The sequence below is a fragment of the Amblyomma maculatum genome, chromosome 7, assembly GCF_055883805.1.
Source record: "Amblyomma maculatum isolate TAMU_Amacu chromosome 7, ASM5588380v1, whole genome shotgun sequence".
Classification (NCBI taxonomy): domain Eukaryota; kingdom Metazoa; phylum Arthropoda; class Arachnida; order Ixodida; family Ixodidae; genus Amblyomma; species Amblyomma maculatum.
The window spans coordinates 143,668,686-143,740,774 of record NC_139350.1 but is presented as its reverse complement, the minus strand read 5'-3'; the positions used below and the strand labels follow the sequence as shown (position 1 = coordinate 143,740,774).

Sequence of the window (72,089 nt, the reverse complement as noted above, 5' to 3'; positions counted from 1 at the left end):
TTGCCAAGGGGCGAGTGTGCGCACCTGCGGCCGCCATCATCAGTAAGCTCCAGCTTCAAGACCGCGGCAACACTATCCGCATCAAGTGGTTCCCGGCGCACGCGGGAGAATGTGCATCCTCACCGAATCACAACGAGACGGCCCATTCGGCGGCGCGAGCGCTTACCTTCCGCACCCCCGAGAAGGACCGTTCCGATGGTGGTTCGTAACAAAAGACCGAATGACCAGTTACGAGGAAGTGACAAAATTTTATTGCCTAGCTCGACGGACAATGCCGCCGCCTCACCCGGCACTTAGTCGGGAGGAGGCGGTAATCCTAAGGCAAATGCAAACCGGGTCACTCCTAGCCCCGGCAGTGCTACACGTCCTCCACCCAGACATCTACACGAGTGATATGTGCAGTGTATGTCAAGTGGGTCCGGCGGACCAATTCGCACATCATGTGGGACTGTGCCAAGTTCCCGACCGAAGCTGCATCCAGGACATACCCACCTGAACTTCAAAGTGCTGTGCAGAATACAGACAAGGACATGCAACTATGGGCCATCCAGCAGGCCCGGGGTGCGCTCGAAAAGCACAAGCCTAACAACCCACCACAAACGGGCCAAATGAGGTAGTGCCGTGTAGGGCTTAACCCCGGGTAGACGCTTGGCCAGCGTCACGACGCTTTAACCCGTCGTTTGCCGGCTCCCTAATAAAGTTATACATACATACATACATACATACATACATACATACATACATACATACATACATACATACATACATACATACATACATACATACATACATACATACATACATACATACATACATACATACATACATACATACATACATACATACATACATACATACATACATACATACATACATACATACATACATACATACATACATACATACATACATACATACATACATACATACATACATACATACATACATACGTACATACATACATACATACATAGGAGAGGCTTTTGCTCTGCAGTGGGTATAGTCAGGCTGACGATGATGATGAAAAGTACTTTTATTTGCGTTGTTTTTGCTGCTGCTGCTGCTGCTGCTGCTTTTGTACTAACCAGACCCAGCCGCCCCGGATCTTATACGAGCACGGCATTTAGGTTCCTTTCGCTAGAATATTCAAGAGCAGCGCTCACCGTAACTGGGCTTATTCGAGAGAAAGGCGTATACAGGTAACACACTGCTCCAAAGAACAGGTTTGAAAACAATCCTATACATGGCAGAGGCAGACTAGTGGCTTGTTCTGTAGACGTAAATGTACAAAAAGTTTCAAAGTACACAGGGTCATCGTTCATTGAGAGAGTTGAAGCTTGGGTAGCCCTCTTCATATTGTTATTTTTATGTGGTATGCTTCGCTAGATGGTCAAGGCACCGAAAAACGATGGTGGAGTCAGGAAATCTCGGATCGCCTTTCCTATCCCTTTCCATCTTTCTGTTATACACGGCTGCTTTCTGCTTGCGGGCCACGAGTTTGCAAAATGGCTACACTGCGCGATTTGTAGCATTGGGCTGAATCTGCAAAGCCAGATCATTATATGAATGCGACATGCTGAAGCATGTGTGTTTCAATGACCGCCTTCATTGGTTGAATATCCATCTCGTCCGCATAGCTGTGCGTGCTGTTCTCGTAGTGTTTCATTTCATTGCAACCAATACTCGGAACTTCTTGCTTCTTTGTCCAGGTAACGAGCTGTTTCGCCATGCACTAACCTGCGGGAACCATCTGAGGGCTGTGGCGCTGGAGGCATCAAAGCTCCTCACCTTGACCATTGCGGAATTCCGCGAGGGCTTCAGCTTCCTGCTAGAGCTGCTGGCTATTCTGATTGTACTCTGCGTCTTAGGTTTGTGCGCGAGCTGTGCTTAATCTATTTTTGCTTACGGTATTGTCGATAACCATACCTTCAGTGATTCATGGTAAAAAAGATACATCAAGAAAATATCTTTCCACGGAAACGGAATATTTCGCTTCACGACCAATATCGCTGCACATGCATTGAATAAAATGTTGCGGGCTTTAAGCGGATGTTTGGTTTTACTTCTTGCTCCCCCCACCGTCCTTGGCCCCCTCCCCCTATTTGTCTTTATAGCATTTGCACAGTCTTATGCACCTAATTTCAGTTGACTAATGCCGTCTTTATAGATACGGTGGAGCCTGCCGCAACAACGAAATAAAGCGTACCATCATAGTGCTCCCCAGATCTTTAGAGAAGAACACTTTTGATCATTTAAGCATCTTCTTAAGTACAGTTGCTCGGAAAAGGGTTCAAATCAATGTCGCCATGCATTTCTAGGCTACCATTTCTGCCTGCCATTCCAAAGAAAATCAGACGGATGCATAGCCCACCAAAATGTCGGCAGTCGTTGTTATGATTTTACTATTAATTTAAGTGTCATTGAGACTACTGATGCTATTTATCTTACTCGTATTATTACGATTATTAATAATATTACGACAGAGACTACGAACAGTCTCAAAATGAAAGTAGGTAAAGGAAGAATGGGGCGGAGGCTTGCATATATTTCCATGCTGGAGGAATTCAAAAAGCAGTCCGAGAAGCCAGAACGAGCTTGAGTACCCAGATTAGGAAAACCTGAAGCAATATTACCCTTCGGCGATAATGCTTCTCAACAGAGAGTAGAATTGCTTGACAGAAAATAGAGTAGCAAGACATTGGTCGGCGCTTAAATTATCTGTTATTGCGAAATTTGGGAGGTCAAGAGGTATTTTAGTTTTGCGAGATGGGGGGGGGGGGCTGAGATAAATTCTTTCGATAAAGATGATTCTAAATGTGTTGAATTAGATCCTGCTCTACACTTTGCCACTCAGCACTAGTTAATTAGGCACTCAATCCTTTCCCAGTTGTTGACTGCCATAAAGAAGGCGCCAACATAACAGCTGCCAGGTGCCGTCACTTTGCCGTGTTCTTGTTTTTAGCAGCGCCTCGGCGAGTGGGCTTGTTTCCGTTCGACGTATACATATCTGAACGCGAAAAAACAGCCCTTCTTAGTAAGATTCTTATTCAAAACTACCACTGCATTTATGAATTGATAGGGAAGCGTATTAAATTTGCATAGATGAAACTGATCAAATGGGATATGCTCACCAGGTGACGTAGCTCAGCATCCTGGGGGGACCGTAGGACGGCGGAGGATGTCTGGGACCCCCATGAGCGATGCGCCGCATCATAGTGACCCGAAGATTGGATGAATGGGCATCGCTACGTGGAGGCAAGTGTATAAACTGAACCTGGAGAATTTTAACTTCAGCAATCGCTGTGATTAAAATATTTCACGTCATTTTACTTTCGCTCCTGCTTTTTTCCCCTCTTATATTAGAGATATACTACGATGTGCGGATGATGGATCGGCTGGAAGGGGCATTTTGGCGGAGCGTCCAGGAGTGCCTCCTGCTGATGGATTAGACGGCAATAAGTTATTTTGGAATCGAGGGCACCTTTTAAGAGACAGTTTTTGCATCTATGTTTCTCGTGCTCTACAGAGTACAGCAGCATGTAATGTTTTTCTCGGTTCTCGCATTGCTGAGTGCAAGCAGTAAGCCCCTGCCTTGTCTGAACTGCACGAGGAGAGATTGCTAGCAGCTACATACTTATCATTATGGAACTGCACAAACCTGCACCTTCTCCGAACGGCCGGCGAGAATCGTGTTGCTTAGATTATGCACGGCGAGGTACTTTAATTGGAGAAGAAAGGACAGAACACAGTCCGTGTTCTCGCGCTCTGTTTGAGCTATTCGCCCTGCTGTATAAAGTTTCAGCCTGTCTCTGTAGTTTGGTTTTACGCAATATTTGCTCATTATACTTGCGCGTACTGAACTATAGCGCTTGTAAGTATTGCTCAATTTTCTGATCATATTGCTACACGTTGCCGGTATATTCTCGACTTGAGTGGCCTTTTTGGATCTTCTCTTTGATGGGTGCATTCTTTTCGGCCAAGAGCACATTGTGCCTCAGAGACCTTTGTTTGAGCGTACTTTATTGATTGAATATGTGGCTATAGTAGTAGTAGTAGTAGTAGAAGACTTCATTGAGGCGGAACACTTAGGCGCCTCATACATCGATGGCCTGCAGGGCGAGCAGGCGCTGTTCTTCACCCTCAGCTCCAAGCCAGTCCACCCAGGTCCAGATAGTATGGGAGGGGTGGGAAAGAAACCCGATTGTAATGCAACCAGGCATGAAAATAGGCAGTGGGAAATGTTGGTATAAGGGGAAGGGCAGTTGGGGCATGATGGATCATGGCGGAATTTGTACAGATATAGCCATGCAGGGGTTATGAGTGTATTCAGCTGTATCTGCCGAAGGACATGAGCCTCTCGAACGCAGAGATTAGGATGAGGGTAGGGGTAGAGCTTGCGGACTACGCGAGCAGCATTGCAATATTCGCTGAAGGTGTCGCGAAAAGACAGTCTCGACACGCCCTCCAAGTATCTTGGCCAGGAAATAAACGGTGCCCGGTTACAAGTTTTATGGGCGAGCAGGTTCGCCAGCTTATTTCCGTCAATCTCCGAGTGTCCAGAGATCTATCCGAGGAAGATAGGGCAGGGCTGCAGAGCAACAAGTGCGGCCTCATGCTTCGTGGGCAGATGATGTGTTAGACTTTAAGATTGAATGGCACGGATAGCGGCTTGGAGTCAGTGTATATAATATACTGAGGCACAGGAGGGAGAGAAAGGCAACTTTGAATGGCATGAATGATGGAGATGACCTCAAGCGAGATATTATCTGGAGGATGGAGAAAGGGGCCGCCAGTGTGATTGACAGGGGTAGATAGACGAGGATGAAAGAGGACTTGGCTTCCGGACCCGCGAGGAGCCACGTAAGAGGCATTCGTGTAAGCGACTCCATGAGTACTGAAGGGCGGACTATGATTTGAGGCAGCAGCAAGCCGGCGGCCAGCATGTAGGACCAGGGAGATATTGGCTGGAAGTGCAAGTATACAGATGTTAGTGGCCTCCGGAGGGGAATGAGATGGCTATATTTAGATAAGAGAAACAGCTGATCTTTCGCATACAATCATAATGTTATAGCTGTATGAAAATGCCTGGAATTAAATGGCACTTTCGCATTCTCATTCAGCTTGCCATGTACAATGAATTCCCAATAATTTGAGCTCATAAGGGACTGAAATTGTAGTAGAATAATTGAATAAATGACGGATTGGGGTTGTTTCTTGAAGTTGTGTAAGTAGACGTGCGCTGTTCTGACCGAGGTTCCGGCTGAGGTATACGCACACTCCAGCAGCTGGAAATGAAGGCGTACATAGCGGACACCGGCGAGCGACCGCCACCAAAGGAGCGAAGCGGCGGCGACGGCAGCGGAGAGCTGCTTTGTTCTGGCTGCGGCGGCCAACCCTTCCCGCCTTTCGGGCATTAACTCCCCTGGCACCCATGGCGGCAACAGCGAGAAACCTGGATGCCGGCAAGCAACCCCTGTCAAGGGCAGCGAGGCAGTGGCGACGGCGGCGGAGTGACCTTTGTTTCCGGCTGCAGCGACCACCCTTCCCGCCTCCCCTCCTTCGGGATAGAGACGAACTGCCTTGCGGGCCTTAATCCCCTTGACGCCGCGGCGGCGACAGCAGGGAACCTATTCTTGTGCTGAACAGGCAAGAGGCGCGTCGACGAGTAGCACTGACCCCGCTCGCCGAATTCCCGAGGCAAGCGGGTGACCTACTTCGAATTCGGGGAATGATCACTGCGAGTGGTCGACTTCACGGGATGTTTCACCTTGCTGCAGAAACTCCCTCGCCCGCACAAGATCTTCATCGACATGGGAAAATTTGCCCTCGCTACCGAAAGATGTGAGAGGAGGTCCGAGCCCCACCCTCGGCAGTTGGCGGCACATCGAGTGATTTCTTGTGCCCCAGTGATTGGACTGCACTGATTGAACTTGGTTTCCCCAGCTAGGGAAGTGGGGACAACCGACCGTATTAAAGCAGTGAACATTGTCTCCACACAGAGCTCCGTTTTCCTCTCTTGACCTGTAAATATGCCCCCATATAAAAAGTTGTATAAAACGCTCATCTTTGCCTCTCTTCCCTGGCTGTTCCTGCTCCTTCATCCCGGCTCCTCATGGTTCGACGGCGGTGAAGCCTAGGCCCCCGAATCCCGGCTACATCAACTGGATGGCAGCTATGGGATGGTCCACGCTTGGTCCTGGCATCGGCAATATGGTGAGCGCTTGACTTTCTTTCAGAATCTGCCAGGTTTGATAACTCAGGGATTTTATCAAAACCAGTAGATATTGTTTTTGTGTAGCGTGCGTGGTGAAGCGGTTATCGCGCTACAATTTGTTTGAGAAAGTCCTCGTCGTTCGAAAGTGGCCATGGATCTGAGCAAACTAGAGAAAGCAGAGTTGATTTTGCTTTGTGAAGAGTTGGGCAATGAAGTCGGGGAAAGCCTTAAAGAGTCGCGACTGGTGAGGGCGATTCGGGAGTGTGAAGCTGAGGAGGATGAAATTTCCGAGATCTGGGATTTCATACAAGAGAAGTTCAGGGAGGCTGAGGAAGAGGCCCGCATGATTAAAAGACCGAAAGAAAGAGAACTAGAGCTCAAAAGATTGGATTTACTAATCGCAGAGATAAATCATACCGGAAGTAATGCGACTAGTAATCAGACAAGCTCGGTCGACGCAAAAATCAAAATCAGAGATCAGAAATTAATGAAACGAAGAGAATCGGAGCAAGAGCCCGTCCGATTCGGATCGGAGGTTGGTGGGGATAGTCAGGCGCAGTTTAATGCAGATGAGGAAGCGAAGACTGGCACAAAAAACGCGTCTACTAATGCACCACTTGGAGAGAAATGTGCGACAGGTAGCACAAAGGAAGAGGCGGCAAAGAAAAGAGATTTTAAAGCTAGGAAACCGATCGTCTGTTTCCGTTGCCAAGAGCCTGGCTTATAGCGATCGGTTGCCGTAAGCCACGAACTGCCTTTTCGTCTCAGTCTAATGGCGACAAGTCTCGAGTTATGCAGCCCTTTCGGGGAGAGTGAGCGAATCATAGAAAACTGCGTAAAGTTCCCCGTACCTCGGCTGCTAAACAGGACGTGTCCGCTCATTAGACGTTTGGCCTGCAGAGTTACCATATGAGCGTGCCTGTGAAAGGCAGCTAAGTAAGGAGAGTAGTTTGTCCATTGCCCGGAACGAGATCGAGGAGCCATTTCGAGTTCCTCAGACAGAGGAAGCCATCTCTCAAAACCTGCCCAAGCATTATCCGTACGGGTTCTCTGATGACTCGGATATGTTGCTTAAAGAAAAGGGCCTTTGTTTTGGAGGCGACGATGTTCGGGATCTCACCCGCTTGCGGCCTCCGGATAGCGCAGTGCAAGCGAGGTACGGGAATGAAGAGGGCAGACAGGACGCTGAAAGCGAAGGGGACTTTTATAGTCACGAGAAAGAGCGAGAGGTGTCCAAAAATGACCCTGCGAGATAGCTTAACCTGTGAAGGTTCTGCGAGAACTAGTGACGCGCCAGTGTAAGTTTCAGAACGGCGGTATCACATAAAGAAAGCCACACAGGAGGGTTTCAAGGCATAGAAGAAAGTTTAGGTCACTTTCAAAGCCGAGTTGAAAACCGAGAAGCTACGTAAGCGAAAGAAATCGGCACCTCAGCGCTCTAGGTTGCTCTCGCGTCGCGTGAGAACAGAGAGAATTCGCAGATCAGTGTGTTCAGGACCCCTCAGCATTTCGAGTATGTCTTCCCCTAACATGAGACACGCAGGTAGCTGTCCTTTGTCGGATGACATGTGTTGTTTGCTGAGGAGGGTGCGTTTCTGTCGCACGAAAGGAGCACACGATATGCGTGCGAAGCAGGTATCAAAGCCAGCTACGGCACTGGCAGAGTCGGAGCGTAGAGGCTTTTGTGGAACTAAATGTAAAAAAAAGGTCTACGTGTGTGTCCGGACACCACAGTGGTCTAAGGAGAGGTCACAAGAGGAGGCTGCGAAAAAGGGCACTTAGCTGCTGCATGATAAGACAGAAAGCTAAGCGCGCCCAGCGGAGGCTAAAGCCAACTTCGGCGCTAGCAAAGTCAGGCCGTAGGCGCTTTTGCAGATCTAAATGTCCCAGGCCCGTAGGCACTTCAAGCGTGTATTCTTATAACATGGGACACTCAGGATGTTGTTCCTTGAGAGGAAACATGTGTGGCTTCCTACGAAGGGTGCGTATCATCCGCATTAAAGCGCGCGCCATGTCGACGAAAACCCCCTACGGCACTATCAGTGTTATGCCGTAGAGACTTTCGCAGATCTAGATGCATAAGACCCCTAGATTCATCGAGTATGGCTACCTGTACCTCGAGACACTCAGGTCGTTGTCTCTTGGCAGGTTGCATGTGGCGCCTGGAACACAGGACAGGCAGAGCGTGCGTGAAAGGAGCAGACGTAAAGTGCGCGAGCGAAAGCTGAAGTTAAATGCGGCACGGTTGAAGTCCTGTCGCAAAGCCTTTAGCAGCAGAAGTACAAAGCCCCGTGGTATTTGGAAAATGTCTCCCTTTACATCGAAACACCCAGGTAGTTGTTTCGAGAGGCGGGACACGTGCAGTGAGCTGGGAAGGGACCGTATCTGTCGCGTGAAAGGAAAACAGGGTAAGCGCGTGCAGAGAAGGTCAAAGCCAGTTACGGCACCGGCAGAGGCAGGCCGTCGAGGGTTTCGTAAATACAAATGTTCTAGGCCATCCTGTCACTCGAGAAAGTGCAGTAGTGGCCCAGTGACAGGCGGCAGGAGTAGCTTGCTACGAAAGAGACTTCGTGGCCGCGTAAAATGGCACTGCAGAATGCGCGGCAGTAAGAGAAGGATGCAGCATGCAAACGGGATCCAAGGCAGGAGGATCGGCAGGCAACGCGTTCCAGGTCGCTCGCTCCTATCTTGTGTCCGGCTTTCCAAGTGCGGACTATTCTTCGGAAGCGTACAGTTCCGATGCGGAAGAAGTCACATTAGTGAGCTGAGACCTTCAAGGTTTTCTCAGATCTCGGCTTCTAGTTCCGCCGTAGGATCGCGACCGCCAAGGGTGCGGCTGAGGCATTGACTTGTGAGGGGTGAATGGAATCGAAAAAAAACAAACAGCCCCGGCTGGTAAGGCTTTTTTTATAAGGGTTCCTAACTACTCACCCTTCTGTGCTGCAGTGAAGAAGGAAAAAAAAGCGAGTGAACGCGGTGTGTGGGTCGTCCCCACTTGACAGGTTGACAATGGAGGGGGAGCACCCCCACAATGTTCGTGACCAAGCAGGCAGTGCGTCCGAGAAGTAAGGTGCTTATCTCGTTTCCGCTTTTCAGAAATTGCAATGTTGTGTGCAGGGTCGTATACCCGGTTGTAGAAATAGCCTTTTTGCATTTACCTGTCATCTTAACTTGTATGTTTTATTGGAGCCTAGCTTTGCAGGAGTTCGCATCTGGAATGCGTTAAATAAAAGGGCGTGATAATGCCAACCCTGATGGCCTCAGACAAAAAATTTCTAGGATAATGCCCTCTTGTTTGGCATTATTCGTTTTTTTTTTGCATTACCTTTTGGTCACCTGCAGCTCCACCTTGTGATATGTTCTCGCAGGAAGTGGCTTTCTACGGCATCTTGTTAAGAAACGGGTCCAAAATTCCAGTCATAGTGTTCGCTTTTGAAGAGAAATTCCGCTCTGTTTTCTTGTTTTCTCTAACATGGTTTCTTTCGGAAGAGGACTCGAAAATATCGGAGCAAAATTTGGTTTGTTTATATATTTTTTTTATAAAGGCAATCTTGGCTAAAAAGCAACCTGGGAGTTTTCAAAGTTGGTTTCGCGCTTGGTATTTGTTGTGTTTTGGGCCTTGCGTGGCTGAGGTTGCTTAAGCTGTCCAGCGAGCAAGCAGGAACCAGAGGGCCACGTTTGATACGTGGCGGGACCAACCAGGCTGATCCGAATCCAGGTCTCTTCGCGGAGCGGCGTGGGCTGCTCCACTGCGAGACCTCTTCGGGCGGCGGACGGGCTGTTGTGACCGGGGTTCCGGCTGAGGTATGCGCACTCTCCCGCAGCTGGAAATGAAGGCGTACATAGCGGACGCCCGCGAGCGACCGCCATCAAAGGAGCGAAGCGGCGGCGACGGCAGCGGAGTGACGCTTTGTTCCGGCTGCGGCGGCCAACCCTTCCCGCCTTTCGGGCATTAACTCCCCTTGGCACCCATGGCGGCAAAAGCGAGAAGCCTGGATGCTGGCAAGCAACCCCTGTCAAGAGCAGCGAGGCAGTGGCGACGGCGGCGGAGTGACCTTTGTTTCCGGCTGCAGCGACCACCCTTCCCGCCTCCCCTCCTTCGGGATAGAGACGAACTGCCTTGCGGGCCTTAATCCCCTTGGCGCCGCGGCGGCGACAGCAGGGAACCTATTCTTGTGCTGAACGGGCAAGAGGCGCGTCGCCGAGCAGCATTGACCCCGCTCGCCGAATTGCCGAGGCAAGCGGGTGACCTACTTGGAATTACGCGGGGGAAAGGATCGCCGCGAACGGACGACTTCGCGGGAGGTTTCACCTTGCTGCAGAATTTCCCTCGCCCGCAAAAGATTATCATCGACATGGGAAAATGTGCCCTCGCCACCGAAAGATGTGAGAAGAGGTCCGCGCCCCACCCTCGGCAGTGGGCGGCACATCGAGTGATTTCTTGTGCTCCAGTGATTGGACTGCACCGATTGAACTTGGTTTCCCCAGCTAGGGAAGTGGGGACAACAGACTGTATTTAAGCAGTGAACATTGTCTCCACACAGAGCTCCGTTTTACTCTCTTGACCTGTAAATATGCCACCATGTAAAAAGTTGTATAAAACGCTCATCTTTGCCTCTCTTCCCTGGCTGCTCCTGCTCCTTCATCCCGGCTCCTCATGGTTCGACGACGGTGAAGCCTAGGCCCCCGAATCGCGGCTAAATCAGCGCGAATAATGCTTTCTCTGTTGCAAAGCGCTACAGTAAGAATAATAAGCATTGGATGCGACTCAAATTAAATATTTTTGATTGATTGCCAATGACACATGATTCATTCCAAGAGAAGGTGACATCGCTGTCAGAAAGCCCTGCCATATAAAAACAAAATACAACTGAGGTAGGGCAGAAAAATTGTTTGCAACCATCATCTGGATAATGCATTAGAGCTGTAAGGTTAAGGGGTGAAAATTGTCTTTAGCTATATTTTGTTATCTAGAACAATACTTTCAGCGACAGGGCTCGACTAATATTACGTGCGAGGCGACCGCATTTCGACGGACGCGAAAAGCAAGGCACCCGTGTGTTGTGGTGTAGTGTGCGATGTCAGTGCACGTTAAAGAACCACAGGTAGTGGAATTATCTTGAGCCTTCCGCTACCACCTCCTACATAGTTTGAGCCGCTTTGAAATAGTAAATTCCGCAAAATAAAAGCTAGCCAAAGCCATTCAAACCGAACCAAATTATACCTGTTTACAATACATCGGGCAACATAGCATGCAAGGGAAATGTCATATCGCTATTTTCTCAGAGTGGCTTCATCTTCAGTAGTAATTAGCTTGATGAATACTGCTCAGTAGCATTCCAATTACAATGTGACCATGAGATATATGAAGATGTCTGTTTACTGAGTAGATGACGTTAGCGCTCGCGTATCGAAACGGCAATTGAGGCGTTGGGCAGGGCTACTCACATACGAAATAAGAATGCTCATGCTCCTGAGCAGTCTGTTCGGAAACGCAGTTGAGATCTTTTTTCTATGCGCTCCTTACGGGCGCTAATAGACAAAATACCGGCAGGAGAATATCGCCGCAAGCGCAGCATTTGTGATTCCATGTGCCCCACTAAACGTTTGCTCAGGTGTTATTTAAATTTGACTCTCTGCTGTATTTCTCAATTTATGTATTTTTGTGTTTTTTCCCACTCCCCCTCTGTAATGCCTTCGGCCGTGAGGGGCACCATAAATAAATAAATAAAACTGGGAGTTACTGCCGATTGGACATCTCGCGATTTTCGCGGGATTTCCAAACGAAATTTTTATAATGTTGAGAAAGTTCGGAAATTAGTGTTCTTATGAGGTTCGAACCATTGGAATATTCAAAACTTTGTGCGAATCAGGAAAGAAGAGGAAATACTGTTCTCAGACTGCTTGAAGTTTCTAATATGGGCACAACCTTACTTATCCACAACCATGGCCTCCGAGATCACCTCCGCGCGCGTTCTCTCCGGCCATTCCAGTCGGCCGGAGAGAGCGTAAAAGTTGGACAAGGAGCATGGCAGCGTCTTTCGTCGCACCTTGGCGCTCGTCACCTATGCATCGTTCGTTGGGTATCTTTCGAAGTAGGGGAAGCTCAGAGTAAAATATTATATGAGGAGCGCCTGAGCAAATTGGACAGTAACAGATGGACAGCTAATGTATTTAAATACCTATACAAAAAATGCCTTACTCACAATGGAGGAAAAGAATTAGGAACCTAAACAGTAAGTATGCTGTTCACAAGGACGAAGAAATAAAGAGCGTAAAGCAGCAGGTGAAAAACACAGAAGGTAAAAATTGAATATATTCTATGGAAAAGAAACAGAGTGTGCATTTATACCGAAAGTGGAAAAGGCAGATCAGGAAGGATGCTTTCTTTGATAACTCAAGAGGCAGTGCCCTACTTTTTTGAAGCTTTATCAGGTTGCCTTAAAACACGCAGCTAGAAAAAGAAATTTAACAATGAAGATGACGCATATGCTGTATGCGGAAACTCCACTGAAACAATTGACCATATTATACTCGAATGTAATGGTATCTATTAGGAAGTCGAAACAGGCGCAGTCACTCTTCCTGAAGCTCTGCGGTTTACAGATACCTGTGGCCAGGTGAATAAACCGGCGGTGGAAGCTAGCAAAATACGACTGGAAGATTGGTGGCTTAAAAGCAGGAAAATGACAGAATGTTAGTAGAAACAAAAATTCAATAAATAGAATGATGGTACAGTTTACCAATCTAAAACAATAATTTAGACATAGGGCGTGAAATGAGCATGGTAGGTACTGCTACCACCCCGTTTCAAAGGGGACGCTCCTATATTCGATCCACCCATCCATTAAGAAGATGACGCATGTGCCGTATGTGGTAACTCCAGTGAAACAATTCACCATAATATACTCGAATGTAATGGTATCCATCCGGAAGTTGATGCAGACTCGGTCACTCTTTCTGAAGTTCTGGGGTTTAGATACCATGCGGCCGGGTGAATAAACCTGCGGTGGAAACAAGAAAAAAACGATTGGAAGATTAGTGTCGTAAAAGCAGAAAAGTGACAATGTTATTAATATCTAAACAAAAATGCATTAAACGGAATGATGATATAGTAACAAATCTAAGACAATAATTAAGATAAGGGAGAAAAATGAGCATGATATAGCTACTGCTACTACCCCGTTTCAAAGGTGACGCTCCTGTATTCCACCCATGCATCCATCCATCCATCCATCCATCCGTCCGTCCGTCCGTCCGTCCGTCCGTCCGTCCGTCCGTCCGTCCCAGTGTTGCGCGCAGCTTGGCGCAAACTATAAAAGAAGGGCACACAAACAATCAAGAAGTACACACAAACATTTCGTTATTTACAAAGTTCAATCACTACATGATGACACTTGCGTAGTTTTCAATTCGCAAAGATAAAACTCGCCAGATTGAACACGCAGGTCCTACCTTGGTAAGCAGTTTTGCTTTTTCCGATTAGCTGCTTTTGATCAGTCACTATTTTTCCTGCGTGGACAAGTTGTGGGTTAACCAAGTTTTCGATGATTATGTTCGCTGTGTCAGTGGCGTGTATCTTCCTTGCTGCACAAGCTATGAGATAGCATCCCTCGAAGTAAGGCAGCATAAGCCAGCGACATGTGCGCTACACTGGAATTTGTTATAGTTACACGCAAGCGCAGAAGTCTTACGATTAAAAAATGGCAGGAAAACTAATGTCACAGTTCACCAAACTGCAACAAGACCTTGCAGCTAAGAAACATGCATGCATGCAGCCGTGGCCTAGTGGTTAGAGCGCCCGTCTCGGCTGCGGGAGGTGGTCAGTTCGAAACCCACCGCCGGACACCCACCGGTAAAAATGGGTACAAGCGTCCCCCGGCCTGGTGCTCGGCTTTTACAGGGGTGTGCGTTTGGGAGAAGCTCCGTAAACCCCGCTGCGCGCCCCTCCTCCGCAGTGGGCCCAAACCCAGTTTCGAACTTCGCAGCCTGCAAAGGTGGTTCTGTTTGTCTTGCAAAGGTACTTCCTTTGACCCTCACCTGAAGTGCTCCCTTAGAGCCTCAGCTGCAGCAGTCCTAAAAAAACAAAACGAAAAAAAAAGGGCCACATGGCAGGAAAACTAATGTCACAGTTCACCAAACTGCAACAAGACCTTGCAGCTAAGAAACATGCATGCATGCAGCCGTGGCCTAGTGGTTAGAGCGCCCGTCTCGGCTGCGGGAGGTGGTCAGTTCGAAACCCACCGCCGGACACCCACCAGTAAAAATGGGTACAAGCGTCCCCCGGCCTGGTGCTCGGCTTGCAAAGGCTGTTGCCGCGCAAGGCGGACTTATTGTTGTCCGATGGCGGAACGAATCACTGCCACATCGGCGCAACTATTTGGGCCGTGACCCCTTTTCCCAAGCATTTCACCCCAGAAGAGCCGAGCACCAGGCCGGGGGACAGCTTGTACCCATTTTATAACCGGTGGGTACCCGGCGGCACCAGGGATCGAACCCGGTACCTCCCGAATGCGAGGCGGATGCTCTACCACAAGGCCACCGCTTCGGTCTAACCGCAGCCGTGACCTAGTGGTTAGAGCGCCCGTCTCGGCTGCGGGAGGTGGTCAGTTCGAAACCCACCGCCGGACACCCACCGGTAAAAATGGGTACAAGCGTCCCCCGGCCTGGTGCTCGGCTTTTACAGGGGTGTGCGTTTGGGAGAAGCTCCGTAAACCCCGCTGCGCGCCCCTCCTCCGCAGTGGGCCCAAACCCAGTTTCGAACCTCGCAGCCTGCAAAGGTGGTTCTGTTTGTCTTGCAAAGGTACTTCCTTTGACCCTCACCTGAAGTGCTCCCTTAGAGCCTCAGCTGCAGCAGTCCTAAAAAAAAACAAAACGAAAAAAGGGCCACATAATGGGCTGTTGCCGCGCAAGGCGGACTTATTGTTGTCCGATGGCGGAACGAATCACTGCCACATCGGCGCAACTATTTGGGCCGTGACCCCTTTTCCCAAGCATTTCACCCCAGAAGAGCCGAGCACCAGGCCGGGGGATAGCTTGTACCCATTTTATAACCGGTGGGTACCCGGCGGCACCAGGGATCGAACCCGGTACCTCCCGAATGCGAGGCGGATGCTCTACCACAAGGCCACCGCTTCGAAGCGGTGGCCTTGTGGTAGAGCATCCGCCTCGCATTCGGGAGGTACCGGGTTCGATCCCTGGTGCCGCCGGGTACCCACCGGTTATAAAATGGGTACAAGCTATCCCCCGGCCTGGTGCTCGGCTCTTCTGGGGTGAAATGCTTGGGAAAAGGGGTCACGGCCCAAATAGTTGCGCCGATGTGGCAGTGATTCGTTCCGCCATCGGACAACAATAAGTCCGCCTTGCGCGGCAACAGCCCATTATGTGGCCCTTTTTTTTTTTTTTTCGTTTTGTTTTTTTTAGGACTGCTGCAGCTCAGGCTCTAAGGGAGCACTTCAGGTGAGGGTCAAAGGAAGTACCTTTGCAAGACAAACAGAACCACCTTTGCAGGCTGCGAGGTTCGAAACTGGGTTTGGGCCCACTGCGGAGGAGGGGCGCGCAGCGGGGTTTACGGAGCTCGAGCACACGCTCGTGACGCTGATTGACCGCCTGTTTCACGAATAACCCTTAGCACTCAAAGACTACCGCCTACACGAGGTAGCCTTATCGAATAACTGTTTCACAAGCAAATAAAACTGTGTACTGGAGCACAATTCGTAAATTACATACGAAACACATTATGTGAACGCGGCCTCAACACTCCGTTTCGGTAGTAAAGACAACACCTAAATTGTGAAACATTCCGGACCTAACTTGCAGTCAATCTTTGCTGGAAAACCAGATAGAAATGCAAGGCTGCGTGACAGAATCGTAACAATCTTTTCGTCAATATATACGCGCAAAAAAACGAGAGAACCGCCAGTAGAGCTACGTCGTAAGCGGGCTGGAAGATGAACCGATGGATGGATGGATGCAATATAGGAGTTCATCTTGTTGTGGCACCACAGGGACGAGGACAGATACGGAATAAGACAGACCAAGAGGTTACTATCAACTGTCAAAATTTATTGGGACATGCAATATATATGGAAAAACCAAAGGAATACACAAAGAAACAAAAGGCAACACATGCGCACTCCGGTCCATGGTTACAAGGCTCATATCAAAACCGACCTGGTGTCAAACCGTATCACCGTATCAAATGTTTCAGATAGTCCAGTACAGCATCGAGCAGCAATAACGACGGCGCGATTACACATTTGTCGGTTGACTCTTTCTTTTTAAATGCCTCCACAATTTCTCGGGCTGTAACCATGGACCGGAGTGCGCATGTGTTGCGTTTTGTTTTTTCTTCTGTCTTTCTCCGCATCTGTCCTCATCCCTGTGGTGCCACAACAAGATGAATACACACCAACTTGCCCAGTTTTCTACTCTCGTTGAATATAGGAGCGTCCCCATTGAAACGAGGTGGTAGCAGTTGCTCTCATGCTCATTTCCCCCCTATATCTTAATTATTGTTTTAAATTAGTTAACTGTGCCGTCATTTTATTTATTGAAATATTGTTTCTACATTACTAACATCATGCCACTTTTCTGCCTTTAAGTCACCAATCTTCCAATTGTTTTGCTAGCATCACCATAGGTTCATTCACCCGGCCGCGTATTTGGGTTTGTTCGGTACAGTGGCTCCGCAAGAGATTAGGATGATGAAAACATCTATTGACATTGGCTTATATTAAGGGAAGGCTGGTCGGGTCCCTATTCCGGGACGCCGTTGGTAAAGGTCGCTGTCCGTGCTCTTTCGACGAGAGCTCGTTGTTCCTCGAAGTCCGATCTGGACAGGGCCGCCTCCCAGCCTTCCCACGTTGGCTGATTTATTATTACTGGTATTTTGTTGACAAGCCCATACCATATGGTATAAGTTGCCTTCTGGCCACAAAATTGGCACTGCGCCGAAAAGGATTCGGGCTCAATGGCGTGAAGTGTTGCTGGACTACTAAATGACATAGTTTGTAACCTTCGTAGGTGACACCCTTCTGATTTACTAAGACCCTTAACGGGCTTCGGGAATGTCTGTCTTTCAAGGCGCATATGCTGTAATGAAAACGACAGAATAGACGAAGAAAGCGGGCTGTCCCGACAAGCATCTATCGCCAACTAGACGCCCATTGAAAAAGCATACGCCGCGAATCGCTAGGCCGCTCGGCTTCTGGGGGCGGTAGATATGCTAGTCGGAACAGCCCGCTTTCTTCATCTCTTCTGTCGTTTTCTCTCTTGCGGAGCCACCGTACCTTGCAAACCAAAATGCTCCACCCGGCCACTGGTAACTCTACATCCAAGGGCCTCAGGAAGAGTGACTGTGCCTGCATCGACTTCCGGATGGATGCCATTACATTCTGCTATAATATGGTTAATTGTTTCAATGGAGTTACCACATGCTGCACATGCGCCATCTTCATTGTTAAATTTCTTTTTGTAGCTGCATGTTCTAACGCACCCTGATCTATCTTCAAAAAGTAGGTCTCTGTCAATTGAGTTATCAAAGAAAGCTTCCTTCCTGATATGTCTTTTCCACTTACGGTATAATTCCCCACTCTGTTTCTTTTCCATCGAATTTATCCAATCTTTACCTTCTGTGTTTTTCATCTGCTGCTCAACGATTTTTTTTCTTCGTCCTTGTGACTAGCATACTTACTGGTTAGTTTCCTAGTTGTTTTCCTCCATTGTGAGTCATCGCTTTTTAGGTATAGGTATTTAAATACTTTACCTGCGGGCTGGCGAGGGGAATGCTGAATCCTCACAGCGTCCGGCTCTGAATGAACTTCCAGAAGAAATTTCAGATCGTCTATAAAATAACATACAGTGGCTGTGAGTGCCAGCACGCTTTTCGCTGAAAACAGGAAAAAGCGTGATGTTCCACAGATCCGGTGCTAGTTACCAATCAAGGTAACTATCAGCCCCTTTTGTCTCTAAGCTTCTCTGTATGAATTCAGCTCGGGCACAGTGCAGGTGAATGGCATCAGACGCCGGGACTTTGCTCCATTCGACGTAGAATATCACGCGTACGCACACGAATTATCGCGTGTAAATATCTACAAAAAACGCGCACAATCTGCAGGCGGTTTTTCTTCCACTATTCCTTGCGTCACCGAATACGAGCCACGAGATTTAGGAGCTGTAGACAAACTGATCAAAGTTTAAGGCAGAAGTGCAACGCACGTTAGCCGTGAAGGCGACTAGTCGCCGAAGGTCTACTAGTCGCGCTCTGGGCCGCTGTCTTTCTTTTTCATCTCCCTATTACCGCAAGAAACTTATGAAATTAATTGCCATTTTCTTTCTTGCGCCTCGTGGCGTAACCGACGGCACAACTGTTTGCTGGAATATTCGGAATTATGTTCTAATACATCTATAGACGATTTTCTATTGGCATGAGCTTGCGCCATGTGGAAGGCACAGGTTAGCATTCATCAACTAATAGCAAGTGATTCTATTCAAGGAAGTCTATGAGCGAAATTATTTCTATATTGCCCCAGTGACGTGATATTGCATTCGCAGCTTCTGGTGTGGTTGACGGCAGTAGTTCTTGTTGCCCAGTGGAACATTGTAAGCCCAGCCTGAGCAATGTATGTTCCCTATGCACGCCGTAAGAGTTTTTTGAGGTCACTAAAGCACCACTGCGCAGCTGGTTCTGACGAGTCATTTCATTGCAAGAATGCTGGCACGAAACATGCGCCTTCAATCTTTTAGGATACCTGCGCACGGTTCGTTATATGTAATGTGGCCAAGGAAACGCAGGTTGGCTCAAAACAAACGCACAGTCAGTCAAATCTGCCGTTGCTATTCATCATCCATTTTTCTGGTGAGGCAATGCACAAGCTCAAATTCTCAAACCAAAATTTTGAAGATGTTGCTCTATTGTTTTGTAAACGAATCATTTTATTTATTCGATTGATACATCTGTGCTCTATCAAATTTTTTCCAGAAGCATTTCTAATCTTACCAACCTTTTTTGTTTCTTTAAACATCAGAACTAAGTTGTTTTGGAGAATGTTAAAGTATGGCACCCTGCGCTGAGAATTTGGTGCCTCTTGAAACGCGTCAGTGAGGGCTCTCTGATCAATAACGTTTTAGTTAGGTATAATTCAGTTTCTTTTTTTAGGCTCATTGACCTGCTCGCTTCGTGAAGCCCACCTCTTCCCCCTGCCCCCGTTTTAGATAAAGAGAGGCAGTGAGGACCTTTCTCCTTTCAGACACCTGCTGCATACGTATAGTGACTTTATTTTTGTATAAAAATGCACTCCAAAGGCATCTAGTTTCATCAATCGCTTTGTGAACATTTCTAGCGTCTCTCCGTTTTCATTGCCCTTCTTAGTTCACCTCGGTGCAAAATTACGTCCCCGCAATCATGTGATGTCTCTAAACAACAGCAGTGGAGTAACTGTTACGAAATGCGCAGAACGGCAGCATGTGGCCAGCATCAGGGCGGGAGACGAATACGAAGCGGACGCATCCTCCTGTTGGTCAAAGTCACTGGAATATGTTGATGTGCCAGACACAGCTCCGGTGACAGCAGTTTCGGTGGCTGAGAACAAATTTCATTCCGTGAGTACTCTCAACGAGGCAAGCTTATTTCCTTGTGGAGGAGGCTTGGTTTGCATCTAGGTTCCAGCTGTTCTCTCAAAACGCAAAAAGGCCATACCAGATTTTTTTAAATTCATATGTGCTTACCATTTATGTGCTGTACGTTAATGACTTCGATTTAAATAGCTGACAATTCATAGTTTTGTAAGTTTGAGGTGCATTCAAAGGGTACATTTGTACCAAATATTATGACAATTCTGAAATCACATCGCAACAGTACAAACAGCAGGTATCAGCTGCTAAGGGCCAATGTACTACCATATTTCATTAATATTAATCAGCCACCACCTGTCGCACACTGATATTTGCATCCAAGAAGTAGTGCTGATGCACAGTGTGTAACACAATGAAGATACTAATTCAAACCAGTGTCTCTCATTTTGTGATGTGGTGTGTTAATAGGCTAAATCGAGGGATAATTACTACAGGAATGGCACCGAAGTTGAAATTTTATCTGATTTGCTAATGTTGTTTGAAATTCGAGGTTATTCTGCAACATTATCGCCCTCGTGGTATATTGAATTACGAGAGCACATCACTCTAAATTTGCATTATCAAGTGCTTGTTTTTTCATTTTCCTCTACAGAAGACCCGTGCTGTGTGGCAGAAGATCGATTCGCCAGTTATCAAGAGAACCCGCATGGCCACCTGTGCTTCTGCAACTGGGTGGTCAGTAAATTTCGTCTCCCAATGTCAGCTTTGCTGCACCAGTTTTGTTCAGTATTGGTCTTCCTATATTTGTTTTTCACACTTTCTGTATTTCATCCTCTTATTCTTTTATTATCTAAAGGAACTGTACATGACCTTGCTTCTCGCTTCTCTTTTTTTTTTTCAGCGTTGATGCAGCTCTGTCGGCGAAGAGCGACTCCAATCGGCGAGTCTGCACTGGCCTGAAGAAGTCAGGGTCGCGATGCAGGGCAAGCTGCGTTAAAGGACGAGATTTTTGTCGGCATCACTGCGAGTGATTAGTACTTATAAGTCATCGCATTCCCTTCTTCTTCATCATCTTCTTCTTCTTTTCTTCTTCTCTTTCCGCCTTCACTAAACATCACCTACTTGAATACTCCGAGTGTATATATCAATGCTTTGTATAGTATTTGTATAGTCACTGTCTAAGCCATTACAGAGACTTCTGACTGACTGCGCGGAGCTTTTCTTGATCATCCATGTTTATGGTGTTGACAAATGCGGTCACATATTTTTCTGCAATCTGTGCTGAAAGTTTTATACATCGCATTAGCCCAGAAGCCGGCGCTGTGCGGCACCTGTTTATGGCGCAAACCGAGATGTCACTACACTGTAGACTAATCAGAAACACTTCGCCAAATTCGAAAAGGACTCTTGGCCCAATTGAGGCACATGTCATAGCAGATCAGAAATATTCTGATTGACGCCAAATATTTCTGGAACGCCGTTAACCAGTGTACAGGTGTAAAAAATCGGTAATATTAATAAGGTGGAAAATAAATCCGCTTCCTCAGCGACAAGAAGGACGCGCAGACCATAGGCCATGAAGGTTGGTTGGTAAAAGTTGAGTTGGTTGGTCGGTCCAAGTGAATGCTCTGGGAAATTATTGCTTATTATAGTCTGTGAGTGTGAAGGATCAAAAATAAACCTTAGGAAAGAAAATTACCATGAGACATCCACGCTTTTGCCTTCAGATTAGGTAACTAGTCTCAAGTGGCATCAATAGCTTTGTTTTTGGGAAACACTTTTTCATCATGTTCACACAATAGACTCCCTTTAAAGGGTCACTGACGACCCTAAGAACCAAAGAACGTTCTGATCAGTTGGCTGTGAGGCGTCGCCTTACGAACGAACGGCCATGAAACTCAATCTGTCACTTCCTTCTTCGGAGTGTTTTTATCTCCTGCCTGCTCGAATCACCTTCGCAAGCGTTATTTGCCCTCCTCCTGCGAGTTTGGCGTGAAACGTACAGTCATGGCCCCGCCTTTGCAGGTAGATTTTTTTTTTTGCTTATTACCAAGCATTCTAAAATTCGGAACCTTTTGTTGCGAATTGCCGAGAAACGAGCATTAGGCGGCATGTTTGTGCGCCTTTTTCTTTCGGGCGGCATCAGCTTAATCAGGGCCCGATGTCCCGACAAGGAGCTTTCTCCTGCAATTCTTACAACACTGGGCTGGTGCACGTATGCGTGTCTCTGTATGTTTGCGCAGATATCCGAGTTTAAGTATTTCCTGTATTACGTGCGTATGAGCAGCAGATCTAAGCGAACACTCTGAGTCGTTAACGGACTAGGAATAGTAACTAAAAGACTCCTTTTTGTGAGGTTGCATGCATTTGCGAAAACGAAATAGGTCTAAAAATAGCTCTTCACCAAGCCTTCACCAAGCCTTCACCCGCCTGTCATGGAGAAGAACCAACCTATGACGTACCTGCCAGTACGTCATGGACAGGTCATCGTAGAGAACGTCATTGGCTTTCTAAAAGCGGCTAGCATGAGACAGTTTTGATTTGTATTGGCGAGCGAATACGTGTTAGTTTAGATACCACTCAGTCTTTTGAGTTAGTGCATGAGTTGATCCAAGACACTTGTGGCTAGATTTGCAATATTTTAAGTGTTTAGCTCCTGATTAAAAGGGGTCTTCTCGATATTATTAACTTACATCGAGTCGTGCGCTTTTTGTTGGAGTTTTGGCAAATTTAGCAGCGGTTAAGTGTGGAGACGGTGCATATGATTACTTATTTTAGTAAATGAATGATGGTTCTAAACTGCAGAAGTCGTTTGTTCGCACTTTGTCGCATCCACTGGAAAATATTTGCGTGTGTTTAACAGGTGGCTTCCAAACATCCTTAGTATAATTCAATCTGCTGATACTGCATTTCCAGTGAAGACGAGCGGGCTGTTAGCATACAACGATATTTATGTATTTTTCCCACGGATGTTTAAAACACAACTAGCATCCTATTAATGTTAAGCTTAGCCGAGTAGCTTAGTACTTTATATTGTTGGTGTCTCATCGAATTTTCAACCAGCTAATTCAACTTCCATCGAATGCCTTTCCGCGTTAAATGGGAAAGCCCTGGATTTTATTAAAAACCGATGAACGAACACTTTCTATATTGCCCTTGTCAATGTGGGGCATATAATGAATAGGTGGTTGTCGTGTCCTCGGTAAAGTGTGCATACCCACGAATTTAAATTAGTAACTGAAAGATTAAACCGAAGTCTGGCATTACAATGAGGAATTTGAAAGGCGAAAAACAAAAAAAAAATGCTGCCTTTCCCGTAATCTAGAGTAGATATAAGCATGGTTACAGGCATAGTACTTCGTCGGCAGGGGAAACTAATACTCTGCTTTTCTGTACAACTGCCAATGTGATCGCTTTGCGCAAGGCTTTCGTCTGGCTTCATCAGTTCGTTTAAGCAGCTGCGATGGTGACCGCATTGAAATGCAGAGAAATACAGAAGCATACGCGGCTACGAAGAGCCGCTGGCCTCACAAGAGAAGCGTTGCGCGTTGCAGAATGCATTCGCTGCTACTACCAGACACGTTCAGACGGATAAAAAGAGGAAAAACGAAACAAATTTCTCATTTCGCTAGCGTGCTGTACAACGCAAATAGCGCGCGAAACGACGCCAGTGAATCTAAAAGAAGGGTGATTGCGTGTCTTGTTTTTGTGCAGGCCTAGCTTCTTTTCGGTTGTATTGGCAAATTGACTTTTCTAATCATATCAAATCTAATTTATTCGTTATTTTTTATGCTGGCCACAAGGAAAAGAAATGTTAGGGTAGGAACGAAAAGCTGCAAATGCAGTAACTTGACGACGCACATACCCCTGCTCGCATGGACCACAGACATTACATATATTGGCATGTGGAAACAAGCGAAAATTTTTGCAAAGGAATCTACAACATAGACAGGTGCTACATTCTTAGGCTGTGTACTTAGGATGTTTCAAAATTAGAACATTCTAAGCCGTGCATCGTCCATGCATTCCAAATGGCACGTTTTTTTCCCAACTTACCCGCCTTATTCTTGGTGAGAAACCGAGGGCACGTATGTTTCTGTCCATGCGACTGCCGATGCACACTATAGAAGCTACGGTGGCGCCACCTCAAGGTCGATTTCAGGCCGACGAGCCGCGAAACGCCGGCAATTTTCCGGCAATATCTTCTGTTGATGATTACGTGCTCAGCTGCATCCATAAGTATCGACATCGCGTTATCCTGTCCTGTGAGATTAACAGCACAGCCAGATGTGGAGTTAAGGATAGGGCAAGAAATTTCAGGTGGGGGTAGGGGGCTAGAGAAGGTCTATCTGTCTTCCACTACTTCCAGCCTAATTTATCTATTTGGCCTATAAACAAACCCTATGGTATGCTCACATTTATTTATTAGAGTTTTGTTTAAGTATGTTTGAGATAATATTTAGTATCATAGCATTTAAATAACGGGTTGTAAAAATGAATTCGCAAAAATAGTGTGTGCATTGTTCACTTACTGACGCAAGTGCCACCTCAGCAAGTACGCAAGAGTCAAGGATTCGGCAAGTTAGAAAACACCTTTGCCTTCACATGAAAGCAATGTAAGGCAGTTTCGTTTTTCGTAGAAGAGTTCACTCCGCCGGGGTGGCGCAGTGGTTACGGCGCTGGACTTGTGCGCCCAAGGACGCGGGATCGAATTACGGCCTCGACGGCCGCTTTTAGGTGGAGGTGAAAAGCAAGGCGTCCGTGTGCTGTGCGATGTCAGTGCACATTAAAGAACCCCATGTGGTCAAAATTCCCGGAGCCCTCCACTGCGGCGTCTCTTATAGCCTGAATCGCTTTGGGACGTTAAACCCCACAAACCTACCTTTCGTGGAAGAACACAAAACGTGCGGCTTTTTGCTGCGTGAAGGTTCCTGGAATGCTATGCGAAAATCTAGATACATACGCCTTTGTAAGAACCTATCAGGGGCCCACTTTTAGGCGCTCCATTCGGCCTGTTAGAGGGTGATTCCCGGAAATTAAGATTTGCAATTGTGGCCTTATAATCGAATTTAATTTTTATGCACCTACATATGTGAGATCTTCACTGTGAAGGATTAGCCTAGTCTTTGAAAGTGAGAGTGATGGGGAAAATGACTTCCGGGTAGGGCCAGGGAAAAAATTTGTTGTTTTGTAACTCTGGTGAACCCTAGTTGAATTGCGATAGCCACGACGGAAGCTTCGCTTGCCTGCTACATTATTCCCCTAACACGCCCTATCAGTGTAAGGTGCTACATTATTGGGAACACTTAAGCTCATCCTTTAAGAGTATGACGCGAGAGCATAAGCTACCATCTCAGATATAAATTAGAATGGTTCAATGCTGCTGAACCGAATGTGGGGCGAAAACATCAGCTGCTGGTGACCAAGCGCTCTTCTTCTTTCTTTTCTTCTCTTTTTCTTCTTTTTCTTTTCTTTTCCTTCTTGTTTTCTTTTTCCTTCTTCTTTTCCTTTTTTTTTTCTTTTCTTTCTTATTCTTTTTCTTCTTCTTGTTCATCTTCTTTTTCTTTTCCTTCTTCTTTTTCTGCTTCTACTTCTTTCTCTTCTCTTTCTTCTCCCTTTTCTTTCCTTTTCTTTTTTTTTATTATTCTTATCTTCAAGGTCAAACATGGCCCTTCCCAGACGATGCCGCGGGCCGAATCCTGCCGCAGTATTGCTATCCCAACAAACCCTTCCGCATGGTTACCGCCCTTTTCGCGCGGTATTCAGCGGTAGCTCTTCGGCTGTTTTCGGTTGCCTGTAGATAGATTCAGATGCCTTGAACGATATGTGCATGTATAATGAAGCTCCTTTATTTGGCAACTATGCATGTAGCTATTCTGTATCAATCTTCGACAGTCATGAAGCACGCCTTGCCATTTGACAACTAGGAGAAGATCAACTGATGTATTTGGATCAGTCAGCAATTTATTGTGCAGAAAAACGTGCTTGCCATCTAGCCCAAGCATATTTGTCAGGTGCATTATTTTATACCGAAAAATTTTCCCAGCGGGTGGCGTGGTCGCTCCACTTTTGCGCAGGGGTGTACATATATATCACTGCCGACGGATGCGCAAGGAACACATCCAGCATCATGGAGTATAAGATAAGCTATGTTCAAGATACGTTTTATCTGCATTGTCCAGAATTATTGATGTGTCAATGACGCAGAAATTGCCTTTCTTTCCTTTATAAAACACTTTAATTAGTTTGCTGGCCCTCGTATTACTACTACGTGCAAAAATCCGCACATCAGAAAGACTTGCTTCGCAGGTGATTGAAGGTCAGGATCTAATATGCTTCGGCAAATTTGGACCTCTTTATTTCGTTCTACCTCTCTTTCATTTTTCAGGATTGGCTCATTAACACATCGTATGGTTAGTCCGATGTAGGACCAACCGCACGGGAAGGGAACTTCAGACACAACCCCTTCGGCACATTTTATGAATTGCCGCCCATGCCTCGTACCTCAGCCTTTTTCCTTTTCTTTTTCCTTCCTTTTCTCTATTCGAGAGCAAAGGCTTCCGAGCTGCAGGGGAGCCGAAGATACCAGTGATACCTTATGCCTACTCGCAACTTTCTTCAGGATAAGGGCCAGCTTGTGCACATACGGCACGGCCACCGGTCTCACCTCTTCTCGAGGGACCACATCCCGTTGTCCCACTGCCTTCTTCTTCATCTTCTGTAGAGGCTTTCAGCGACCTGAGCCACGACCGAACCCGGGATCCTGGCTGAAGCCAGCCTAGCCAAATTGGGTTTCAAAACGCGGACGCATCTTGTGAACGCATGACTTCTTTAGTGCAGTCTTGAAACAGCGCTAAGCTGTACCCCTTTTCACTAGTTTACAATGAGAGGAGTCAAATAGCAGAAGCTCCTTTTTTGCGCGTGGAACATATGCCCAACAAACCTGATCTTTATAGAACTCAGTGTTTAGATCTAAAAACTAAAAAATTATTTTCTGGCAGTTCAGAGGTAAAATCCAAGCCTTTTTTATGTTGTCTAAAAAGAGATAAAGCACTGTCTACTGTATCAGCCAAGTTAATTCTGCCGTCCTTAGTTAAAATAACCAAAAAATAGTCAACATATCCAAAAATTTTAAAAACTTGGTTAGCTGCAGGTACAACGAGCTGAAATATTCGATCCATTTGTGAAAAATGTTACATAAAACCGGAGTGACACGAGCCAATGCAATTACCGGCATTCTTCAGATATATCCATTGGTCAAAAGAAATAAAAGTATTTTGTAAGTAAAACTTTGCAATACTTAATTATTAATGAAAATACCGGTGAAGTTTTGAAAATGAACGGGATCATTTCTTTAAACACAGTCCCGAACGGAAATAAATACGGCATCCACGGGGTACAAAATAAAATAAATCGACAACATCGATAGAAAAGGCATGCCCAATCCCAGTCTCAGTTTCCAAAATTTCACACACGTCTTCTGACCTTTTTGTAAAAAAAAGGTCACCTACATCTAGCCTGATCAAATGCTTCAACAAGTACAGTCTAATCTGCTTCTTTCACGGCCTCTTTTCTGTCACTATTATTCTTAAAGGTATACCTAGCTTATGGGCTTTCACCGAGAAGAACACTTTCAGCGCATTATTTTTGGTTTTCTTAATTTCTTTTGCAAGGCTGAACAAGCCCAGGCGCTAACACATATATGCGGCATGGTTTATTACTTTAGTAGATTTAACAGGCTTGGGTGAAAAATTTTTTTCTTTTGTGAGTGCGTTTTGTTTTGGCGCCTTTAATTTAGAATGAATAGACAGGAACGAAGCCAACAAGAAGTTCTCCGAAGTTGAAGATAATTTGGTGGAATGCAGTGTGAGAAATGAAGGCATCCCCCACCAGCATATTCCCATTTCATGGTAACGTTCACTTACTTCATCTGACGTGCAAAACAGCGCCACAGAAAGTCCCGCAGATATACCTGCACTAACGTAATCGGGTACTCACGTCGCTTTGCTGTAGTCTCTGCATATCCCTCGTAAGCTGCTTGTTCAACGCACAGACCTGGAGATCTTGGCGTCTTCGCAAAGCCTCTTTTCCAGGGGCACTCTGTGCTGCTACTTGTCACCGATGACACTTCCTTTCGGCCTCGGCGGTGCATACCTCCGGATCTTGATGAAAGTGGACGTTTGCTCCGGCGGTACGTTGGACTGGATTGGTACTGAGGCTTCCTTTGTTTTACTAGGTGGACCCGAAAGGTCCTAGCCAAGTCAATTCCCTACTGTGACGGAGTCTGTCCCGTCATGGCGCAACGCCATCAACACTATTTATCTAGGATGCCTTATCCAGTTCTCAAAGCGTCGTTTGGTTGCCTCCACTGCCACAGCCCTCTCATCCCGCTGTGTCGCATCACTGTCCACCGCAGCGTCTCCTTGCGGCTGTCCAGATGTGAACCCCGGCACCTATGGCAAAGTTGACCCGCTCATATGGCATGATAACTTGGTAAGTCAACACAACATGTTCAATCGTCTCTCTCCTGCCCGCACACCGCACACAAGACATCCGCGTTGTCCTTGCCCTCGATCCGCGCGTGCCATTTCTTCTTGCGCAGCCCCCCCCCCCCCCCCCCCACGGGCCTCAAAAAGCAGAGCGCTCCCCAGGGAGTTGTCATACAACTGCTCCTGAGTGATGTACCTCTTGTGCGTGGAGTACATACCAAGAGCCGGCTTGGCCGCTGCAACAGTTCGCCACAATCTGGTCTCCGTCGCTGCCTAGCGTTCACGCACCTTCCAACTAGTCCAGCAAGTATCTTTAGTGTTTGTCACAGGTTGGCAGTGGTACTTCATACTCTGCACTCAGTTCGCGTACCCTCCTCTTCCAGCGTGTGCATACTCCGCAATACAAAAGGCGGCGTTGTACTCGATGAACCCAGCGGTCCACCCCCAGAGTCCACGAACGCATTTCAAAACTATTCTTGACCACTGCCTCCCGGGCCTCGAAGCAGGGCCACCCAGCATTACCCTGTACCGCCTAGTTGGGGGATGAACGATGGGCTCCCAGTGCCTGTCTTCCCACCTCGCTTGTCTTCGCTCCATAAATTCCCGCGTCGAGGACGTGGTACACAACACTGCATTCGCATATGTCAGCCCTGGCAACATCACCGCCTTCCAAATAGTGCGCAGGACCTCCATTCTATTGAACGACCACAACGCCTTGGCTCTGAGGACATTCTGGCTGCGCACCCCCTTCGCACGAAGGCTGCTCTCGTAGTCTACCAGGTAGGCACGCTGTGTCATGAGGTCTATCCCGAGGTACCGGTAGGTGAAGCCCACGAAATTTCGCGCCCTTGTAGCAGAAGTCTCGGTTCCACAGCCGTTCTGACATGAGACCAGCACTGTACTGCACTCTTCCTCGTGCCGAACTGTAGACCCAACTGCTCCGCATGCGCTTTGCAGATCTCAAGCAATGTTTGCAGTCTTGCCTCTGAGCCCACCATAAGCACAATGTCGTCTGCGTACAGCAGGCCCGGTAGGAACTGTTGCACTACCCGGCCACTGTCCATGTATGACAAGTCAAACCCTTGCCACACCTTTCCAGTTGACCCTCAAGATCGCTCAGCAGCAGCATCAACAACAGCGGGAAGAGAGGGCATCCCTGTCGTAGACCCTGCTGCACCTCGATCGGACGAGACTGGAGGCCTTGCCACTCCACAATTACCTTGGTGTCTGTATAGAGGGCGCGTAGCCGGGCGATGACCTCTTCAAAAAGACCCCCGAGGCGCAGCATCCTTCACAGGACATCATGTTCCACGCAGTCATATGCCTTCTCCACATCAAGGAATGTCGCCCAGAGTTCCCTACCCTGTCCCATCGCTAGTGTGATGCACTGCGTCAGAATGAATAAATTGTCCTCTAATCTCCGGCAATGACGGAAACCCTGCTGCAACTCACCCAGCACTTTCTCTCGCTCCCCCATGCCTGAATTTGTCTGCGTAGGATTTTAGCAAACGCCCTGTATATAATCGGGTTCACCGTGACTGGACTGTACGCCGCAGGGCTGCTGCGATTGCCGGAGCCTTTGAACAGGAACAGCATTCTGCTCAATCTCAGTTCAACAGGAATTTCCCCGATTCCGAGTAGTAGCTTAAAACTGCTCACAGTTCCTGTCTCTGTGTTGGACCCATCTTCATCAGGAGCGATGCCGGGACATCATCTATGCCCGGTGCTGTACCGCCCGATGATACCCTTCAGCTCCATCTCCCTGACGTGTTCCAACCACTTTTGCAGGTCCGGTTGTGACCCTGTCATTGGTAGCCCTGGCTCTTGTTCATCAGGCTGTGCGCTGCCCTTTCTGAACGACACTCTGAATCAATCGCTCGATCATCAGCTCTAGGCTCTCCTTTGGCGAGAGCAACTGTATGACTGGCGCTCCTGTAAGTATTGTTTCGGTGCTGCATGACCGTACAACCTCTTCACATGTTGCCAGATCGTAAGTGGTGCTTTCCGCCCACTTTTCCTAAGCTCATCCAAAAGCTTTCTATTCGAGGTCCTAATCTTCTGCTGTACAAGGCTGGCTGCCTTCTCCTTGTTCTCCTTATACACCTGCCACAGGCACAGAATGACTCCCTCAGGCTGTATAGTTCGCAGCACCAGTCGATGGTGTCAGTATTCCTCTTCCCTTTCCATGATCGCCCTTAGGACCTCAGCATCCCACCAACGCTTGGTAGTATAAGCCTGCCACGCTTACTTCTGTGCCTTCGTTTATTGTGAAGCATCGTCTGTACCAGTTCAACCAAGACCTCATATCCTTCCACCGGTGATAATTCTGAGCCCTCTGCTAGGTGTTCTATGTCACGGTCAGGCAGGAAAAGACGCCTGTGATCTGGTGCCCGCTGAGTACAGGTATTGCCACCAAAGTCCAATCGTATTCTGCTGTGGTCGCTCCCAAAGCTATTGGTCAAATATTTAGGGGAATCCCCCAAGGTGGAGTAGATTTGTAATAAGGGAGTAATTACTCATTGCATCCACCAAAGCGCAGCCACACGGCTGCGCTTGGGTGGATTTCCAAAGCTATTCTTGCCTTCTTCGTCCACAACCATGCCAGATAAGAGTGCATACAGCTTTGGTGATATCAGTGCAAAGCCGATGGAGGACCTTTTGTGTCTTGAAGCGTAGGTAATCTAGCCGTCACACTTCGGCTGTAGATTTCCTATGACTAAATCAAATTGGTCAGTAGCACGTAGTAATTATCGGCCGTTAGAGTCTGTATTTGTATCGTTCTCCTCCAGGTGCCCAATGAAATCTCCTAAGACCAGTATCTCATGGTCCTGTCGGAAGGCCTCAATTTCTTGTCTTAGACAGTCCCGCAAAATGTCATTTTTCTCATTGGCCGCATTTCCACACCACATATAAACAACCGCCACCGCTAACCTCTTTCCTAATAGCGTTCCAGTAATCCTCAAGTGTTCCTGGCATTCTGGCTTCGCCCTCGCTCAGCCACGGTCTGGGCGCAAGACAACACCAACACCTCCCCCTTTCCTTTCTCCGTTCACCCTGTTGCATCCCTCCCGCTGATGATGATGGACTTTGACAGTGTGCAGCGCTTATTGACAACAAAGAGGGAAACAAGCACTTCTACACAGAAAACAAATGAAAAACGTCTGCGGCATCCTGGTCCTCACATTATACGCCAATCTCCTACGCCGACAAAAACAAAGCTCTACCAAACCATCCACCCCCTCTTCTATGTCTCAGCTGAAGCTTGCTAGGCTAGATTTGGAGTGTAGTCACAATACAGTCATACATGACGTCCCCGGCTTCCTACTACTCAACGTGAAGCGTTGCATTTGCTTCAGAGGCATAATGAGTAAAAATCAATATTCTTACATCGTGACCACTTTCTAGACGGCTCTAGCGACAACCATCTTCGGTTAACGATTTTAACTTTTGTGATGTCCTCCTACTCTCATGATAAACCTTCCTCTATCACTCCTACCTTCCGCGTGGTTTCCATGGGCAGTTAGCATCGTTGTTCAGAAAGAGATTAGTATACTCCCACTGTAACTGCTTCTCAGCTAAATGCATCCATTCATTTCACTACTCTCATTCTTCTGGTTGGCTTTTCTAATTTGTTCTGTTTAATTTTTTAATTAGGTAAGATTGCCTTGTCTATCTTATCATGATAATAATTTTAAATCAAAAGCTCGAACAATTAATGTATTTTGTCTGCTTAGAATTATTACCTCGTGGGCATTTTCCATTCTGAAGAGGCTCAACAGTATTAACATTGCACTGTGTTCTGGCCACTCCTTCAGTGTTTGCATATGCCACATGCACAGATACGAGAAGAAGAAAAAATGGGAGCGGTCTCGTGTTTTCGCCTCGTTCACGCGCCAGTGTTTTCTGCGAACGGCGACAGCAGAACACCGCAAGGGCAACCGTGGCCTTCAACATTCCAGGCCTACTTGTACGAGGTAAGTCCATGGCAGTGTTTTATTGCCAAGCAGTGACGACAGCCAATAACCTGCGCTCTAGCTCAGGCCAGCGGTGGGCCTTGGGCGATTTCGTGGCGGCTATTGCTAGCTCCACCAGGCCGCGTGCAGCCAGCTCCGGTTCCCTGCATGAGGACATCTTAACTAAGCATTTGGTTTGGCGTTTTAGGGCGAAAGCCTTTAATGCCTCATACTGTCCTTAAGAAATGTGTCCGCGTTTCGGGTGCATACCTTATATGTGAATGTGCCAATCAGCATTGAATCAATACTTAATCAATGCAATCGGATGATATCGAAGCATGATGCAAGGCCTTTTCAAGATATCATGATAACTTACTAATAATAATAAAATAGTTAAGCCGATGCCCATAGGAACCCATGCATTTGGAGGTCGTTGTGACTATCACTAACCACCCCGATGAGGTGGCGCAGCCGTTAAAGCGCTCGATTAGTGTGCCCAAGGAAGCGGAATTGAAACCCGGTCTCGACGGCTCCGTTTTTATGGGGGTAAAACGGAGTGGCGTCTGTGTGCTGTGCGATGTCAGGTTACGTTAAAGAACCTCAGGCGGTCGAAAGTTTCCTACGTCCTCCACTACGGCATCACTGATAGCCAGAGTCGCTTTGGGACGTTAGGCCCCACAAACCAAACTAAGCTATCTCTAACCATCACTTACTAGTGAAGGGGTGTTTAGCTAACACCAACCAGACATGAACTAGTACTCAGGAAGTGCAAGTCATGGTTAACTATCATTAACCAAAAGTAATGGTTAGACGTTTCGAGACGTCAATTGCCGTCACATGGTGACTTCATTGGTTGTGCCGTCATGACCGAATGTGATGGCATCACGGCGTCACATTTGGTCATGTGTAATAACCATAAGTGATCATGACGTCACACCCGGTCATGACGTCACCAGGCGATTCACACATATATGAACCTGACCCCGCCGCGCGTTCGATCCAGGCGTCTGCACGGAGACTGATTTGGCGCTTCTTCGAACGCCGCACCACAGAGCATATATGGAAATAGCGGCGTTTTAAATTTGTTGACAGCAAAAACAAGGCACAGTATCTGTCACAATTCTAGTCAATCACAAACGGTCTCGCAGGGAATGACTAAGTAATGTGGCGAGGAAGGCTAGTGAACCAAAAGTGTCTCCTGCATTTTATGAATGACTTTGCGCAGGCTGAGCTGCGTTAAATTATGTGCCAACAATTTCGCGTATAGACTACAAGCGGCTGGTCACTGCAGGCGTTTTCAGAATACCGCACTGCTCCACTCACGCCACTGGCAACCTAAGATACGCATACTCCTCCACAACATAAGAAGGCAGCAGCAAGAGCTAAAGGGTATCTCAATTCTGGACCCCACCCGCGGCTCCGGCAACATCATTTATTAGGAGAAGCCTATAGTGCCCTACGTACCTCCCCTAGCGACGTCATTTTCATAAAGGATCAACTAAAGCTGTATAATTTGTTTCTCCAGCTTAGGTCATATTGCGAACAATAAAAAAGTGGAATAAGGTATTTTTGTACATGGTTTAAACAGTGACAAGCGTACGTATGGAGGTTCTATAGCCCATAATAATTAGAAATGCTTAGTTGTTTGCAAATTAAGCTTAAATGCTAGTGTTTTTTATTAAGACAACATTGGTCTCTGGCCGCCATATACATTTAGTCCTGCGAGACGAAAGGAACAAAGGCGGCACTTGGAAAGTCTGTCCACAGACTTTACATGCAGGCTAGTTCGTGTTCTCACAGTTGTGTGGTATGTTTCATGGTCAGAGTTGACCCGCAGGGGTCGTGCTGGAGGGCACTCATTCATTTTTGTTTCTTTGCAGAAACTATAAGTTCTCCGAACTGTCATACATAACGGTACTGTCACTTAGGTGTACTTATGTGCGGAACTGCAGCAAAAGAATCTCCATGCAAACCATTTTCGTTGCCCATCATGTCAGATTTTAGTTCCCTGTTAACTGCAAATACCTTTTGTTTTGTTTTTTTTCTAAAGGGATGTAGCTGTCATGAAGACATCTCAAACAGCAACTTTTATAATCATTAAATCAAAGTCATTTTTGTGTTCTGTACCATTGCTTTCGCTTTCATTGTTTTTCCCTCATGCAAATCCAGACCACCCGTCGCTTATACCATTGCCCGCGACAGCGCTTGCAGCGCAGCCAAGGGTTGAATCGCAGCATCCCCCAGCAGTAAGCAGCATCTCGTGGCTTCATTGTCCGGATAAAGGTAATTCAACGTGAACGTGCACTTTTCAGGAGCATTAGATCATTAGTAGCTTCTTCGCCCTGCTTTGCAGGTACCTCTTGCGTCTTCGGAGAAGGATGTCATTGCTCAGCGCCTGGTTCCCCTATTCATTATGTACATCTTGCGGGTGGTACTGGGTATAATTAGGTCGCCACCATGGCGCATGTAAGAGGCTAGAGTTACTCGAAGCTTTCCCAGAGCACCGCAGTCCTCCTCCGGGTCCGCCCGAGGATTTGGAAGGTAAATACATAGCTTTTACAGCCTAATTAGGTAGCAGCGAGAACAATGAATCCCTGGAATGAGCACTCAAGGGTCTACTCCGCCAAATAATTTGCTGGTCAGTAAGCGTTTCATACCTGCCTTGCACAACAATTACGCCGATGGTTCCCGGCATAGCTTTCTTCAAGCAATGCCCAGTGTATGTTTGCAGACATTACCTGCCCTTTTATGCGAATTCTGTTGGGCAATTTTGGGCTCCGACCATCATACACCTTCGATGTCCATAGCCTGAGGATTGCGATCCGGTATTCTGAAATTTTTTCGAGGGAAGCTAGCAATGAGCAGAAATACTGTTCCGGGGAGTTTGTGATATGTGGTTACATTATCAAGGTTGGGCACGAGGTATCGTGCTGACGAAACAAGGTGCTAAGAATCGGATTTTGTTCTGTACTTAGCACGGCCTCCAACTTGGCGTAATGATTAAACTTTTCGGTACTGCCTTTAGGTGTACTTAACCTCGAATACGAATCACATGCCTGCTTAATCGACGCGCGGGCTGATTTATAGCAGCACACTCTAGTCTTTGCCAATAATAGCCTCCAAAACGGAAAGCGATGTAGCTGTCATTGCTTTTTGAAGCAGCAAGCCTATTCGAACTCGCGTTTATCGCAATCGCCTGAGCATCTTTACCCCTTTTCAAGAGCCTTAGGCAGTGACAGGTTCGCTAGCGGCGACAAGTGTAATATATATTCGCCTAAGCCGTAGCAGCTACTCCTGTTGTAAAGGCCAGCAGGAAAGCTTAAATTTACTGGTACTTACTGGGACGCATGGACGTTTCCGGACGGCTAAACAATGCATAATCATCTGATTTCCAGTGTGTACGCGGAACATTTTGATGTTGAATAGCTTGGTAAAACAACGGATTGTTTGTATTGAGCCAAACGGGTTTCTTTTAGATGATTACGCAACTACGGTCCAGCTTTTTGCGGTCCTCGCTACAACCGCGGCCGTGGAGTGTTACCCAGCGATGGCGCTGAATGGACATTTTCTCAGTAGCTCAATCCTCTTGTCGCTGACAGCGAAAATACGTTTGACGGAAAGCCTTAATCCGTGGCATATTTTCTGCAGCGATTCGTTCAATATAGCGGGTAGGGATAATTTTTCAAGCAGTAGATGAATGCAGGGCTCGTCGAACCAAGTCTGTGAAGAGAAGCGTGAGTCGTCTGTGGACACACACGTTCACTTATTGCAACCCACAGAGAAGAGTGATTTAAAGCATTCGATATGTTATTTTAATTACGAAGGGTAAGCCCCTGAATTATTGTGAGAGGTAAACGTTTCTATTCATTCCACATCAGACGCCGCCGGCTAGCTTTGTTAGACACCGGCTCTTTTTCAAACGATGCCTCTGCCGCTGCAAGGTCACTGGTTAGCTGCGATTCTAGATTTTATTATGTGTCATAAGAACCACGATGTTTCATGGCATATGAAGCGCTTCTTCTGTCAATAATGGCAAATAATACTCGGTACAGCACGAAGATTGCTGGTGCCGGTGACCATTGTGGAGTGCGTGTCTACGAGAGCCAATTATTTGCACGGCGAGCTTTGACCTTTCTGAGTATATCGACTTTTTTTTTTTTGGGGGGGGGAAGTGGGGGAGGACGTCTGTTAGTGGTTAGTTTAATAGAGAGGGTACAGGGGGGGGGGGGAGGCAGCTATTAGAACATTTATCGCCGTTTTTCTTCGAAAATTATTGGCTGAGATGATCTGCTTCTCCCTCCTTTCAATCCCCTGCTGAACCAGTGTCGTATTTTCAAACGACATTTCTAGCTTGAGCGCAGGAGTGCTAACACTTGAATGTCACCCCGAAGATTTTATGCATTAGAGCAGCCATTCATCCTCCTTATGGTTATCTCCCTTTGCGGAAAACAGCAGCAGCACCGCGATACTGGGACGATTGGGATGGAGACCGGCGACCGCACTAACACAGTGGACAGCAACAAACCTGGTCCCAGTGGAAATGGCAGACAGCCCCGTAAACGGTAAGAACCCCGTCGAAAAAATCTACAGAACTGTGTAAAAAATACGACAAAATATCCTGTAGTTCTGTCGTAACCATAAGATTTTTCTGTAGTTCTGTAGTACTTTTCTGTAGTTCTGTAGTTTTTCTGTAGTATATTTCTGTTGTATGTAGTTCTGTAGAATTTTTTGTTGTAACTACAGAAATTTCTGATGTTACTACAGAATGTTCTGTTGTCACAACAGGTTTGCCGTCAAAAACCGCACAGAAATTCTGTCGTAACATCAGAAAATTTTCTGTAGTCTTTTCCGACTGGGAAATTCTGTACTTTTTGTCCACCAGTGTTTTGGATGACTTTGCGTTGCATCCGGCATAATTACATTCTGTGACGTAATTACAGATTTTATTATAAAGCTAACTTCTTCGGCCTTACTATGCTGGCATGTGTTTCCGTTGTATTAATTGCCCATACGACGCATGCGCCTTCACTAGGACAGATACGCTCAACTCCACCCCCCACATAATTATCCTAATCAGGCATCAGAGGGTCCCATGACATCTCCCCAGACCGCATTTATACTACGACGGGATTCAGGCGTAACGTGGTATTTTCGCTTTTCTCGGGTCAGTTGCTGTGACCAACAGGGTGCCGGGACTATGGCCGCCGTATGGGTTAGGGCGATACTGTTGCCTGCGTCTGAACACGTGGAGGCAATATCACATTTAGGCTATTTTTTTTAACAGATGACGGCGCCGTGCGTCGGCACCCCAATGCACGTCATATTGTTACGTGGCGGCAAGCAAAGACTGCACAACATGGCGATAGGGTGAAGGATGATTTTTTGGTTGGCCTAGCGCGAGGGCTTCTCTCGCGCCACTGCCTATCTTCTTCTTCTTCTTAACACTTCCCGGGGCCACCGAGCGATGGTCCCGATCGGTTCACTTAAAGTTGATGGTGACGTGACGATGAGGATGTTCAAGAAAAGACAGGACTGAATAACGTGCTTGCCACCACGATGTCTGATGCGTGGGTGATCCGCCTCCCCTGGAGATCCGTCACGAGAGTCCATAGGACCAATGGCTCGAGGTCACGTCGAGCGGCTTGGGCGGGGGTTGCGTGCTCGTGTCCATCGGTTCCTTCGGGTCATTCGGGTCCTTCGTCTCGTTTCTGGTTGGACTGTCTGTCCTCCTTGTTTTCATGTCCGGGCTGGGGGCTGGACGGTGGTAGTTGATCGGATCTGGGCTGGAAGGGCTAGGGCGAAGCTGCTCGGCGATGTGCCTGGGCCCTCGGATGATGGTCCCAGCTTACAGATGGCGTCGATGCTCTTAGGCGAGGATGGGGATGACGTGCACCGCACCTCCAACCAAACATTTTACGTGGCGGCAAGCGAACAGGACAGCACAACATGGCGATAGGGTGAAGGATGATTTAATGGTTGGCCTAGCGCGAGGGCTCCTCTCGCGCCACTGCCTATCTTCTTCGTAACAATAATAACGGCCCTTAAGAAGTCAAAGCTGCTCTGGAGCTTGCCCCTTGTTGCTCTATTAGCTCTTATCCTCTCGCCATCTGAATAAGGCAGTTATTGCAGCATTCCATTACTTGTCGTTGCTCCATAAACCAACGATGTGTTTGCGCTCATCCGCCATGAAGGAACATTTTTGCCCTCGTCTGTATCACAGGAAGCGCACACTTACACTGGAATTTTAGCACGGACATGCTCATCCTTGCATTGCTCCGCGCCAGGTGCGCTGATTTTGTATTAATGAAACATCTTTTACAGGTTGTTATTTTTAAACATAAAAAAACGTTTTATGCGGGAAAGGGCATGATTGAGAGAGAAAAAAAATCTGAAAAATGTACTGACAAACGTAGTATGGAATGTACAGCCCTGGCAAACGTGTAGAACCCAGGGGGTTTTCTTTTGAGGTGTGTAGTGGCGCTGATTAAGCATTAGAGGAGATCCTTCCCATAGGAAAGGGTAGGGCGAAAACAGGTTTGGAACACTGCAAATTTATTACAAGCAGCTCAAATTGGCTCAGAAGCTGTCCCCCTGGGCTCAAAGCTTTCGACAAAGACTGCTTTTGACAAAGACTGCACATACACTTCTAACATTTAATGCAAACTGCTGTTGGATATTGATAGCGCAAGTTGTTAAGGTCGTTGGTGGTGGTAAAACCTTTTTTAAGGTCTTATAATGTTTTTGTTTTGCTTTCTACGTGTTGAGCACAGCGGGAATAGATATGTGCGATGTATTCTATCTGTAGAGTTAAAAATAGCAGCAGGTACCTCGCGCTCATCATTGTCGCCGTTACTTTCGAATGCTTCTCTCCCTAGAGGCAGCACACACACCTAGACATGATTTTTTGTCGGCGCAGGTGTACTACAGGTCCTTGAATCTCCTGAAGTGAAGCGGGTAGAAGGGTTTCACTGGAATATGGGCGTTGGACAAGAGTCCTGCTAAACAAAATCATATCTGCGGGAATCAAAAGAAGAGCGGGGCTTTCAATATTGAGCTGGCTACTCCGCGTTTTAGGGTACACGCCTCAACTTTGCAATAGGAAGAAGCCGCCGTGGCAGCTGACTGCCTATTCCGGCATTCTCTTCACGTCACTGACAGCCAGGCCCCCACGCTCGATGTTTTCGCTTTAATGCATCGTCGTTGATTTTCTTTTTCTGCTCTTCCACTCGCATTTAGGCATTGGGGCAAGCCATCCTCACAGTCGACTGCCACTGCACTCTGGCGAAGCCTCGGCTATCCTACACGTTTGAGTGCATTTCACACCTACTTGAAGGAATGCCACGATCATCACTTTTTTATTAATTTAGAGCACAGGAATTGCCAATAACGCCGCATCAATATTAACTCTACACGACACGTTGCAAAGCGTGATCTATCTTGGTCCTAGTCAGAAAAAGCAGAACGCCAGGTTTTAAAATTATTAAGTAAAAAATATTATATATAAGTAAAAAAATTATTTAAAAAATTAAGTTAAAAGAAATTAGTTAGACAATATCGGATAGGAACATCCCATTACACTCCGCAGTGAAGCATTGGTAGCGGTAAGAGAATACATTTAATTAGGACACTACGGATCACGTCGGTGCTATAACAATTGGTAACTTACAATGGGATGGAGTGCACTTGGCAGACACACGCAGGGGATGAAACCCAGTTTGTCTCTATTCCCCAAGAGTAAACTATATAACAACAGTATCCTATATTAGTACTACACTACATGGCGCAAATGGGAGACTAACGGAAAGGGTTGGACTTGAAGTGGAGACAGCGCATAAATGCAGTCAAAGAAAGAAATAGGTAAAATAGAGACAGGTAATAGCAGTTTGAGTCAGGGTAAGATCCTGAGTTAGTAGCATCTAAACAGAAATCCAGAAGCGTCTTTGGGCAAGGGGTATAATATGAAAAATAATAATAAGCCATTTGAAAACAATCAATTCGAATATAACACGATCAAACTTGGCACGGGTCGTCAGATTTTGCGGGAGGACGGGCAGTTTTCCTGAAGGAGCACTTTTCACCTCCAGTGTCTGAATTCAAGCTGTCGCCGGCGGTGACCAGTATTAGCCCGGGAAACAATATTCCGGTGGTTTCCTGCCAAAACAAGCTATAATACGAATTTGTGAAAGATATCTCGCTTTTTTCGAGCGCACTATATTTGATCAAACAAAGTTCAGCAGAGCTGTTATTTTGGCTTACTGAGACATTTTGTCAACGATAGCTCAAAATAATGGACATGCGCTGATGTGGGCTACCTGCTGCCAGCATGTGCGGTGCCATCTATTCAGGACATGTGTTCTAATTTGAGCTCACCTTGGAGGAGCTTCCATTCCGTGCACGTTTTACTTCCGGAGCCTTTTAAGGCGACTTTCAAGTTACAAGAATCGTTTTTGCATTTCAGCGCGGAAGAGGAAGTGAAGGAGTGGCATTTGGAAGATTTTGACATGGGGCCCTTGCTCGGAAAGGGGGCATTTGGAGAAGTGTACCTGTGTAAAGAGAAGAGTAACGACTACGTTATAGCACTGAAGGTCAGTACTGAGAAAGTAGAGTACATGAACTTATTGATTCGATTATTGCGCTCTTGTAGTGAGCATTCAATTCGTACGGTACACCATTGCTGCCGTACGGTTCTATTATTCGATCTTAGAGGACTTACATGTTGCATCAGCGGCTGCTTGAAGGCCTCATTTATGCGGAGTAATTTATTACACGTTGCTGGAGTAGTATTTAAAAAAAAAAGCGCATATAGGTATTCGCGGTGCAGTGTAAAGTGGCATCATGTACGAACCTTGCACGGTTATGACTGGGTGGTTCACTATGTAGAAGTAGCGAAAGAAAGTTTTATTTATATATGAAGGTTGAAATATAACATTTATTCTGAAAACAAAACAGAAATGTGGGTAATTATTTAATTCGCAATGATGTCTAATATTTAACACTCTATCATAGACATAATGTCACTCTGCTTTAGAATCCGGCTGTGGAAACCACAATTACGTTTCTTTCAAGGGTTCTAAAATAAACACCTGCACACGGGGCACAAAATCATCCAGTATATGCTCTCATGCAGACGAGAGTCGTCATATGGTATTAGAGTACAGAGTCCACCAGTTCTATGGACACCGCCTCAGGCAGGCCTGATTTGAACAGCGGTCAACGCAGCCATCTGCCCAAGCAGGCAAATGGTCGCTCTCGCAGAATAAGGCTAATTAAGGAAAATAGCCCGTGAAAATTCGGATACAATTATTCGTTGCTTTCAATAAGGTATACTTTTGATGAAGTTGTAAGAGCATAATGCGCCTTATTTCTTTGTTCATGCTGCTTGTTTAGGGAAAAGTGTGGATTCATTCTTACTAACGCTGGAGCCTCACGCGAAATTATTTAATGAAGACGCCCGATAGTTTTATTGCACGATCTTGTAAGCGGTTATTTCTAGCGGGCCGTGCAGTGGACATTTCACGGTCAGAGCCCCCCATTTCTTCCCGTGACCTGCCTCGATTGTCCTCCACACTCTTATCACGAGGAGACTCACTACAATTACCGTCTGAACACAGTACGTTAGGTCTTCGTTACGATCTAGCTCTTTAGTTCGAATTTGCGGTGTATTGAAACTAATCTTCGAGCTCTATTCCGTTCAACTTACCGAGTCTAGACTGTTTTACGGAACAATGTTGCTCTTCGGTGCTATATGTCTATGTGAAATGCATGTCTCGGTGATTGGCACAAATAGGCCACCGTGCCCTTTATATTTAGAGTCACCGGATATTTAGATTGAAGAGCATACACAGAAGCGTCATGTGCCGAGAAGGAGTGCACAAAGAAGGCTTTTGAGGTTGTTTCTTTATAAACAAAATCAACATACAAACTCCGCCCTGTCAGAACATGTGGCGTTTGCGACTTCATCTCTCGCTTTTGTAAGCAGCTCGCGAGCGTGCTTTTAGAGACAGGTAAGCGCATGTATTTGCAGCGCCACATATCTGTGTTGCCCTATCTATCGGAATTCAAGCGCCTGATTTTAGTCGCCACCAAATAAATAAAAAACAACAACGCAGGGTCGAGGAAAGGGTAACCATATAAACGGAGGTGTAGCCTGCCACAAGGCTTGCAGGATTGCAGGATGATTATGGCAGCGCTGTTAGGTAATAATCTTGGTCCTGCACTGAACGCATCCACTGCTTTTAGAGTTAGGGGCTTAAAATACTGAAGCTGTTTAATATCTGAACTAGGGCTCAGAGACGTCCGAGAGTTTTTCTATGAAAACGCCCGTCGGAAAGTTAAAGCACTCCGAACAGTGCTATACGAACAAGCCTTTGGCGAGTTTGCAAAGTAAATGGAAACGAGTACATGTCTCGAAGCTTAATACACGTGTATCCAAGCGGCTTAAGCCATGTGACGCGCTTAGAGACGTAATTACCTGCGACTCTGTTAGAACATTTCGCATCTGCTGCATTGCTTAATGTCCAATCAGCGGCATCCACAACCGTAGGTTTCCTTGCGAGCACGATTCATGATTGGAGTAGTTCAATCTTGCCAACGCATAGTATAAGATGATTCACGATGCCTATATAAAATTGGTGGGAGAAAACAAACGCTTGATCTATACTGAGAAAAATATTTTTTGAAGCCATATATGGTGGGGGGGGGGGATGTTTTTCCTATTCTATTGTTTAGGGAGACCAGATATATTACTAGGAAACTCCAGAGAGTGAAAGCCTTCAACCCAACAGACAAGATAATATATTCAGAGAAATGAAGACTAATAAAGAAGTGTAGTGTCCGACATGAGGAAGTATATTACAGAGAGACTTGAGCAGGATGTAAAGAACGGCGGTGACCTAAAAAGAGTGAAAGTTAAGCACAAGCAAAAATCAGCTGTTCGCGCGCAGACACAAGGGGGACATTGTCGTTAGCAACATGGATATACTAGTAAATGTAGCCGAGGTGTTCTACATTGATTTATACAGTAGAGGACTTTTATCAGCATGATATTGTGAGTAGTGGTAGTAGAGAGGAATCAGATGTTCCGTCGAATATTATTTGGGGAGGATCTGATTTTTTAAAAGGACAGTGAAGAAATAATGGTGAACATTCTGTCCACCCTTGTATGTAATACCTTATCTCCTCCAGAGTACTGGAAGCTTGGAAGAGCGCTACTATTAATCGTAATCCTTAAGAAAGTGGACGTCAAGGATATGAAAAATTAGGCCGATCTGTTTCGTGTTTCCTGTAATCACAAACAGAAACTATAAAATGCTTCGAGAGCCTTTTCTAAAGGCTACTGTACGATTGGCCACGTGCACTGTATGAAACAGGTGATAGAAAAACCCTCGTGATATGAACGACGCCTGACATAAAATTGATGCTTGGAACGAAATCCGCTAGCAAAATTCGTCCGGTTATTCTAAAGCTCACTGATTACCGAAAAAAGGTTTTGGAATTAAAGAACTGCTCAAAGTTTAAGGGATCTGGGCAGTACGACACTCATGATTACTCGCACAAAATACGCGCTATTAGAAAACCATTGTGGGACAGCACTGCTAGCATCAGGGACCGTAAAGAACGCGTGAAACTAGTATTCGACAAAATATCAGTGAATGGAAATCTTTACCTATGGAATTTCGATAAACTATAAAAAGTAGCCGTTCCAAATCGAACAAAATTGTGACATGAGAAGAGTTCCTTCCCATTGTAGCTCTTGAACGTTAACTGTCGAAGCGTTGTAAATAAAACTGCAGATTTGGAATACTTGTTTACCATTCAGGATCCTGACGTGGTAGCAATTACTAAAACCTGGTTACACGATGAGATAAATGACAGCGAATTTGTTCCCCCTGAGTTCGGAGGTTAACGTCGGGATCGCAACAATAGCGACGGTGGCGTCGCACTACTGCTTAAGAAAAAACTTTTGCGCATGAATGATCACTAACCTTGAATGTTTGTTGGGCAAAATGCTCTGTGATGAACACTCTGTAATGGCTGGCGTTGTTTACAGACCGCCAGGTTCTGGTTTGGATGTGCTAGAGAACTTGAAAACCTACATTATGAACAGCATGACCATTAATACCAAGTTTGTGCTATGTGGCTATTTTAATCTTCCGGGTAAAGATTGGCCTATATTTTCGTCACGTAGTAGTGATGTTGCCCATAATGAAAAGCTCATTAACAATGCGTTTTGTTTCGATTTAAACCAGTTCGTCAGAGATTACACACGTATTCAGGGTAAAAGTAACTCGGTTCTATATCTGGTTTTTGTACGTGGCAACATCCCCGGTGAAATTCAATGCGAGGTTGTTGATGGCACTTCAGACCATCAAGCTGGCTTAGTTCACTTTAGCTCAATTAAACAAGGTCAACTAATATAGCTCGTGTGCCAGTTTTTTCTTCTGCAGATGACATTAGCATTATAGATAGATCAGAACTATTATTTGGTGAACTTCTAATTGGCGCAAATAACAATCCTGATGACGTAAACTGAATGTGTCTGAAATTCAAGAACACTGTGCTTGCCTATATTCAGCGGTTGGTTGCCTTTACACTTAGGAAAACAAACATGACTAATCCATGGATTACGAGAGATGTAATTCATTTAAAAAGAAAAGTAATCACGAACGGAACAATTTTTACAATGGTCACTTAAGTAGGCTATTATATGAATCTCCTGCTAATTTCTCTCGATTCATATCACCAAACACATCTCGCACTGACAAATTTGTGATAAACAATCGGTCAACATGAGATGAAGCAGAAATCTCAGACGCTTTATATGAACATTTCAAATCAGTCTTCACACGTGATAACTTATGCACACCTCATTTTGCTGAATTTGATTGCCTGCCTGCCATTGAAGACTTGGAAATAACTGGACCGGGCGTGATTAACCTTTTATTAAACTTCGACGAGAGAAAATCCTCTGGGCCAAATGAAATACCCAATTCCTTTTTGAAGAGGTGCGCTGAATTGTTGTCGAAATTTCTGACAATTATCTTCAATGCAGCTCTGTCGTCAAGTACTTTGCCGGAAGACTGGAAACTGTCACAAATAAAGCCGTTACATAAAAGTGGAAACAGGCAAATTGTCTCGAATTATCGACCAATAGCTCTAACCTGTAGCTGCTGTAAGTTATTGAAGCATGTCATTTATAAACAGATTACCGTATTTCTTCAAACTCATTCCATTCTCTCACTAGATCAGCACTGTTTTAGGACGGGTTTCTCGACTGTGACCCAACTTGTTGAAGCAATTCATGATTTTTTATCTGCTATAAACGACCGAAGTCAAATAGGCGCATTGTTTTTAGACTTAGCTAAAGCATTCGATAAAATCGCTCACTCGAAACTACTAACTAAACTTCGTAGTATATAAAACATTCTATACTCTGTAACTGGTTTCAAGCGTACCTGACATCTAGACACCAATATGTTGTCTATAGAGAATTTTTTTCTAAATGTTTGCCAGTTGAATCCAGGGTACCCCAAGGATCAGTATTTAGACCTTTACTTTTTTCTGATTTTAATTATTACATTGTTGATGGTTGTGGCGCAAAGCTCCGGTTATATGCTGACGACTATGTATTGTACTGTGTTATTAATTCACATGAAGAATATGTTAAGTTGAACACTGATCTCAATCGGCTTCTAAAGTTGTTTGCCGCCTGGCAGATGCGTGTAACTATGCCAAAAGTGTTGTTTTAACTGTCACAAATAAGAAGCATCCACTGACGTTTGACTATTCAGCTCACGGTAACCAACTTGTCCGAGCTTCTGAATACAAGTACCTAGGTCTTCACATAACTCACGATTTGAGTTGGGACCATCATATTATACACATTGTTAATAAATTCATGACAAAATTACATTACTCGAAGTGATGTCTCCGTAACTCGTCAAAGGATGTTAAGTTGCGTATAAATCTCTAGTGCTACCTCTTTTTGAATACGGCAATATAATTTGGGAACCGCTTACTTTAGTTAATATTAATAAAGTGGAAAGAGTGCAAAAGAAGGCGGTCAGGTTTATCTTCAATCAATATGGCAAAACGTCGGTTACGGAACTCAGGGATAGAGCAGGTTTGATTGCATTATCAAACAGAAATAAGATAGCAGGCTAGCGTTTCCTGTTTAAAGTTGTAAAAGGCAAATTAAGTAGCAACACGCATGAATTTGTTGCCGTTTCTTCTGGTTATGCTACGAGACGCAGAAATCCTTTTACTTTGCTTCCTCTTCAGACAATGTCTTTTAAGTATTCACTCTTCCCTCGTACGGTTGTAAAGTGGAACGGCCTCGATGGTGCATGGTTTGAGGTGGAAGACATCCAGCAATTTTAGGTGTTTATTGAACGTAGCATGTGAAATTTAGTCATTGTCATTTACAGTCACTTGTTTGTTTTTTAATTCCACTCATGTGTCTACGGTTTCATGTATTTTATTCTTTTGGACAATATTTCATTATTGTTTTTGCTATTGGGATGTTCACTGTGGTCATTCCCACCCTGACACGGCTCCTACCTTCGGGTTAGCAGTATTGCAAATAAATAAATAAACAAATAACTAAATGCCCTACGAGAAGGCATTTATCTCCTTCGAAACCACATGAGTCATGGCTGTATAGCGATATCACAATGTAGATGGGCCATACGTGAAAATAGTGGAACATTTCTATAGCGACTGCACAGGGACCATGTACAGTCCTCCATCAAGAAAGAAATAAAGTTCCCATAAGGAAGAGTGTTAGGTAAGCAGATAACTGTATGGTTCACCGCTTCCTTAAAGTAACAATTCGGACACCTCACTTGAGAACAGTTAGGGAGGATGTTTGATGAAGAGTGCCTCAGTAATATGCGGTTTTTCGGATCACGTTGGCGTGCTAAGTAACTCAGGGGACAAATTGTGAACTTTTATATTGATTTATTGAGGAAAAGCGAAATGGTGGGTCTAAATAGTTATATGGAGAAGATTAAAGTAATGTTTTACAGCCGCGAATACATGAGCGCCAATCCATGGTGGAGAAACCGACCTTCAGGTTTCTACATTTTCAACAAAGCCTGTACATATTCCAGCACGACAACAGTATAGTGTGTACAATCGCCAAATAGGCGGCACACCATGTGGGAATGTCTCATAGCACAAACGTCTGGCTTACATACGCCACCAGCCTTATTCCGTTTTTTATTCTCCGGACACACGTTCGTGAATTTGGTATGGAAGCAAAGACTGTGCGACATTTCTCGCCATAACCTTCTTGAGGCCATGCAATCTGCGACGAATGCGCCGAATGACTGCATGCGTATGTGAATTGTGGTTGGTGAAGAGTACCGACATTTTGGAGTAACTGATTGGAGGACTCAGGAATAAAGTGTGTGCATCATACGCAGCAGAGCGCTGCCAAGTTTTTTACCCGTGATACTTTCAATGAAGTGATAACAGGATTCCAAGAAAGCTGGTCAAAGGCAACACAAAAGTATTTAATTCTTGAGCACTTTTGTGCACAGACTGGAGCGGTAACTGGAAATTATGTAGACTGAAATTCCTATGTTTAAACGCAGATCTGAGAGAGCATGAGAACTCAAAGAAAGGCAACTGATACCTCACCTGTAATTTCGTCGACAAAAATGGTTCTGCATGGCGCAATTCAAATCACGCATGTTCTTAGGGGCCGTCTGGACGCACACGTGAGATCATAGGCGCCTACTGTACGATGAAAGTATTGCCGTTTTGAGTCAGCTGCGATCGCATTGTCTGATAAGGAATAGCGCTATTTCAATGATACTTAATATTTATGCCTTACTTCATTAAATTCGAACGTCCGGCAGATATGTTTCTTCACGATTCTACGTTTTTATTCCCGGGCAATGATACTATTTATAACTTTTTATCGTATTTTTTTTTTATCACGATAGCTTGGTTACTAATCTTGAAAATGCACAAAAATGTACTCATCCTGTCTAGTTCTGTGTGACTTTAGCATACCGTTGTGTCTTGTGTACGCTCCGTTTCAAAGCGGTTTTTTTAAATCATTGGTGTATGTGAATGCTGCAGTCGTCTTTTAGGGGCCCAATCCTTACTGGAACTGAGAAAAACTGAACGCCTGCTTCGCCAAGTGTTCTCTGTCTTTGCCGCTAATTTGCGCTAAGGTGTCTCTTGAATAAAAGGACTCGCTACAGAGTTTCGAAAACTGTACCATCCAGCGTAAATGGTCTTTATGAAGTGAGAAATGTGTTAGCTTTAAAGACCCATCGTCCGTCAGTCAATACTTTACAGACAGCCAAAAGAAACCGTGTTGTTGAAGATCGGAGGCGGACCTTTGAGAGAAAACATTCGCTCTCTCGATGCTCTTGATGCTGCCTCGTTAGCCGACTTTTGCCCCCTGAGGCTGTCTGAGAGAGTACGGGAGCTCACCCCTATCGGTACCAGCATTCAGCGTAGAGACGCACTACTGGTTAACGCGCCTCATTCGAAAAGCGGAGGCATCAATCCGCCCACCTACGGGTTAACCGAAAACTGCTTGCTCCTTTTTGTATACCTCCGTGTTAAGGCGGCACAACAAAGTTCAGCGCAGGGTTCCTGTTTCCGCGTAACTTTTCAACGCCTACTAGCTTTGCCTGAATTGTTCATCATCACAACTTTGCGCGTGCAGGTACTGGACAAAGAAGCTGTGCAGAGGGCCAACATGGAGGCACAGCTTGTTAGGGAAATTCAGATTCACGGTCAACTGAGGTGAGCTTGCTCGCACTTCGCTGTCGTGAATGCGCTGTTAGTCTAGCTTCTAACACGTTGCGTAGTGGCTTATGCTGTTGCGCAGAGCTTATCCCTGCTTTCTGGGCTTTCCGCATTGGTGGAACTGCCAGCACGAATCAATTGTTGGACTCCCCAATCGTGCCCTGAGGGAAACGGTGAAGGAAGGAACGAAAGAAGGAATGGTGGCAGTCCTAGAGAAGGGCAGCGTATAGAGTCCGTCCCTTGGGTTTTAACGTCCTCTGAAATCACACAATAAACACTTACGTTTGGCGTTTTTCTTCCAATGAAACATATCATTCGAACTAGCGTTTAGTACGGTTGCAGAGCAGAAGGCGATGAGAAAGTTGATAAAAATCCGGCTTTCTAGGACATGTAAATTTGCGTCAACACACTAATGTAATGTGATCGGTAATATGATCTAAGCATGCTTCTCGTTCAAATTAAACTATGTGTGCACCAATTCGTGTTTTTTGTTAAATTTCTTCTAGTCTCGTTTCTTCTATTTTTGTTTTCACCTTTGAAATAGGAGACTTCACGCGCCTTTTTTCCTGAGATGTCGGCTGAGGGGTCCAACACTGATAAATTTATATATTGCTGGATACCATTCAATTATGTATTTGTCGCAGCTGCTAGCATGCTGCATTATCTGTGTGATTGTAGCGCACAATTGATTGTCGCGAGACGCAGCTTTATCAGCTACTTTGACGCGAAAGAAGCGCCGAGATGTGTCCCAATGATTTCGGCCGCTACGTATGTTTCTGTAAGGGTCTAGGTTTTGTGGCTTCATCTAGAGGTTTCTGCGCCGCCTTGAAATTGAGTGCTGACGGGTGCGACACGTTTTCTTTGTTCGACGGCAACCAAGCATGTTGGCTGTTATCGCCGCCGCCGAATCTCTTAGTTTTTTGCGACCGCAAGTCAGCCAAATAAATATTTTAATCAGTAAATTCCAAGCCTCTTCTTTTGTCTCCAATGGCCTTGTGCCCAATACGTGACAATATGCCTATTCCATGGGCGTGATTTCAGCTTCCAATGCATTGAAAAAATTGCTCCGGGGAGTTGAATACTTTATAAAAAACCAATGCACAGTTTTTTGGAAATATTGTGTTAGAAGCGGTCAAATATTCTAAGACATATTTATGAATTTGTTGTTACAGTTTATATACACCTGATATACGCAGGGAAACATTGCTCCTAAATTTGTCGTGAGCTGGCATTGTGTGGTTAAGACTGTGATAGAAACCTACGGGGTCTCTTTTCGAAAAACTTATAGTGTGTAACACACATGCTGACTCCGGATATATTCATTTTTATGGTGTCATTACGCGATAGGTGAAACAATAGCCTTCGTAAGCGCTTTCCCAAAACTTGTTCAGGGTTTTTGGGTACTATTCGTAACGTTGTTCTACAGCGTAGGCTGTTCTTTCCACTGCTTCTTTTTATGCACCGTCCAGGCGCCCAGCCAGTATTAGACGCTGATACAGTGTCTTCGCGTTTCCTACACCTAACTAAAATTTGAGGGAAGCACACTCCCTAGCCTGAGTGTCCCTCGGTAATTTCGGCGAGTAGACAGAGCTTCCAGAACAGAAGGTCGATCATCGCGTTCTGTTTTATGCTTTGACTGGGGCTTCGCAACGTCCGATTGGGGTTGTCGCTAGGACATGTTCAAGGCTTTGGTGCTAGGTTGTCCCGATGTTTCAAAAATGATCAAGCAAGCAGCACGTGAGCCGATGGTATTCAGACGGCTGATACAGGTTCTTCAAGACAGTGCCGGCAATATATCGAATATAAAGCTGGAAGGTGACAGAGCAGTGTGTCTTTATATTAACAAGGCTCGTTCAGTTTTTCACCACCATGTGGTGGTGCATGAAATGCGTTGGGACCGATGCTCCTCGCGTGCATATGATGACACCTCGACTTTTCGGAGCAACCTGTACGATGTTCTCGTTACCGTACGTGCATGATCGTGATCAGCAGCTTGCACCACAGTCTACATCTGACATGGATACCTTCACGCAGTTTTGTTTGGCTCCTACATGGCCCATATCTGCTGGACGCGCTCGTTCGAAGGAGACGCAGAAGGACGCGTACAGGGGATGCAGCGAGAGCATCTTCCTTTTATTGAGAGCAATGCGGGGAGGGATGGGGGGATGGGGACTGTTTCGGTTCCTGTCCGCGTTTCCGGTCTTCAGTACAGTCCGCTTCTGTGAGCGCTTAGCCGGAGAGCTCCAGTGTAGAGACGTCACAGCAATGTCACCAAATTTAATTTTCTCTAGTGTACTTTGAATATTGCAGAGATTCTGGAGTTCATTTTGCCAGTTTCTAAGCAATGCAGCCACATTTCTTCAGATAAAAAAAGTTGTTTGGTTTCATATATCCCTCCAATGTCTCAACACTCCTTGAATTCATGCTGTACAGAATGTAATTTACCATCGAGTCTAAAATAATCATTGAACGTTTGTTTGTATATAATCGCACCAGAAAGCACGGTGATGAAATTGGCGCACACGTTCCGATTTGTCACGTCGTATATTTCCAGAAGTGGAGTACCTTCGTGTGCAGAAAATATCTGAATTTGGATAAAATCTTGGCAAGACATTATTTTAAATTCTACGAGCTAAAAAAAGTCCCATGTGCGAAGCTTAAGTGTAAAGAATGCGAGGCATTTCGTTTCGTCTCAGGACTTGTAATGGCCAAGTAATTGACAAATTATGCCGCTCCGCGCGTTTAGTCTATTTAGCAGCCCGCAGTAACAGGAAAAAGGCCGTGAATGACGTATTCACTGCAGCGGTGTGTCTGCGTCTGGAAAGCGACCGCTCTAATGAGGAAAACTAATGCTTCAAAAGTCTACAGAGCTTTCTTTGGCTCGAAAAAAGAATGCGCCTAGGAAAGCGTAAGCGAAAGATACGGTGATCTTACCTCCCAACTTTTTTGACGTGATTACGAGCTTCTCCGCAATGGTCAGGCGCTATGCGAAGCCTGAATATTATTTCAGCTGTAATGGGCTTGAACACTACTTCCAATATAGATTCTACTGCAAACATATGCTTGGTTTACCTAGAAGTGCCATGTCTTCAGTTGTTGGAATCGTTCCAAACTTTCCGAAAAACCAGAGAAGTGATTGCTATGCGTGTCAGTGCTGTTGCGTATGCTTACATTTGCTTGGTCCTTCTTCCATATAAAATGAGGGAGCATTAGCTAGATAACCAGGTCTTCTGACTGCGTGATCGTTTTTCCTCTCGCGAGAAAGCGCACGTAAAACACTCTTCAAGCCCCTCGTGAGCTTTCCAAAGTAAAAGTGCTTGCTAAGAACCCATTTCTGTTTTCTCGTTTTCTGTGTGGGATTGGATCTAAGTGCCTTGTGTATTCCATTTTCTGGCTACTGTTTAAATTCGTGGCACTCCAACATTATTCTAGTTTACTCAAAAGTTTGGTAATACTATAAATAAAAATGTTGAAATATATACTGAAGTGCTTAAACATTTTCGCACCACACTTTATGCACCTTTCAATTTATACGTGCGCATACTATACAATGCTATGTTGTACACTACCAATGGTGACAGAATTGCTCAGCGGCTACTTTGTCCCACTTCTCGCAGACACCCGAACATCATTTGCTTATACAATTGGTTCCACGACGAAGACAGGGTCTTCCTCATCTTAGAGTACGCACCGAACGGCTCGCTTTTTGACAAGCTTATGAAGGAAGGATGTCTGTCTGAAAACGCAGTCGCAACGGTGAGTTCTCTGCTTCCTTCTGCTTACCCACATTTCATCGTGCTGGATGCTTTGATTCCTACAATCACCCATGCGACGTTTTCCAGACGCCCCTTTTAATGCCGGGCGAAAAGTGCTCTGCCCATGAGCACAAGTCTCGGGGTTATCTTTCTATTCGGTCAATAAAGTCGTAATGATTCTATTGCTGAAAGTTGTAATAAAGGCAATGTTGAAACAGGGGTACTGAACGCGCAAGGGCACGCAAGTGCACACCCACTCACACGCACGCACGCACGCACGCACGCACACACACACACACACACACACACACACACACACACACACACACACACACACACACACACACACACACACACACACACACACACACACACACACACACACACACACACACACACACACACACACACACACACACACACACACACACACACACACACACACACACACACACACACACACACACACACACACACACACACACACACACACACACACACACACACACACACACACAAACACGCATGCACCTCACTCTCCCTGTCTCCTTGTGTAGTGTTTTACTCATTTTCACGGCGGGAGCTGCTTGGAACTTGTTTTGTAGAGATGAATTCGAATGCGAGGAGTTGAGTCCCTTCTTGACGCTCATAGAATATGGTTTCAACCGAAAATATAGTTTAAATGCAATGGGAAACCAAGCTAAGCTCTTGCCATGAGGTGGCGTATATCGTATTAAGTGGCCAGTAACTAACTGTCCTGTATAACAAGCTAATCTTCGAAAATATGGATCAAACATGCGGAATAGCTTGGCAACGCTGTGAGAAGCTTGGGTACAGGTGACTATTTGGGACACTTCCGCGTGCCTTATGAGAGGCGGGAATAAAGAGGGTATTTTTTTACCATTCACAGATACTTACTACCTATGGGTTACGTCGGTGCAGTAGTATAGGTGGATTGTACAGCAATGCTGACTTTGAGCACCTTATACGGTTCGCGTAATTTACGGAGCAAGGTTATGTTGCGAAAGGTATGGTCATGAGAACCTAACTCATGTCAAAATTGTTCTGGATTTAACAATTTGGTTGAAAATAACGAAGCACGAATAAATTTGAAGGCTTGTAGAGTTGGCTCTTCTGAATCAGCGATTGCAGAACAGCGTCCCTCGCATTTAATAAATATGTAATGCACATTCCGCTGGGGTACATCACAAATAAGGGAACTTCGCTTTGGCAACGGTAAGACGTGCTGCGACGTTATTTTATAACAGTACAAAACCAACTCAAGCAATTATGAAATGCGCACTTTTGAGGATCGGTATTTCAGTCACATCACCGATCAAGTACAATTAGGAGCTGAATTTACCTCCGATTGTGCGGTCCTCAATTTGGCATCTTGTTTGTTCCCCATGAAATCTATAACGTAATTTTTATTGCGTAGCGTGACTCAACCGTATTAAATTTGACTATTATATGAATATATCTGCGTGGTTGTGCAATCCACCACTTAAATCGCCACTGACGTATCTCTCCAGATTTTTGAAACAATTATCTGTGAACTTGAAAAAGAATCATCTAAAAAGCAATAATTGCTTTGGAACGAATCGTTCAGTAGAGGAACTCAATTCTTGAGCCCATTTTAGCAGGATGAAAAGAGCATACAGAAATCTGAGGATATATCAGCCAAAACAGTTAGGTTTGGGAGCATGAGTGGAAGTGGAAGCTAGCAGGAAATGAAACCTTGAGGATTTCCAGACGCCACATGCTTGCTGCAAGTACACTACCTCAAGTTCTTGCGGAGTCCTCTATATGCGGGCACAGCTGCAGGACATTCTAAAACCCGCCCCAAAGGTGACATACCGCGTTTCCATCCCAGCCCCACTCAATGCACATAGGTCTCAAGCCAGCTTGGATCTCGTGGCACGTGTGGAACGCTCTCAAGAGTATCTGGTTCTAAGCACACGTTCCCGATCACCTAGAAGTGCACACATTGGGGATATCCTTTTGTGGAGTAGGCGTACGTGAAAGTTGACGGCTGTGGCATCAAACTATATTGGGAGCGGCCCTGACAGAAAAAGAAAGTGTTGGCTAGAGACATTTCTCAAAAAACTCATTATATCCCCGTTTACTGCAAAAGCTATACTGCATGTCCTTGAGTAGCTACTGTCGGTGATAAGGAATCATTTAGCTGCACGCGCTGGCTAGTAAATTTGCCGAAATCCTAGTAAGCATATTCTTTGGCCGTACTTTCTGCATATAATTTCGGGCGCACCACCATATCGCTAGCAAACGAGAGCACTCACTCACCTATTTGTATTTGCAGGAGCGCCGGAGCGCGTTGTGTTCGCAGTAAATGCTGTGAGGGTTGTACACAGTTCTGCAAGATAAGCCCAGCCTTTTTGATCTCGACTACAATTCAGTGAAATGACAAGTTTTTAGTTATTCCTCACTCATTCATAAGTAATTTTTCAATAAATAAGAATACCAGAAATTTTTTCTTTCGTTTGGAGAATTCCTGAAGATGCACTGGAAATACCTGATGGGCCCACATATGTGTACATTATTAGCCAACATTCGTTCGACGTCTAAATTATCCTTCTCTTGAGCCATACTTGTCACAATTAGTAATGATGCAACAATCACATTGGCATATTTTTGGATATCAGAGAGCTAGATGTTGCAGAACAAACAAAACAATTTAGATACACACAAAAGCCGCACACGCGCTACTTTACAAAGAGAAACTTTCATCCTAAAAAAAACGAATTTATGCTTTCTTGCCTTGTGTCTCGTTTAAGATGCTTCCACTGGACTAGTTCCGAAAGCATCACGGTCATAACCTCCATAATTCGCCCAACATAGCGTTTCAGCAGCAACCATAAACGATAAGAAAGGAGGAATGCTGGGCTTCAACAGAGACACAACGAATAAACTTCAAACTTCAAAGTGGTTTTGCATGCTTGAGACCTGCCATCATTATGGTGCACATGACTAGCACTGGTTCGCAGCACTGTCTTCTTGGGAACCCTAATGGCTGTGTCAGCTAGAAGGGGCTAACACTGGATGATGTGTGAGCGGGGATTTTATGATATAGGGTCCCTGGACGTTGTGGGCCCCTTTAATGACGTCATATAGTTATTGGTTTACTTCTCTAGCGTCGAGGGCGACAGAAGTTTCGGGAGCTTTGTTTTATAACTTTCAGCAGACCAATAGGCTTAAAATCATGTTTACTTTTAGGTTTTAATCAATCTTGCCTTGCTGTGTTCGAAGTTGCTAAAGTTGTTCGGTTTCTTTTCACATTAAACAATACTCTAATACATGAGTACTGAAGGTGATAACATTTTAACGTAGAGCAAGTAACAGTAAATCTAGGTGTTTACTGTACGCGCGTGGTTTAAATAATGAATCCATAAGGCATGCCAAGAAGTCAGTTATCGGTAACTGGAAAGGCGAACTGAATAGGGGGATTTGCCGGTCAACGCATGGTTTTGATTGAACTGAAGCCGTCAGTTTGAATGACTAGAACTGGGCGGGAAGTCTTACGAGGTGCACTCATGAGAAACGGGGCTTGTATCGGTATCTTCAATATCATACCCAGAAAGATGACTCATGTAGAAACAAAACGTTTGCGACATTTAAAAAAAAAATCAAATAGAGGGACACGTATTTCAAATATGATGCAATGTGATAGAAAAAAAAAGCAGCTGATGACATCCGCATTTATGTCATTTTTGCGTCTAGAGAGAGTCTGTAGATGGCATGTTCCTTGCAAGCTCACGACGAAACCCAAGAGCCGAGAAAATAATTTATTCGCGCGTTGTACCTGAAATGCTTCGGTGCTTCTGGAGAATAAAATTAGACAGTGAAAATGACATTGGATACCCCATGTTTTCCAGTGTGGCATATAGATGCCTCAGGTCTCAATCGATTGGGCTTTTTGGGCGGTTAGTTCCCGGTACAATGACAGTAGTGCAGTGAACACGCGTGACAGATCTTTGGTCGTCCAGTTGGGAACTGGGTTCTAATATTTCGATGAAAGGGCAATCCAGCCTCTTTTAAATTTTGGTGTGCATTCTTTTTTTGCATTCTTGGACGATACGCTGCGTACCTCGCTCTTACAGCTGCTCATAAGCACTCCTCTCGATGCCTCTCATGCAGTATGTGTTCCAGTTGTGTTCAGCGTTGAACTACATGCACTCAAGGAACGTTATCCACCGGGACATCAAACCAGAGAACCTTCTGTTAGGCCTCCACGGCGAAATCAAGGTGGCGGATTTCGGGTTGTCGGTGCAAGCTCTGGCCTTTCAGAGGTGGGCACACCGACCAGCTTTCATTAAGTATCGGTCGTCGTTTGTAGTACCTATATGGAGACTATTAGCGCTGTTTACAGTTATGTCTCCATTGTATGCAATCAGAGCAACGGGTTTGTCTTAACAAAGCGCAAACTAATTTGTTAGGTCCAAAGGGGATTGAAATTTCCAGGTAATGTTTGGCAGGTATAGACAACATTTTATTCTTACTCGGCCAGCTTGCATTTACCGCTCCTTGTAGGGGCGGCTTCGTTCTTCGATTGGCCGGTGTGCCATCTTTTCAAGCAACGTTTATTTTCCCCTAACAACTAATGATGTGCGAGGCGGGGCTGGAACTGACTTCGAGCGATTAGCCGGGACAGCCGCAGATACTGGGGAACTAGTCTAAGCTAGTTATGAGTTTCAGCACCTCTCTAGAATTGCAAAGAGATGAGCGTGCCTTATTTCACGGTGCATAAACGCGCATGTTGATACTTGCAATGCCCCTTGCAGGCGGAAAACGTTCTGCGGAACTTTGGACTATATCGCACCTGAGATGATAACCAAACTACCATACGACAAGAAAGTGGACATCTGGAGCCTAGGAGTACTCATTTACGAGCTGCTCGTGGGAAAAGCTCCATTCCAGGCACCTACCGCTACTCGCACCCAGGAGCGCATCCGAGATGCCACGGTCATGTTCCCGATGCTCATGAGCAACGCCGTGTGCGACCTCGTCGGAAGAGTGAGTAGCCTCCATTGTCTTAAGTAGCTTGAGCTTGAGGCTGGTGGCAATAATTGGCCTTCATGCAAGTCAACAAATCAAACGAGGAGTTCATTATTTTGTCCACACGGCTGGTTAACCAGGCGATTCAAATTATCCAGAATGTGTTTTTCAACAACCAAAACATATATATTTTGTAGTGACTGCTGTTCGTGGCGCGTGTAGGAGACATATATTTCACCTGATAGCTTGTAACGAAAAGAAGAATAATAAACCAATAATTTCGATGTTGGGACATGTAAATATAATACTAAGGTGAAGGCCGTCCAAATTGCGAAATCGTATGCAAGGAGAAGTTTTAAAATTTAGTAGTGGAAGTTATAGTGCGTGGTATCAAACGTGAAGAAAGCACTCACGAAAACCAAAGTTGGCATTCAACGTTGCACATTGAATGAATGAATTGGCTTTGAGTAAATGCCGACACAGCTTGCTTCTTTTCTCATGTGGAAGATGTCAAACGTGATTCCTGTGACGATATCACGCCACACAGATGCCATTTTTACACTGCGCGATGCAGCAGAGCGACCCTCGGCGAGATGTAAAAAGCCTACCTTTTGGGCTAAAAACGTTCGAACAACGATGTAAAAAACCTTCGCTTTCAAAATATTCATTGCTGGAGGAGGTGAAATACGAAACAGTTGATCATAAATTTTACTCAATCAGTTTATTACGCACTACGCGCAAATAATATACTCTCTACTGCAAAGCGCACCTGCAGACAAACCGCTCACATACCTTTCATGGCTTTTCAAAGAAGGATCTGAATTAATAATCTCAAGCACAGCATATACTGTAGCCACCGCTTTGTGCTCTTACTCCTGATAAGGATAGAAGAATGAGAGATGGCTCGACCATGGTCTCCTGAACCAATGTTACTAGACTAGCTGCATTTAAACTCTCCGCCCGTGCTTTTAGTGTTGATGTTTCCCTTCCCTCGCAAGCCTCCCGATGCTGGGGCCGCTACATCTTGCTCCGCAGTAGACGGTCCGTCGCAGCCTACAGCTCGCGTAGACGTGTAGCTTGTGTGTGTTTCAGGCTCGCTGCTATTTTTCCTTGGCAAACTTGCGATACCAGGAAAAAGTGGTACTCGCCTAAAACGTCTTGGCCAGTCTCATCGCTGCGTTTACTTGTAGACTGTTTACACCACTGTATCAGAAACCTAGCAAGAAAATGGATGCATCGTGAATAATAATTACTGGCGTATGTACCGAGCTCCTGACAAAAAAACGCAATAGGCGCCCACACGCGCATGTCTGTACGCGGCCACCCACATATGCGCGCATGGAAACACATAACGTCCACACGCATACGAACGCACACTCATGTAAGCTCCCAAGAACACACGCACATATCATATGCAGACACGGACGCCCACACAAGCTTACCCATACGTGCGTGCCCATACGTATCCGCGTGCGAGTACATTCAGTCGCACTCACGTACACTAACAACTGCCATGTACACGCAAGCACTCACCCGCAAATACTCCCCACACACACGCACAAATAGCCATTTTCACGTACGCAGACACTCTCGTATACCCACATGCAGGTATAGGCCCCACAAGCTGAAAGAGACGCACATAAATATGTGCGCCCACATATACCATAGGCGCGTATGTACACACACGCTAGCCCACGTTCACACACACATGCACACACTCACACTTACGTGCACGCGATCGAACTCATATACGCACACAAACGCACAAATACGCACTCACTCCCCAACACGCACGCAGGAATTTACGCAGATACCCACCCACGCAAGAACACATGCGCACAAACACGCACACGTGCACATACGCGCACAAGTGCGGCCAGATACGCGCACACTGACCAGACGCATACGCAAACACGTGCTGACCCTCAGACACACATAGCACACAGGAATGCAAAAAACACGCATGCATGCACGCCCACAGAAACACAAACACACATACATACGCACAGACGCATGCCCACATACGCTCCAACATACGCGCATGAACGCGTAAGCACGCACGTGCGCACGTAGAACAAAGAAAATATGAGAAAGCTGCGCTGCACAGCGCCACCGGCTAGTGAGAGAGGGAAGCAAGTTGCTTCTACAGCTCCATGATGGCGCAGGTACGTGGAGCTCACGCAGAGCCGCCGAGTTTCAGAACTAGAGCTTGTATACTAACTTCTTAATCTCATCCGCCCACCTATCTTTCTGCCGCCCCCTGCTACGCTTTCCTTCCCTTGGAATCCAATTTGTTACCCTCAGCGACCATCGGTTATCTTCTCTTCGCACTACATGTCCTGCCCATGTCCATTTCTTCTTCTTAATTTCTACTAGAATGTCGGTAACTTGAGTTATTTCTCTGACCCACTCTGCACGCTTTCTATCTCTTAATGTTACCCCTACCATTTTTCGTTCCATAGCCCTCTGGGTTGTCCTCAACTTAAGTAGAACTCTCTTGGTTAGCCTCCACGTTTCAGCCCCATAGGTGAGTACAGGCAAGATGCAACTGTTGTATACTTTCCTCTTGAGCGATACCGGTAATCTGCTAGTCATAATCTGCGAGTGCTTGCCAAATGCGCACCATCCAAATCTTATTCTTGTTATTTCCTTTTCATGGTCCGGATCTGCGGTTACTACTTGTCCTAAGTAGACATATTCGCCTACTATTTCCAGTATTTCGCTACCTAATGTAAACTGCTGTTCCTTCCCGAGGCTGTTGAATATTACCTTAGTCTTCTGCATATTGATTTTCAAGCGTACCTTTCTACTTTTCCTGTATAGGTCATCATTATTTGCAGTTCATCCCCCGAGTTGCTTAGCAAGGCAATGTCATCAGCAAATCGCAGATTACTGAGGTATTCTCCATCTACCCTTATCCCTAACTGCTCCCATTCCAAGTCTCTGAATACTTCCTCTAAACAAGCTGTGAATAGTACTGGGGAGATTGTGTCTCCTTGCCTAACACCTTTCTTTATGGGAATTTTGTTGCTCTCTTTATGTAGAACTATGGTTGCTGTGCAGCCACTATATATATCTTCCAGCACTTTCACGTACGGCTCGTCTACCCCCTGATTTCGCGATGCCTGCATCACCGCCGAGGTTTCAACTGAGTCAAATGCTTTTTCGTAATCAATGAATGCTATCTATAAGGGCTGGATATATTCCGAGCATTTTTCTATCACCTGATTGATGTTATGAATATGATCAATAGTAGAGTACCGTTTCCGAAACCCTGCTTGATCCTTTGCTTGATTGCAGTCTAAGGTTGTCCTGATTCTATTAGCGATTACCTTAGTAAATACCTTATACGTAACAGACAGTAAGCTGATTGGTCTGTAATTTTTAAGGTCCTTTGAGTCCCCTTTCTTGTGAATGAGGATAATGTTTGCATTCTTCCATGCTTCTGGTACCGTCGATGACACCAGGCACTGCGTATACAGGGTGGCCAGTTTTTCTAGCACGATATCCCCCCATCCTTCAGCAAATCTGTAGTTATCTGATCCTCTCCAGCTGATTTCCCCCTTTTCATAGTTTCTAGTGCTTTCTTGACCTCGTCCTTCGTTACTGGTGGAACGTCTGACTGTTTTTCCCTACCGCCAATCTCATTACGGTCCTGACTACTTTGGCTACTGTAGAGATCTGTATAGAACTCCTCGGCTACTTTGACTATCTTGTCCATATTAGTGATGATGTTGCCCGCCTTGTCCCTTATCGCATACATCTGGTTTTTGCCTATGCCCAATTTCTTCTTTACCGCTTTAAGGCTTCCCCCGTTCTTTACAGCATGCTCAATTTTCTCCATGTTATACTTCCTTATATCGGCCACCTTGCGCTTATTGATTAGCTTTGATATCTCGGCCAATTCGATCTGGTCTGTTGGATTGGAAGCTTTCATACTCTGCCGTTTCTTAATCAAATCTTTCGTCTCCTTAGACAGCTTACCGGTATCCTCTCTAACTATCCTACCGCCTACTTCTACCGCGCACTCAGTAATGATATCTCTGAAATTATTGTTCATTGCCTCTAGGGTAATGTCGCCATCCTCAGTTAGAGCTGAATTCCTATTCTTTAGCGAGATCCTGAACTCTTCTGCCCTCCCCCTCACCGCTAATTCGTTGATGGGTTTCTTTCTTACTAATCTATTGCGTTCCTTCTTCAGATTTAAGCTAATTCGGGACCTCACCATCCTGTGGTCACTACATCGAACTTTCCCGATTACCTCTACATCCTGCACAATGGCGGGGGTTGAACACATTATGAAGTCGATTTCATTTTTAGTATCTCCGTTAGGACTTTTCCATGTCCATTTCCGGTTCTTCCGTTTGCTGAAGAAGGTATTCATGATTCGTAAGTTATTGCGCTCTGCAAACTCAACTAGTAACTCCCCCCTGCTATTCCTAGAACCAATGCCATAGTCACCTACTGCCTTGTCTCCTGCCTGTTTTTTCCCTACCTTGGCATTGAAGTCGCCCATTAGTACAGTATACTGCGTCTTTACTTTTCGCATTGCCGATTCTACATCTTCATAGAAGTTTTCAACTGCCTGGTCATCATAACTACATGTAGGTGCATAGGCCTGTAGAACCTTCAGTTTATACCGTTTATTAAGCCTAATTACGATGCCTGCAACCCTCTCATTAATACTATAGAATTCATCTATATTACCCGCTATATACTTATTGACAAGGAAACCTACCCCTAGTTGTCGCCTCTCTGGTAAACCTCGACAACACCGTACATGCCCATCCTTCAGTACAGTATATGCCTCATTCGGCCTCCTAACCTCACTAAGCCCTATGACATCCCATTTCATGCCCTCTAGTTCCTCTAACAGCACTGCTAAACAAGCTTCACTATCAAGGGTTCCAGCATTAAACGTTGCCAGGGTCAATTTCCAATGGCGGCCTGTCCAGCGGAGCCAGGCTTTCTAAGCACCCCCTGCTGCGTCACAGGTCTGACCGCCGCCGTGGTCAGTTGTTCCGAAGCCGCTGGTGACTGAAGGCCGGGGTTTTATGGAGCTTATCATAGGAGGTTGTGGCCAATTACTGCACCAGGGTGGCCAACTCCTGTTCTGGTGAGGGAGTGCATTGCCGGAGGTGTTTACCGGCATCAGGTCGCACCCCAAACCTGTATATGCAATTCCATCGACACGCGGATTTTTTTTTGTCATCCGGTGGAGAATTGCGCGGCACCGGGATTTGAACCCCGGTCCTCTTGCATGCGAGGCGGATGTTCTACCGCTACGCCACCGCTGCACGCTTTTTCGGGAGTAGTAAATTGTTATTCGCTGCAAATCTTGTAGAGTTATAGTTCGAAAGTGGTAACGGAATAACAAACTGGAAATGCAAGCTGCCATTCAAGCTGCTTTGGGAAGTTCGTACAAAAACGATTAGCCCTCTTAACTGTTGACGACCCTTATAAGAGAAAGAAATCAAACGACGGTAATTGGATTTTTTTAAATAACTAAGACAAAGTGCTGCGTGCTTGCCCTATTGTCGTCAAAGACATGTATTGTTCTATTCCGCATGAAAAACTGTTAAAGTGTATTAAAGTAAGTGAGAGGAACGGAGCAGTTGCTTTCTAGAATGCATCTCGCATCTCTGTGCAAAACATTTTGGCCCTGATACAAACCTACCTTGAGTTTACTTATGCTGAATAGGATGGCCATGTTATCGTTCAGAAGAACGGGAAATGCCAAGCCGCGTGCGTAGGTCCATTGCTCATCGATTTGGACTGAGGTATGTACGAAAGGACACTTAAAAATCGTCTCACTAGTTCACATGCTGCAAGATTTTCCGCTTTCTAGATGGCTATCTGGTTTTGATGAAATCTTATTCGGTGAATTTCGATGAAGAATGTATTGCTATTGTTTCCGTATTTTTTCATACGTTCTTCCGATTCTTGAAGTGACACTTGAAGTGCCCATGAAAGACTGGTAAAATTTCTTGACTTGACCTTTTAATTCACTGTTGCACGTAAATGCTGGTGTTATGAACCGATAGGTAAATGCTGTTGCTTCCATACAGTTTCTTTCATTCAAAACTTGTAAAAAGGGGCACTGTCTTGCATCAGTAATGCCAATCAAGACATCATACACCCACTGGACAGTCAATAGCTCTTATAGTAATATTGAGAGCGTCGCACTACTGGATACCCTCTTAATATTCTAGCGACAGTAGCGGACAATGTTGACAAAGTTGAAATCTGATACCACATTCAGCCACACTAACAGAGACGAAAATTAGTCTGTGGTACCTTATGTTCATGTCGTCTACCATAATTTGAAAAAAAAAAAATTGGAAAGAGAGCTGGAGAAGATGTTTTCAGGTCCTTTGAAATAGAGAAGAATGTGCGAGCATGTAATTGGTTAGAAAAGTCAATTTGAAGCTGGACCCTTGTGTACGAAAAAGGATGAAGTAAAATTTGTGATGTGCGTAAAAAGCCTGGTATATTCGATCCCTTTGGATTAGGGAGGATGCTATGTAGGCCAGACTGCTCGTTATTATAATGATAAGCTTAAGGGAACACAAGAACAATGTCAATAAATCAGTCGCCCCCCCCCCCCATTGGACTTTACTGCTGTGATTGTTCTTGCCCCCCACTGTATAACGACTGCCGAATGACAGATACATACAAAGATCATCTGACTAGAGAAATTATCGAGGCGTCAGAGATAATGAAGTTGAGTCAGAGATGTGTAAGTATTCCTTCTGCAGCTATCTTGCTGAAAACACCCGATTTTTTATACTACTGCACCTTATGGTACCAAAACTGCTTGCTCAGAGGGACATTTGTCATTATTTTTTGTTTGTTTGTTTTTTCAGTTTTTCTTTTTTTCAGTGTCACTGGCACATTTATAAGCAATGGATTCCTTATTAAAACTGTATTTGTAAGTCAGCGTTGTGTCTCGTCCTTTGTTGCCCCTAGCCTCGTGCCGTTGTGCTTTTGGACTATAAATAATGTCTGACGAACGGACCCATCAGCTATTGTTGTATAGTATCGTTTGCCAACCGGCAAGCATGTTTGGCACCTTTCGCAACCCTCTTGACGGATGGCTCAACTGATAAGTGAGACCGATGGGGGCCGTTTCTAGCGTGGTATTTAAGCGCGTAAGCACTGTATGATTTCGCTAATGCCCACAAAAGACATAATTTTTGTTCCGGCGTGAACTAAACGTAAGGCTAGGTCGGACTTCTACTTCCAGGGACTAAACATTCTGGTGCTGTGGGACTGTACATGCGATGGCAGAGCTTTCCTGCCTCCCTTCCTTTCGACTGGAGCATGATAAAACAAGTCGAGAGTGGTATCAAATAAACGGATACTCTAGTGCAAATATCTGTGGTATAATGCAGGGCTTTATTGGAGTTTGCGGAATCGAGTCAAATGTCCAGAGGGAATTCTTTATCTAACATGGTCCCGAGAATAAGCAATAAAGCAACTCATTAGTAGAATGCTGCATCAGCATATGGGAAAAAATAGGCAGAAAATAAATAGTTACCATGGTAACTGGCCAAGGGCTGTCGTTGAGAATAAAAATGGCGTCAAATTGTGACCGCTTATCATGATTCAGAGGGTAAATCAAGTGGACGCTTAAGTAGCTTTAAGAGCAGAATGGAACATCATTAGAGACTCTACGATGTTGTGTCGGTACCGGGACGTTGTTTCTCTATTATGAGATGGTATTACTATGTCGCTATGTTGTGTTAGAGCAACTCGTCTGTGCCACTCCACGAAACCAGTGAGGTAACCGTGGTCGTCTTGGTACCAGAGTGTTGATCTGTAGGAATTCCTGGTAGCACTCTTCATAATGTGTACGTCGTATAGTGGCAGTGTGGCAGTCAGTGTTACCATTTTGCAGCAGTATATATCCAGGAGTAACAGCTCCACCCTAACACCTAGTAAGCAAAGTCTAGCCTCCTATTACCACGGAGTATGTACCAAACAGATATTGGCAAGAGTAGGCCTTCGGTAGTCTCCCTTATCAGTACACATAGGTGTATTACTTTTTAAGACGTTATACGCCGTCCTATCCACTGAGGCACCCTTCACCTCTCACACTCTCTTTCCTCGTAAAGGCGCGCCGTTCCGTATGCTCTTCTTTTGTTTCTGCTTGCTCCAGATTCATGCCACCTCTTTCGGCTGCCAAAGTCAGCCCTACTGCACAGCAGGAGATATGTGCTGCTATGCCATGGTTTTCTTCATACCAAGCAACAAACTCTCGGCCTGAACCGCTGTTATGTTGCGGACATTTGATTATATGATAGCCAAAGAAATGTGCTAAAGACAGATAGCCGGACAGATAAACGGACAGGTATAATAGAGGTAGGTAAATCGTCTTACATAGAACCTGATAGATACATTAACAGGCGGATACAGACAGCAAACCAAAGTAGGTTATTTATATAAGGAGAGATAAGTTGATCATGACAATTTCGCGATTAAACAATGCTAACTATATCATTTCTTCATTCTTGTGCAGCTGCTGAAAAGGCGTGCAGAAGAGCGCCCAACGTTGGACGAAGTGCTGGCGCATGAGTGGGTGACCCTTCGTGCTGACACTTCCGTGGAGTGTAGCACTCTGTAAGGCCGGGGTGACCTCCAAGAAGGATGTCCAGCAGGCCCAAAAATTGGAAGAGCCCAAACGCATGAAAAGACATTGGCATCAATGAGATTCAAGCAGGAATCTGTAGAAACAAAATTTGCAGCTAGGGCTCAGCAATGTCTTGTGGTCGTTCCTGCTGGCCGATCCAATCTGTTCCCTTACAAAAACTGAAGTTTTCGAAAGGTTCTAGAGTTTATCTGCTGCGTTAAACACTGACAGAAAACATTCGAATGAGCTAGTGAAAGAAAATATTACAGCGGATTTAGCTGAGCTGGCCAGATGTGGAGTATGTGCGCAAGCAAGTAGTTTCATTTCGTTTTCTGTTCGCCACATGAGTTGATGACAGGCTTCAGGAGAATATCGCTGAAATTATGAGTAGAAAACATACTGCTGCTGCACAATAAAATTTCGGCACCGCTTGAAGCACTTTCAAGGGCAATGCCAAAGAGATTGAAACCACTGTGTACTCATGGAAGTTGATGAAGGCGACAGCACCCACTATACAGTAAGAAAGCGCCGTTTAAAATAAGGAAGATATTCGGCTTCTTTTATAGCTGTAGAGCACTCGCTTCTCTAGAACAATTTCTTTCAATATCCTCTAATGGATAACTTTTTTGTGTCTGCGAAGGCCGAAGGTGGAGTATTCCCACACACCTGCTATGGTTTCCCAACTTACCCGGAAAAAAAAAACCTCTAAAACTAAGCCACGAGAAAGGACTCGGCAGGAATTGGCCTAACATATCCAGCCGTCGCACGCGGACTCTAGTATACCCACCGGCTCGACAATCTTCTCCCACAATTCAGGCAGGTCTGAGAGGCTGGCAATGACCTATATTTCTAATTCACCCTGGTCGCCAGGGCGTGAGTGGCGTCAAACACAATTGGGGCTTCGTAATTGTAGCTTCATCTAGATTTGAGGACCTGTGAAAATAGGGTCTGAACCAAAACGCCTCTTTGTAGGTAATAGACAATACATATTTACCACCACCACCACAACTGACTAGTTCCTACAGGGTGCCTCGATGCCTAAACTACGACTGCTAGCAGGGACACTGCTGCATGAATTTCGAAGATTCACTTCGTGTCTTTAGACACAATAGGTGAGTGTCTTAACCATAGAGACAAGGTGGTGGTTGGCTAAGTATGGATAGTCTTCAGTTTATCTATTTTGGCTTTTCTCCTTACTAACATTACTTTTCGAAACGATATGAAAGCTGCTTTCTAAAACTCATAGATTGATCGTGAAACACAGTGCGATATAATAGCAGAAGTAGATTTCTTTAGTATGCTCTAATCGTGCGAGCTGCAAACAGAACGTTTTAATGGGACAAAATCTCTAGCCTCATGTTTTGGCGGAGGAGAAAAAAATTCACACTTTGTGATGGTGGCGAACATGTATATCGGACGTTAGCTGAAGAAACACGAAAACATAGCAGTGGTTCATCCTTCGGACGTATGCGATTTGATTGGCGGCGTCAGCTGTTGGCACACTGGTGCGGCAATAAAAGTATAATTTAGATGTTTTTGTTTTAATGTTTTGCTGTGATCCCACGGTGTGCATGAGGTCACTGGTAGGCAGACTGTCTCAACGCAGAGGGAAACACCTGTTGTAATGTTAATGTCAAGGGTAAAGGCCAGCATCAGCCCGAACTCGCTGTATGTATCGCTCATACCGCAGCAGACCGCTCTAAAACGTTTTTAGCTCGAACTTCGCCTTAAGAGCAGACTCGACAGGGCATTTAATATCACACTTTGTTTCGGTGAATATCCCTTCGAATGGCATAGCTGTTCCTTACCATACGGTCGTGTGTATGTGCGTGAGTGTGTGTGTGTGTGTGTGTGTGTGTGTGTGTGTGTGTGTGTGTGTGTGTGTGTGTGTGTGTGTGTGTGTGTGTGTGTGTGTGTGTGTGTGTGTGTGTGTGTGTGTGTGTGTGTGTGTGTGTGTGTGTGTGTGTGTGTGTGTGTGTGTGTGTGTGTGTGTGTGTGTGTGTGTGTGTGTGTGTGTGCGTGCGCGTGCGTCCGTTCGTGCGAGAATGAGGTTGAACGAAGACGGAAAGAAGAAACTGTATGGGATTGTGCCTCATGGTTAATATGCCGCCATCACTGCCGGCATGAAGATAGGAGAGAAAAAAGGGGGAAGTAGAATTTTGCGGTACTTTGGGCCACTAACGTGTGATGAGGCGAAAGCCTTTTTTTGGAAACGCGGGTGGTTCCTGCTTCTTCTGTATGATCTGCGGTGCGGCACGCGAGGGCCAACGTAATGGCTCAGCAATGACGGGTCAGCTTCGTATATGCAGTAATCGCCTAGTGATGTCATTGGTCCTGAGTGGCCGTGACGTGATGATGACGTGAGTCTAATTTATTGTACGTGATCGGATGTGACGTCATGATGTCCCATCCGGTCATGCCTCACGTGGGGTCATGGCTGATGAAATCATCAGGTGATGACATAAAAACTTAGCGGTATTTCGCGGATTCTCGCGAAGAAGTCTGGCATTTCTCGTGGGCGCACACTGATGGCCTTAATGTAGAGAACAGAGTCGCGCGAAGCTGGAGTCGCAGTTGTGTCCTCACCTCAGAGTAAGGCATCCACGTTTATGTCTTGAAGAAACTGGAGAACTGCCCGGAGAGCCTTGAATATCTTGAGGTTGAGATGAAAGAAGAGATCTACAGCACCCCTTTTTTCTCGCTGCCCATATATACCGCAACAAAACTTCAGTTGGCGCCTGCGTACGCCCTTATATCTGTGTGTTTTCGTTTTGTACTTCGCATTGCTCTTTAAGTAAGCTTACACAACTCGTTCTGACGAAAAGCCGTGCTGTCGTCGTAGTGGTCGTGGTAAAGATTATCATTATTACTAGTCTGAGTTATTACAAAGATGACGAACTGCTCAGAATGGAAAGCCAATGTAAGCTGTTCCGACTTGTCGGTGCATAAATATAAGAAATTACAAGTTATAGGAAGTCAAGAACATAAAATATAAAAAATAATAAACAATGCAAAATCAAAAAACAAAAACAAGCATGTTATCAGAGTGACGAAACATCGTCCATATGGGGCGACACTATCGCCTCATGCCCTCAACCGATGAGGTTAAGTGTCAACCCTAAACGTTTTTTATCTTCCTTGTCGTATATGGCATCAGCCCAAACTAGCTGAATGTCCACAGTAGAGTTAGGGCTCGAACAATCGTGCCTCGACCAGGAATGGAACCACCATCCAAGCAGATTATCTTCCTTGGACCAGGCGCGGTAGAACAATCGCCGTTACCTGCCACACCTCATATAAAAGTGCAGCGCACTGTCACACTGTGCTGTAAATGTCGTCTTTATCAAGTTCCATCTGGAAGAGTTTTGAAGCGAAAGCTTCACTACGCTAGGTAGAGACTCGCTTCGCGTGGGCTTCAATTTGACCTTAATGTGACCTTCAGTTAGCAGGACAAACTGTTTCTAGGTGGTTTAGGTCTCCAAAAATAAATGTGACAGATACTGTGTCATTCCTTTCCTTTAAACCAACACACAATGCCAGCGCGGAACTTGTGCTATGCGATTCAGGTGTCCACAAAAAACTATGACTGATACTCTTTCTTTTTTATACCTAACACATTACGACACTGTGGGCTAGCCATTGACCTACAAGAAACCAGAGGGTAAAGCAGGGATAAAATATACTCTGCCTTCCTTTTCCCAAAACATAATACCACTTGAAGTTCAACTTTGCGGACCACACCACCAGGTCACGTCCTCAACCATGTCATCTTTGACATTTCAAACTTGGAGCAGAGGAGAGAGTGAAAGGGGTGGAGTACGTGAATAATTCAATGGATGACGTCACGTCATGTGATTCTTCGATGGAATCAACCATGACGTCAATCGATGGTTATGAGAACTAGGGGCAACCGCGCTTCGAATCATAGGCAGCCATTGGACGCCAGCGGCGATGATGCTGCGCTTAGCGCGTCGTAGCAATGCCAGTTAATTCGGGCTGCGATACAGTTCTACCAAGCGTAACCATGCTGTGAAGCTTTCGCTGATTACTATCTTTAACTATTTAAACTTCTGCTAATTTGTTGCGGTGTGAATAAACGCCCCAGAACCCTCTCCTACTGGGAATCACTGTTTGTCGTATACGCCCACCGAGAGCACGTCGAGACCTGCTACAACTGCTGGGTGACGGGACAGAGGACTGATGCTCGCTCCAAGTCACGGGGAAAGTGCTACCGAAGATGCCGCGGAAAGCTCCCGAAGCCACAATTGGGAAAACTGCCGGTGTGCTAACCTGAATGCATCATATTCGAGGGGAGGGAGGGGGCAAGGGGTGCACACCAACAATCGGAATTTAAAGAATATTCTGCTCAAGAAAATAACATATACAAAGCCAAAAATGCCACGCAACACCACCTCTCTGGGCGCCAACAATTAATGAGGCAAGAGACCGCACTGAACTGGGAAGCTGAAAACTGGGATACTCTTAAATAGCCAGGGACGGAACCTCTCTGAGCGAGCTGTCGGATCTAAATCAGCGGGTTGAATATGTAGACTCATAAGTGATGTAAACACGCATACTAGAGAGACTTGAACCCCCAGAAATCATATTACGAATTCGAGACTTGTCCAAATATGGGACGCCCATGAGAGCTTCATGAAGGGAAGGAGAAAGCAGATGCGCATTAGAAGGATAAAGAAAATGTCGACTCTTGAACGACAGATGGAATAGTACTCGAACAAACTTCAGAATCAGCACTAGGGACACATTTGCGATGAAATGAATGGGGAATGGGAAAAGAATACCATTGTGTGTAAGTTATTCAGCCATGCCATCAGGTCAGCAACTCCAGCTATATGTTGGGACCATTAGGTGTTCATTGCACTTTACTTTCCGCTGCCACGCGGGCAACAAGTTGGGCATGTTCATGCACTAGAAGCGCCCTAGATATCGATTACCGATTTTTTTTTGCTTGATTGGTTTTACTCGCAAAGAGTACGTTCAATAGAAGCCGACGAGTATAATTGTGACAACAAGGTATTATGCGTTTTTCACACGAAACATTATTATTTAAATAGTACTAACCCCCCATGGAAACCAGAATAGTCCCCATCGTCTATAGGCATAACTAGCTGCACGACACTGTGGTGAAAGTTCCATATTGAATGAGGCCGCATAGAGTTTGCTAAATGCTGTAGCCATTTGCTGCTATTGCAATACAGCCTCCACGGCAACGTATTGGACATTTTCTCTGCTTTCAGTAGCAGGTAAACATATGTGTTGAGTCAGTACTCGAGGAGTAAGCCATGAGGCCTATTCTGCTCGTTCCTGGTATCGTTTGGTTTAAAAATGTTTTCTTAGACGTCCACATCAGCATGTCATACAAATTAATCGCAGTCGAGCGAGAGCTCCAAAAGCTTTTTCTGCAAAAGACAAAGCCAAAATACTTAAATCAACTGAAACGAAAAATTACTTTGCGCTGGTAAGGAAGCTAGCGAGGAAGATGACGAAGCGGACAGTGGCGCGGGGCGGAGTGCTTGCCCCAGGCCCGCTGGCCATTAAAGCATATTTCATCGTCATGTTATCGCGTCGTTCTGTTTTTGTTGTATCGCCATCACTTGTCATGCCACCACGTAAAATTTTGTTTGGAGGTGCGGTTCATCCCCATCCTCGCCTTGCCCCGTCGAAGCC

At 45.6% G+C, this 72,089-nt stretch overlaps 2 protein-coding genes across 2 annotated transcripts in view; both read left to right on the top strand.

Annotated features, from left to right (window-relative positions):
• Positions 1-29,443, top strand: part of LOC146184907 (aurora kinase C-like) — an 87,744-nt gene extending 58,301 nt beyond the window's left edge. Inside the window, exon 9 of the mRNA XM_084608652.1 lies at positions 29,378-29,443. Coding sequence (XP_084464778.1) covers positions 29,378-29,443 — 66 coding nt within the window. The remainder of the gene's footprint in view (positions 1-29,377) is intronic.
• Positions 29,444-36,713: 7,270 nt separating this feature from the next.
• On the top strand, positions 36,714-66,395 carry LOC146184906 (aurora kinase A-like). Its single transcript, XM_084608651.1, has 7 exons — positions 36,714-36,793; positions 40,690-40,816; positions 48,919-48,998; positions 52,619-52,757; positions 56,912-57,063; positions 57,556-57,787; positions 66,291-66,395. Exons 1-7 carry the CDS (start codon positions 36,714-36,716, stop codon positions 66,393-66,395), a joined length of 915 nt encoding a protein of 304 aa, XP_084464777.1.
• The last annotated feature ends 5,694 nt before the right edge of the window (positions 66,396-72,089 follow it).

What these genes read in the sequence shown, in the direction of transcription:
- LOC146184906 (XM_084608651.1), top strand. Translation starts at nt 36,714, where the DNA reads ATGGAGACCGGCGACCGCACTAACACAGTGGACAGCAACAAACCTGGT. An exon ending in GGCAGACAGCCCCGTAAACG is followed by an intron (nt 36,794 to 40,689) that starts GTAAGAACCCCG and finishes TTTGCATTTCAG; the next exon opens with CGCGGAAGAGGAAGTGAAGG. An exon ending in TGTGCGACCTCGTCGGAAGA is followed by an intron (nt 57,788 to 66,290) that starts GTGAGTAGCCTC and finishes ATTCTTGTGCAG; the next exon opens with CTGCTGAAAAGGCGTGCAGA.